The 72,089-nt window shown below is 36.7% G+C and overlaps 4 protein-coding genes and 1 long non-coding RNA gene across 12 annotated transcripts; 2 read left to right on the plus strand and 3 right to left on the minus strand.

Moving 5' to 3' along the window:
- The first annotated feature begins 6,434 nt into the window (after nucleotides 1-6,434).
- On the plus strand, nucleotides 6,435-7,412 carry LOC145031752 (protein SRC2-like). The gene has a single exon (XM_078980366.1). The coding sequence runs from the start codon at nucleotides 6,473-6,475 to the stop codon at nucleotides 7,286-7,288; it is 816 nt and encodes a 271-aa protein (XP_078836492.1). The 5' UTR covers nucleotides 6,435-6,472; the 3' UTR covers nucleotides 7,289-7,412.
- A 7,083-nt stretch (nucleotides 7,413-14,495) lies between these two features.
- Nucleotides 14,496-17,281, minus strand: LOC145031750 (protein PIN-LIKES 3-like). 3 transcript variants are annotated; one of them, XM_078980365.1, is made up of 11 exons: nucleotides 17,191-17,281; nucleotides 16,856-17,003; nucleotides 16,605-16,684; nucleotides 16,410-16,534; nucleotides 16,222-16,343; nucleotides 15,969-16,133; nucleotides 15,810-15,899; nucleotides 15,615-15,715; nucleotides 15,448-15,500; nucleotides 15,161-15,349; nucleotides 14,496-15,071 (listed from the first exon to the last, which is right to left on the minus strand). In XM_078980365.1, exons 2-11 carry the CDS (start codon nucleotides 16,988-16,990, stop codon nucleotides 14,947-14,949), a joined length of 1,185 nt encoding a protein of 394 aa, XP_078836491.1. In that variant the 5' UTR covers nucleotides 16,991-17,003; nucleotides 17,191-17,281; the 3' UTR covers nucleotides 14,496-14,946. The 3 variants fall into 3 exon arrangements, with proteins under 3 accessions (XP_078836491.1, XP_078836490.1, XP_078836489.1); XM_078980364.1 differs by having other exon boundaries at nucleotides 17,156-17,256; XM_078980363.1 differs by lacking the exon at nucleotides 17,191-17,281 and having other exon boundaries at nucleotides 16,856-17,096.
- A 2,093-nt stretch (nucleotides 17,282-19,374) lies between these two features.
- Nucleotides 19,375-20,199, minus strand: LOC145030135 (glutathione S-transferase T3-like). Its single transcript, XM_078978550.1, has one exon. It carries the CDS (start codon nucleotides 20,197-20,199, stop codon nucleotides 19,375-19,377), a length of 825 nt encoding a protein of 274 aa, XP_078834676.1.
- Nucleotides 20,200-26,164: 5,965 nt separating this feature from the next.
- On the plus strand, nucleotides 26,165-28,212 carry LOC145029116 (uncharacterized). The gene is made up of 4 exons (XR_013676378.1): nucleotides 26,165-26,255; nucleotides 26,380-26,585; nucleotides 27,066-27,488; nucleotides 27,563-28,212. It is a non-coding gene; the product is annotated as an uncharacterized LOC145029116 (long non-coding RNA).
- A 14,850-nt stretch (nucleotides 28,213-43,062) lies between these two features.
- LOC145031753 (protein PIN-LIKES 3-like) lies at nucleotides 43,063-46,510 on the minus strand. 6 transcript variants are annotated; one of them, XM_078980373.1, is made up of 11 exons: nucleotides 46,324-46,510; nucleotides 45,347-45,481; nucleotides 45,197-45,276; nucleotides 44,986-45,110; nucleotides 44,799-44,920; nucleotides 44,503-44,664; nucleotides 44,327-44,416; nucleotides 44,135-44,235; nucleotides 43,842-43,894; nucleotides 43,557-43,745; nucleotides 43,063-43,451 (listed from the first exon to the last, which is right to left on the minus strand). In XM_078980373.1, the coding sequence occupies exons 2-11, from the start codon at nucleotides 45,479-45,481 to the stop codon at nucleotides 43,327-43,329; spliced, it is 1,182 nt and encodes a 393-aa protein (XP_078836499.1). In that variant the 5' UTR covers nucleotides 46,324-46,510; the 3' UTR covers nucleotides 43,063-43,326. The 6 variants fall into 6 exon arrangements, with proteins under 6 accessions (XP_078836499.1, XP_078836493.1, XP_078836494.1 ...); XM_078980367.1 differs by having other exon boundaries at nucleotides 45,347-45,494; XM_078980368.1 differs by having other exon boundaries at nucleotides 45,347-45,497.
- Nucleotides 46,511-72,089: the final 25,579 nt, after the last annotated feature.

A 72,089-nucleotide genomic window follows, 5' to 3' on the forward strand; every position in this document is an offset into this window, starting at 1 on the left:
TCTGATAATGTACCATGGGTTGAGTTAGAAGAACACTCAGTCAGTTGGACTCATTAAGGACCTGGAAATCATGGGACTCGACGAGTGTATGAGCTAACTCGGCGAGTTCAAGGCCAAGTACCAAGAATATGAAGATGGACTCGGCGAGTTAAGGAAGAACTCGACGAGTCCAGCTCTAAGAGCATCACCTTGCATGAAGATGAACTCGACGAGTTCATGAGGATCTCGAAGAGTCAAGGACTAAACATACCAACTAGAATGAAGATGGGCTCGATGAGTCAAAGGATGAACTTGCCGAGTCTATTGCAAAGGGTCCTGACTTCATATCATGGATCTTGATGAGTTGGTGGACCAACTCGATGAGTTGACCAAAAGTAACTTTGAGCATGATGTTGACTTTGAGTTTGACCTTGACTTAAGTTGACCATGAAATGGTAACAAAGGAAGATGATTATGTGTAGGGTTTGATAGGAGCTGATCCAGGCAGCAAGGACAGTTTAGACTCTTCGCTTTACGAGGTAAGTTACCTTCCAGTAGAAGTGGGTCGAAGGCAGCAATTTCGGCCCACTAGTAGCTGATTATAGTTGAGATGATTATCTTTGTGATAATCGTTTGGTTTGATACTGCATGTTATGTTTATGTGCTAGGATGATATGTTATATGTGATAGTGGTAGTAGGAGGGGAATAGCCCCAAGTTCGGTTGTTAGGATCGAAGGGTAAGTCGGGCACCTTAAATATGTCTGGCGGTATGTTTATGTTATGTTTTATGTAGTAGTAGTAGGGGTGAAATAGTCCCCAACCCAGTTTGAATAAACCGGAGGGTAGGTCAGCACCCCAGAACTGTCTGACATGGGTAGGTCGGGCACCCCAGAATTACCTAGCAGGGTAGGTCAGCACCCCAGACCTGCCTAACATGGGTAGGTCGGCACCCGAGAATTTCATGATTGTATGTTTGTTGTATGGTATATGGTATGATGGGGGAACTCACTAAGCTTCGTGCTTACATTTTTCAGTTTTGTTTCAGGTACCTCGTCAGCAAAGGGGAAGGAGTTGGCGTGGTAGTTGCACATCACACGCACGCCAGATTTCTACATTTTGAGATTCTTGAGATTGTACTCTAACATTATTAGTATTCCACGACATGTTTTATGGCATTGACTTTTGGGATTTTGGATCTATATGGTATTGATGATATTTTTTAGTAAGCTGTTTTATAAGTAACATATCTAAAATGAAATTTTTGGTCATGAAATTTAGGGATGTTAAAATATTAGACTTCAAATCTAACTTTATGGCGGAGTTTAGAGTGCATGAATGAACTCTCTCTACTCCAAACTTGAAGAAAGGTGCATTCTTGAATCTAGGGTTTTAGATATTGGTTGTTTAGAGCCTTAGAACATATAAAGTTGGGAAATGTATCCATTCGGACACTCGTGGGATCCAAATTTGATAGTTAGAGGGTTGGACTTAAGGGATTAATTCATTTTTAGAAGTTAATTTTGGCCATGGGGTGCCATGCCTCCTAGGCCGTGACACAGTGGTTGCTGAAGTTTTGTCCTTTCGTGACCACAAATTGGTCAAGTGCTTTGGCCACAACGACCTATGATGGTTGACCGTTGACTTTTGCCCAGTTTGAATTTTGGTCAAACTTGAGTAGAATTAGGTATTATGACTAAGGGATGGTTTTGATTTGACACTAGGTAGCTTGCATTAGTTGTTTGGTTGCTGAGGTTGTTGTTAAGTTATGTTGCTTAGCTTAAGTGAGTTTCCTTAATATACTATGTGTTACAATGTATATCTTTTCATGGTAGGATGTAGGGGAGTAGTGATATGCTAGTTAGAGTATCGATAGGATTGGTGATCGTCGAAGTGAATGTTGTAGGGTTGTATGTATTCATGTAAGATAACCTGAGAACTCTTAGTCTAGACTTTCTTGCATGTTCCTTGTTTGGTTGTAGATTTAGAGTAGGATCATATGTTTGACTGTCTATCTTATCTTTGATTACATAAAACTGGGCATTCATTTGGTGATATGCCAATTGTAGCTAAAGTGTAGTATGAACCCCTTATATGATGTGAACATGTTGTAGTAAGATGTTAGACATGTAGACTAATTTATAAAGTTGCTTCTGATGTTGGATTGTTTGCTTTTATGTTTGCTGTTTATGTCAATATATCTTGTGGTGGGTTAAGGGTGGTCTTGCTTTGTGTGGTAGGCCAAGATACCTGGGCAGACCAACACTACACTAAAGGCCAGGTGCGAACCAACTTTATGTTGCAAGCGAGTTGGGTGGACCAATCATGAACTGATGACCAATGTTTGTATGCTTGTAAGTATATTGTGGTGTATGATATTTTGGGGGAACTAACTAATCTTTAACTTACAGTTTCGGATTAAATGTTTCAAGTACTTCATATGATCATCAGAGGGCAAAGGTGTGACTGTACACACATTGTCAATTTTCGTATTTTCTGATTCAACATTAATGATCATACTCTGATTTTTGGGATGTAAACTTTTGGAACAAATGGTTTTATGATATTACTTTATGAAAATGGCTACTTTTATTTAAGATAAAAAGTGAAAGTTTTGCCGTGAAAATTAAGTAATGGTCGAAAAAAATATAGGAAAGTGTAAACAAGGTGAGATGATGAAAACCACAAAGAATATGGATGTGATCCACCACATGATGACTATTGTGAGAATCGGTAACCTTGTCTTTGTAAAATATTATTATAAACACATGTAACCTTGTAATAAGTTTTTATAGTTAAAAATAAAGAAAATTGCAAAAGGGTCATATGGTTTATTATTTTTAGTGGGTACAATTCAAAAATATTTTAACTTGTAAAAATAGTTTTTTTTACATGGTTTGCTTGTGGTTTAGATCTTGGGATGACTATCATACACTTTTAATTAATATTTACATTTTAAATATTTATTCCATTAATTTAATAATTAGAAAATATATATACTCTTCACAACCCTAGCCCACCCTTATTCGTCGTAATACTATCTCTCTCTTTTGATCGCTCCTTCACTAATACCTAACATTGTTACCTTTATGGGATTATAGACAACATCGAACACCCTTACCTCCTCCTCTGATCACCAACATTGTTGACCATCCTTCCCTCCTCCGACCACCCTTCTCTACTCCTTTGGTCATTAACATTGTCGACCACCCTTCGCTCCTCATCCATTCACCAACACTTGATCTGTAACGAATCTCCATCTATGTTTACCTTCCCCAAACTAGTTACAGATCTGGAAACCTAAAGTTAATTTTGCTTCATCACACCATCTCTCTCTAGTTGATCACAAATTTTGAATGAGGATGGATCTTCCAATTCGAACTGTCTCTACATTTTCCTTCCCACTTTATCTTCTGTCTTGTTGTTTATCACTGACATAAACTCTCTATGTTTAAGGTATATTTTTTTTATCTACGGATATTCTTGACCTGTTTTATCTGCACCGTGCATACTAAGCACATACATTAGCTTTTGACGCAAATATTGACTAGAGTCTTTTAACCTCTTCAGACATATATATATATATATATATATATATATATATATATATATATATATATATATATATATTTGTTACAATACCTCTTTTTCTAACCTCTTCAGACAATAACACTTTTTGGTTGATTGCTTTTGTTTTAATTAATATTTCTCCATTTTAGCTACAATGAAATAAAATAAATATCAAATATATCCGTTAATTAATACAATTTACTTTCATTCATTTATATTACAACATACCATTTAAAAAATGATCTAATTATTTTATTGTCATTAAAATACAAAATAATTTAGCAGACACATTAATCATAATATAAAGTCACAATAAAAAAATAAAATAAGAAGTTGGTTATGAAAAATAAAAGTGTTATACAATAATAGATAGAATTTGATCTAGATTTGTTACCTATTTATAATAAAGTAATAAAAATTAAGTTAACAAAATATTTTTTTTATGGATAATACTGATTAAAGTTAAAAGTCCCGTATAATTCTAATATTGAATCTCTTAAATGAATTGAAATTTAAGGAAATTTGAATTTGATAAAACCTTTCACTATTGTAAAACTTGAAGAATTTAAATATTAATATTGAAAAACTCTTTTAGGTTTAAAAATGAGTTTATTTTAGTAACCAACAAACGTTAAAAAACAAATAAGCTTCTTCTTACAAACTGAAGACGATTGTTCCACCTCTTCTATTGTAGAAGTTTGGAGATGTAGTCCGCAAACTGCATAAATTTTACCTCTGAAAAAACAATCTAGCACTATATTTGTTCAATTCAATTTTTTATTTTAATATGTTTCTGTCAAAATTGTTCTTCAAATTCTTGAATTGACAGTAACTAACGATGATAGTTTGTATAGCGTGGGAAGAGAATCACCGGCAATGGTGGGTGGTGATGAGTGAGTATCTTTTGTTAAATATAAATCTATTAGAATAAACTAGGAAGAATCCCTACTTTCCAGGTTTTAGATACACCAAAGAAATTCAACAAAAACGCAATGTACTTTGTAAAGAATTTCAGTTTTTATTGGCAAAAATATTTCATTAACAAACATTAATGAAACGGCAATTGTTGGTCAATGAAATATACTCGACCTTCTTTTTACATGTGCCAAAGTTAAATATAAATTTTAGTTTAAGTTAAACAACCCTAAGAATATTTTGTAAATAGTTAAAAGTGATAAATTGTAGTGTCTTTCTATAATGATTATAAGTTAGTTAATAAGGTTAAATAAATATCAATTCTAAAGTGTAATTATAAATAAACTAAATTTCAATTTTAAAATAATATTTTACTTCTACTTATAAAGTTATGTCTTGAATTTTTAACATATTTACTTAATTTATAGATTTAATATATTGTTATATGTAAACCATTATCAGTTTAAAATTATAATTTTTGAAAAGTTTGGACAAAATACTTAAATTGTTAACTTAAATATAACATTACAATGTCAACATAAATATAAATTTCAATTCCACTTAAAAAACCAAAAAATATTTTGTAAATAGTTAAAAATGATAATTTGTAGTGATAAATGCAAAAACTAAATTGTAATATCAATTAAACTAAAATATTTCCCAAAAATGTTTTTATAATTGTTGAAAGTTTACCACGACATGTTGGACAGTCAGATCCACATAATTCAGATTTTCTGCTTATCTCATGATTTGATTAGGATAATTAACTTAAATAAGGTTTTAAATAAGTAAGACTGAATAATTGTTTAAGTAGTTTGATATCCTTATCTTGAATTTATGATTGATTTATTTTTAATTTAATTAATTGAATATTAATTTTGAAAAAAATAAAAAAATTAACCCAAGTATTTTGAAAAGTTTAAAATACATCCTTATGGATCTTAGTATTAATTTAATTAAGTGATTAATTAAAAGATAATTAATAAATCCATTAATGGTTTAAATTTAATTAGATTAAAAGTTTAATTTATTAAAAGATTAAACCCTTGGAATTTTAAAATGTTTTAAAATACACCTTATACTATGTATACAATTAAAAGTTTAATATATATTATATGTATAAGAATAAAAGTTTAATATATATTATATGTATAAGAATAGTCAATCAAACCGTTAGTACGTCTCATTCACGAAGTCATACTATAAGGGAAGTTTAAGGAAACAACCTATAAAATGATCAACATTGGGTATCTATTCTTACCCACCGCTCTCTTATATGGTGGAGGGTCGTTATCCGAACGGGTTTGATAGGACAATTAATCTCGTTAAAAGTATAATGATATAAAGTAATTAAACTATTTTAAATCTCACTTTTAGTTACTTTAGTAAAATGTGAATTTGTATGCTAATCCATGGAATTGCACGTTACACTTTATATATCATCGATTAAATTCAATTAATCTCAAAAGATCTAGGAGTTTCATAAGATTGAAATTGGTAAAAAAACTTACTACTAAAATAGATTTGAATTTGATAATGACGTCCCTTTTCAACGTTTGAATCGAAAGTATGAATCCTAACCTTAATTCAAATTATAAGTTAATAATTAAAGATTAAATATCAAGTTATCAACTAAGTAGTTTAAAATAACTTAAAAGAATTGTTTTTACGGAAAACAAAATAAATAATGATTTTTCGGCTGACCGAAAATGTAAACCTTTTTCTAAGTTTCCCCTAAACTTTAAACGAATATTTATAAATTTTTATATTAATTTTCATCAGACAAAACCCACACGGCCTCAACTCGGTTTCAAATCCTAGTTGGAACAGTAGAACCATTAACTGCAGTTTCATGCGAACAAGGTTCTCAGTTGACAGTTATCATATACTTAATCGCTAAGATCATTCTTTCATCACCTTCCTTGCTTTTTCCTTTCTCCTAAAGTCGGTTACCACAAACCCTATATAAATCCACCCCACCCCAATCTCTACTTCCAACAGGAATCAACCATGAATTACAGAACTTTAGACCTGACACTCATCTCAGCAAAGGGGATCAAGAAACCCTCTCTCACCGGGAAACCAGACGTCTACGCCGTAGCTTACATCTCCGGCACCACCACCATCACCAAACAAAAGCTTAAAACCCATGTTGATAAAGATGGAGGTTCCAACCCTACCTGGAACTTCCCCATGAAGTTTACAGTCGATGAAGCCGCCGGCTTACAGAACCGCCTGACACTCGTCGTCGAGATCAAGGCCGTCGGGACGTTCAGTGATAAGAATTTGGGAGAAGTTCGTGTGCCGGTTAAAGAGCTCTTGGAAGGCTCGTCGACTCAGCAGCTTGTGAGTTATCAGGTGAGGAAGCATTCCGGGAAGCCGAATGGGTTTCTTAGTTTTTCGTATAAGTTTGGGGAAAAGTTTTCCGGTAACGCGGAGGAGCCCGTCATGGCTTATCCTCCCGGTATGGCGGTTGGATCTAGTGCCGCGTATGCGCCGCCGTATGAGGCAGCTGGTCGGTATTACCAGCAGGCCCCTGCTGCTACTGGATATCCTGGATATGCGTACCAACACCAGCAACAACCGGGTTATGGTGGTTACCCTCCGCCACCGCCGCCAGGGTACGGTGGATATCCTCCGCAGCAGGGATATGGGTATCCGGCAGCAGTTCAGCAGCCTCCGAAGAAAAATAAACTTGGTATGGGGTTAGGAGCCGGTTTGCTAGGTGGAGCACTGGGTGGACTTTTGATCGGTGATATCGTGTCGGATGCTGGCGGTGGATGTGGCGGTGGAGGATGTGGTGGAGGCGGTTGTGGCGGTTTTTGATGTTACGTTCCTGATATTGGGATTTTTTTTTTTTTATTATTATTTTTTTTCTATAATATTAGTATGTATGGTTTGTTTGTTGCCCTGTCGATTGTAAATGGCTTAAATTCATTAATTCGTTTCACTACAAGATATAAATCAATTTAATATTTTATAGAAGTAAAATATCTAATCTTAGTAGTGTTACGATGTCATTACGTTTTCCTTGAATGATATTAATTCATGTGGTACATGATAAAGATATAGATATAGGGTAAATTTCATATATATCCTTACAAACATTAAGAATTACGTTTATATCCTTTCAAAATTCATAATTACATATATATATCCTTATTAACCTATTAAACTCACATTTATATCCAATTTTATAAATTAAAGAGATATAAATTATTTTAATATCAACAAATATATTTAAAATCAAAAATACATATAGATTTACCAAAATACCCTTTAAACATTATTAAAGATTAGAACTAAATGCATTTAATTATGATTAAACCTAATTAATTAGGATTAAACCTAATTAAATGTGGGAAAAGTCCACCACGTGAAACAGAAAAAACCCTCCAATAGGTCGACTTGCAGTTTGTCGTTCTTCATCATTCCACTTGCATTTTGTGCTTCTTCATCGCATAGGATTTCATTCACAGAAATATTAGAGCTAATAAATCAATAAGGAGTGGTAATTTCTCTCAATCTTCCATTAATTTGTTCAATGAAGCACAAGAATTAACATTGACAACTCTAAATCAGTGTACCCAAAGCATCAGAACTTTTTGAGGTAAATATGTTACACGGATTACTTGAAGGGTATCGCTGTAATTTACAATCAAGTTGAGTACGATGTTGTAGCTCAAATGGGTCAAAAAATACTCCAGAGGGCAGTCTCTCGATAACTATGGCCTTACAACATCGATTCAGACTAGCAAAGAAAAACGACAAACAATGAGCATAAATCACAAATCCACGAACTCGATTTGTTCAAAAACAAGTTGAATTGATTGGCTTTCTCGATGGTTTCAAATATATCTCCATTTGAGCTCTTAAAATACTCCCTCCAGTAGTACGTTCGTGCAGCAGATTTCGAAGTTGCCATTATAACCACCTTGACTCCATCAAACTCGAAACGAAATCCACAAAGATCAAATACTTTGATTATTTGAAAAATCTTTGACAGGTTGTACCCAATGATTAAAAACCTGATTCGATTACACCCGACAAATCAAAAAGCTTCGATTGTGAAACAAATTTGGTAGAAATTAGGGAATAATAGAAGAGTAGAAGAAAAGAACAACAAGTAAGAGGGAAGAAGGTGATGGAGACCGGAAGATGGGAGGGAGAGATAGAACTCGATTTTTGGCGATGGAGAAAGGTGCTTGGTTGGCTGATCGATCACGACGATTGAGGATTCTATTTTCCCCTCAAAACCTAATTAACAATTTCTAGCAATAAAAGGAATACGATTTAATTTTAGATATAATGTGTAAAGGGTATTTTGGTAAATCTATATGTATTTTTTATTTTTAAATATATTTGTTGATATTAAATTAATTTATATCTCTTTATATTATAAAATTGGATATAAACGTGAGCTTACTAGGTTAACAAGGATATATATGTAATTATGAATTTTGAAAGGATATAAACGTAATTCTTAATGTTTGTAAGGATATATGCGAAATTTTCCCGAAGATATAAACCAATTTACTTTAACTTTATAATCTTTTTATAGATTTTAAAATTCATAAATGAGTAATATTTAGCGTATTTATTCCTTAACCTATGCTTTTTACATTATAGGGCAAACAAAAACAAAAAAAATTGTTGGTTATTAACGTATTATGTCAAAGTATAATAAATAGTAAGACAATCGATAGGAATGTAATGATATTGATCCTATGTCATATCAGCTTATATAACTTCTATTTATTATTAGTTTAAATTTGTCTAATAGAAATAAAATATTATTGATAAATACAATAGTCAATTTAACAGTAAATATTTATTTTATTTAACATTTAAATAATAATAACAACAAACCAAATATTAATTACACTAAAATGATCATTTTTCTTGTCCTCAAATTGGTTTCAAATCTTTTCAACTAAAAATACTTTCAGTTGAATAAATCGTTGCATGACTTTAAATATCTTGTCATACATAAAGAGTGAACTTACCTAGGGAAGTTTGAGGTATAAATATAGTAAAATTAACATTACCTATGTACTCAAATTTAAGAAATATAAGAAATATATGAATTGTGTTTATCTTCCATTGATTACACATGTTCATCATTTTCATGATTATAAATGTTCTACATATTATTTCATTTGATTATATGCGATGGTCCACTAATAATAGAAAATTGTCATTGTAACACCATAAACTTTTTCCATATCTTTTTTTATCAAACTCTTGTTTTTTTTGCAAATAGTACTTTTTTTGGTCCTTGAGCTAAGAATATGATTGCTTTGAAAAAGACATCTCACTTGGAATAGATTCCATTTGTAAGTTAGTAAGGGCTATTTAGAGTGGACATCGAAACGGAGTGTGCGAACACTATCCTCGCCAGGCATCATGAGCGCCAAAGTGAAGTTTCGTGGTTTCGGCTACTCTCTTTCTCTCTCTCTCTCTCTCTCTCTCTCTCTCTCTCTCTCTCTCTCTCTCTCTCTTACGTTAAAACCACTCCTGTGGTGGTGGTGGAGGAGCTTGGTTAACGTGGTGGTGAGGTTGAAGGTGTCCATGTCAGACCACTCCCCCCCCAATCCCGATAGCCTAACCTACGTTGTAATTGTTACTATTGACCTGAAAAGTAACTTCATATGTTTTCCTACTAATACCTCATTAAAGATATGATTTAATAGGAGAACAATCTAACACCTTGATTTCATTTAACCTAAAAGATGGAAAAACGTGCAATATCCACAAATCAGACGACAATAATTTCATAAGATTCATCTAGAACTTTACAATTAGAGAATGATCGATTCAACCTAATTTTCATTATATATATATATATATATATATATATATATATATATATATATATATATATATATATATATATATAATGTAGTTCAAAGTTTGGATGGATTCTTGTCCACAATATAAAATTAAGGTGGCACAATCTTATAGGTTTTCCTTGTTTTCGCGTTTTCGCAAATTATTTGTATTTTCGCATGAGCCCTCCCCTATATATATATATATATATATATATATATATATATATATATATATATATATATATATAAATCCTTACAACAATGAATTATACATAAGAGTTGAGAAACATGTGATGGGTTTTCTAGGTATCTGTACACAAAAATTAGGCAATGGAAGCATTCAGTAAAAACCCTAAATGTACATGCACCATAGATCTAGATTTTACTATTATAACAACGTACTTTGAAAACTATGAATTTAAACTATCAAAAGGGAGAGATTTACTAACCTTTCAAGTATAATTGTATATACTTGTGAATCCTTGAAGATCTTGAGTTCCTTTGTCGCTCTTGGAAGATCTAGCACCCAAGGTAGGAATGTCTCTAATGGCTCATATCCAAAAGACTAAAGCCCTAGAAATTTTAAGAGAGAGAGGAGAGAGGTTATGGAATCCAAAAATTCCAACCTTGGGGAGAGTGGGTCCGATTTTTTATAGCCTAGAGGGTTCTTCATATATTTGTGGTAACTTATAGATAAACCTGATTTGAACCGATTAAATAATCAAATTTAATCCTGATTAAAATCCTTATCCTTATTTGTTACATGGAAAGATTCTAGAATCCTTCTAGAAGCTCTCAAAACCGTCCACATCTACGGATTATCCAGAATGTTCCTTTTGCTCAACTATTGAACAATTAACATTCAACATCTGTACCATTTAAATAAATCTAAATAATTCCAAAATTAATTCGAATTATTTCAACTAGTTTTTAATTAATTTATTAACTTGTAATAAATTAATAAACTATTAGGAGCATTCTCTCAAATTCTTTTCTAACTATTTTAGCTTTTAAGGGCAATCTAAAAATGACTTTGTTATTATTCTCAAAGTTATACCGATCAGATATGACATTGGACATCTATTTTCAATAGTATGAGTCTTCAAGTTGAGTAGATCAACGTCAGATTCTAGTGTACATCGAACTCGTATCGGGTACTACTTGGTACTACTGGTGTGCATTGTCAGCCTTCAAGCTATGTACACTCTGGATAATCTCATCAATCGAGTTGTTCAATTTTCTTTGGAAATGAGTTGTTTTTAACATGCTGAGTGGAATCCAACTATCATTGTCCAATAATCCAATTCAAATGAGTTTTTGCTGGTTCTTTCACACTGGTTCAATCTGGTTTTTGAAGAAACCATCCGGTTCGATCCGTTCTAAAAATTGGCATAAAACTAGTCGTTGTTAAACTACTCTCATTTTTTATTCCCGATTCGATCGGCCGGTTCGAACTGGTTTTTAAAACATTGATATTTTGGTATTCTGGGATTAGAACAAATGACATACGTGCACATGTTGGGTTTCATTAATCCTAACAAAGAACATATCCATAAGTAGTGGAAACAACAAAATTTATTCTAAGACATGTTAAGATCTAAACCATACAAGGATCTCTAGTCTAATAATAAGAACAACAAATATAGTCAAGAAATACTAACCTTTTGCAAAATCGAATTTTCTTAAAGAAGCCTTGTGGTTGTTGAATTTCTTGAAGCTTTAGGAAGGATAAGCATGCAAATTACAATGCCTCTAAAGTGTCACACCCAAAAGGTTAAATGCTAGAACTTGAAATTGATGGTCCTAAGAGTAGTCCACTATATTTCAAGAAAAGAAAAGAGAAAAACCAATATCGAAATTGAGCAGACAATGGATGAAAATATGACGAGGCTATATATTTACCAAGGTGATGATAGTAGAGAAATTGAATTTGTGCATAACTGGCCTCGTAAAAGACCAATGAGAAGTATAGACTAGAGAGTAGGAGGTTGCAGAGTGTTGGTTTACAAAATGTGAAAGCCTTGAATGGCAGTTGATTCATTGATCGGTAAGTGAGAGATTTTTGAGTTGTGAAAACTGAAAACTAACAAAACATAAAACAACTAGGGTTTTGTATTATTATCAAATGAGAAGTACAAGATACATGAAAAGAAAAAGACATAATATATAGAGTAGCTAATTAAGGTTTCTTAGCTAATGGGACAATATAAAACCCAATACAAAATAAAGCCTAAAATCTAATTAGGTTACATCCCCCCTCAAACTTAAAATGCAACAACAATAAACATTAAGAGTTTGACACACAGAAAATAAAATCGAGGAACAGTTAAAGGCTTCGTAAGAATATCAACAATCTACAAGGTGGAAGGAACATAAGGAATGGAGATAGTGCCCTTCTAGAGATGATACCATGTGAAATGACAATCAATCTCAATATGCTTTGTGCGCTCATGAAACACTGAATTCTTGGCAATCATTATCGTACTCTCTTTGTTACAATACAAAGGATCAGTATGATAGATGTGAACACCCATATCTACAAGAAGCCATCTCAACTAAACAATCTCACAGGTGGTGATAGCCATGGCTTGATACTCGGATTGTGTAGAAGAACGAGAGACAACATCTTGTTTCTTACTATTCCATAATATCAATGAATCTCCAAGAAAAACACAATACCCAGTAGTGGACTTATGATCATAAATATCACTATCCTAATTAGAATTAATATAGGCACGCAACTCAAGAGAGGATGTAGATGGAAACACAAAGGGTGCGAAACTGCGTACCACGAAGATTTCTCAAAATACGAAGAGCAACTCCCCAATGAACAATAGAAGGGATAGTGACAAACTAGCCAACCACATGAACTGCATGAGCAATATCCGGTCTAGTGACAGTAAAGTAAACCAAACTCCCTACAATGGTACGATAAATGCTTGGATCTAATAAGGGGACACCATCGGTTGGAGAATACTTTGCATTACGCACTATATGCATATCAACTGTTTGATTATCCATGATTCGTGCACGTTTAAACAAGTTTGAAATATACTTCATTTGAGATAAAAGAAGAAACCACCAGATGAAAAGGCTGAGAATTATGCAACCTTACTGGATTCATGGGAGACTGATAACTCCAAATTCAATGGTTCTTCTTCTTATAGAAAACACACTCGTCAAATGCAACTTTGGGGTGATTCTAGTTTGAAGACCGAGGTTGTTGTGGAACAGAAAAGATAGTAGGAGTGGTTGTCTTGGGACCTTTGTTAGCATGTGGCTTGATATGAGTTTCTTCAACAATCAACTCGTGAACAACCGAATCAATAATGGCAAGAGGTGTGCAATGCAAGATTGATCCACAAAAGCCTTCAAATCTAAACGTGAACCAAACATTGATGTTCCCTTTTATTAATATGAGGCTTAAAAGCCTTCAACACATCAGGTTCTGTAAGAGCCAACTGATCCCACAAATCCGACATAGCCGTAATAAAATTCCTGAACACTGAGATTATTTTATTGGATGGTTCGAATATCAAACTCTAACTTATAGTTCTTCGCAAAGTTAGACTGAGTATACAGCCTAGCCAAGTGATCTCAAACCTCCTTTGTTGTGTCATACTTCGCCAACTGAGCACCAATAGACTAGATAACATAATTATTAACCCATGTAATGATCTTGGAGTTATCAATCTAACATGAATCCAGTAAGGCTGCATAATTCTTAGCCTTTTCATCTGTTGGTTTCTTCTTGTCACCTGTAACAATTCCCGATGTAGTCTTGTCTTGCAAGAAACTCTTCAAAACATAACTCCAATAGGCATAATTCTTATCAAGTTGGATACTAATGGATTGAAAAGAATCATCTCTCGGGGCCATATTTCAATATTAGTCAAACGAGAATAACCAAAACAGCAGTAAATACGAATAACAGCAGCAACAATTAATAACTCGAAATCAACAAAACCAACATACGAAACAAAACCCTCGAAATCGACAAAACAAATAAATTGAACCAAACAGAATACAGAAACGAGCAGCAAAAATCAATAGTTCGATCCGCATAACGTCGTGCCTGCTACAACACGCCCCCAAAAACAAATAATACAAATGATCAACTGAGCTCTGATACCATGAAAACTAACAAAACATACAACGGATAGGGTTTTATATTATTATCAAATTAAAAAAACCAGATACAATGAAAGAAAAAGAAATAATATATAGACTAGTTAATTAGGGTTTCCTAGCTAATGAGCCAATATAAAACCCAATACAAAATAAAGTCCAAAATCGGAGCTCGAATAGCTTGAAAGTTTTCATTAAATGTTTGCTCATATAAACAAACATGTTTAAGGAGCTTGACAAAATCTAACTGAAACGGGCCGTGTGATTGAGCCCCAATAACTTAGACAAAAGCTTGCAATCTTCCACCCTTAATTACATAGATAGCTTTACATATAACATGGAGCTACATAGACCCAAAAAAGAATTCGAGTTGAGCCTTACGAGCTCAAGTCAGCTATTTTATTGGCCATTAAAAAAATAATCAAAGATTTTGTATTTTGACTGGATTTGGTGTAAAGTACTCAATTGCATTGCTTCGTGCAGCTCTTTGATATTTCTATGTTCGATTTGTTGAACCGAAACAAATCAAGCCACGAGCCACATGAAGAACATCGACCAAACGGTAAGTGATACTGATGCCAAACCATACGACCACATCATAATCACCGAACATTCACTTTCACCAGCTCCAAATAATTGTGTTATTGTACCTACAACAATATCATATCATCAAATTTGACAACTTGTTATAAAAAAATGAAATATCCAAGAAAAATATCTACAATTTGTACTCTCATACCAATGTTCATGGAGGGTGGAACCGCAAATTGTAGTAAAAGAACATAGACATAAAGAGGATCTGGATGCACTAAGCCCAAGTAAATCGCTCCTTTCACGATTAAAATGCCAACAAGTGGCAACAAAACTAACCGAACTGCTACGATTCCAAACACAATTGGTAACGAGACACGAGATGATCCTTTCAAACCTACAAAATGCAAATTATGTCTACTAAACACTAATTTCAAGCAACTTAATACATAAAAAACTCGATTTATAACTATAACTAATCTAAAGTTTAGTTACCTCGCAAGAGGTTAGCACCCAAAATCAATGTCATAGTCGGAATCGCAGCATCTCTGCAACATGGGAATAGGATCCATTAATGTTAGACTAGTTTCTTTCATTGTGGGTCCCATTTCATAACAGGACCTACAAACTAAAAAATTTACACATGGTAAAAAGAATCATACCCTACTAATGATGCAGAATCTTGGATCACATGAAGAGGAGCATCTGTGCCTATTAGTAGCCTACGCATTGGCCCTACCATTCCAACAACGAGGCCTACAATCTTTACAATAATAGAAAATTTGTTATGCAATGAATTATGTATATATGTTTCAGGTTAAATAATACGCATGTAGGGGTTGGCAAAAGTAGTATACCGCTGCTGTGGTTGAAGGTGCCAACAACGACTTCAAGTTAATCCTTCTTGAAAAGTTCCCCAAATGTTGCTTCACTGTATATAACATCACCTGATGCATGACATGTAAGATCAAACTTGTAATTATATTCTTCAGTCATGAATGAAAGCGAAACAATACCTTCGTTTTTTTCTTGATGTTGAAAGTAGATGAAGATAATGGAATCAAGCTTTCACTCAAATCCTCTTGCTCGGTTACTGTTTCTGTGACAACATTGTTACTAGAATCTTGAGAGAATACCCGAAGTAGGTTGTACACGAAAGTCCAAACAAATAAAGATCCCATCTAATGAAAAACATTGTTTACAACATATAAATATGGCAATTTAACGAGTTTGAAAAGCTAATTATTATCCATAGAATTAAGTACATACTGCCATAGATAGTGAAGCATAAGCCATGGCATACCCATGACAAACATCAGGATCACCAAAGGGACTTCCTTTCTCTTTGCATACAGCTGGGACGATAATCAAAAGCAAATTTCCAAGGTTTCCTGTAATTCGCAATCGAAATTTTAAAATTTTATTCAACTTATAGGAGGGTATTTTAGGTAATTTACCTGCTGAACAGGTCCCTAAGATGAGGCCCTTGAGATGTTCAGGTGGTCTTGTGATGATCAAAAGCAGCCATCCAAGTGCAGCCCCCAATATGAATGTAATAAGAATATTCACAGGCATAAACCACCTGCATTGTTTTTAACACTTAATTTACTAACAATGATAGCAACAGCAGAGAAAATCAATTGAAAACTTACATTGAAATGATGCTTTCGAGAGTGATTGTTTGAGCAAGATTACTGGCCACGAGTGCTGGATTAGACACAAAGAACACACCCTGATAACATAGGAAAGAGTTTCGTGAGTCGCATAGAAAATCGAATCTTTAATCAAATTGAAAAGTTTCTTGAACATGTGTATTTAAATTTGAACCCACGACTATGAGTTCATAATCAGCAAAAGTAGAACATCAATCGAAGCATTCGTAATAACAAAGGGAAAAGCTTACATTATTGACGTGCTTCCTTGCAGTTTGTCCTAATATATCGACAGAATCCAAAGCAAGAATTGAGCCGAGTGCAGTAATTATCAGAACTTTGAGAATAGGCGTAGAAGCAGCAGAAAACAGATCCAGAAACCCCATCTATTAAACAAAACTGTTTCCAGAAATCTCAAGAAAAGAAAACGAAACAATCGAACTGCTTCTAAGATTGTGAAGCGTGCTACTAGTATATATATATATATACAAAAGACAAGAAGAAATGGGGAAGACTATATATATATAAACTGAAACAGTAGGGACAATCACCATAAAAATACAACAGCAACAAGACGAGAAGATACCACTAGATCTTCGATATATTCTTTAAAAAAGGAGCTATAGCTTTCCGAAATTCAGATCTTTGACAAAACCAGTTTGGTAGCAAAAAGGAAGATACCACTCTTCCAAAATTCAAACATTTGACCAAAACAAGTTTGGTAGCCAAAAGAAGGATCGGTTACGTGTAGTTTAATGAACACGACCGCTCCACGTCTATCACATGCAAGTGGCTTTAATCTGACAATGACATTCGTAGTGTCAACCATTTTAGGACTCCACGTTTCTTGGTCAATAAAAAATATTATTGAATCATATTATCAAATTAAGTATAGTATTTTTGAAATTGAAACAACTACTATGGCTGGTTTTTCTTAGGCCTTGCTTATTATTATTTTTGTGTTTTACGTTGAGAGATAGAATCAGTATAATGAGTATGTATAGCTTAATAATAATAATAATTTATATAAATGGTTAATGTGGTTTCATAGATTCGTAAGTTTTATCCATAACTCTTTTCGTTCGACATATAAGTTTTTGCGGTATCAATTTCTTGTATGGTTACCCATGTAAAATAACCTTTATGTCTTTTATATTTTATTTTAAAAGATTTTTATACAAAAGAAAAGTGACCCCACCCTACATATCCAAACGGCAAAACCATAAACACTTATGCTCACCCCATCGATTCTTCTCTTTGTTTCCCGACTCCTCCACTGCCACTTCTTCGGACAACCATCTTTCCAACGATGAGCTACATAAAATCTGAATTAGAAATCATAAAACATATAGATATCCTTAGAAATAACATATAATGGCACTATATCATATTTTTTCAGTGACATATGTCATTGAAAAAAGGGTAAATTACACGAATGGTCCCTATGATTTGGGGTAATTTAGATGTTTGGTCCTAAAAACATTTTTTAACTCACACCGTTTCTATTTCATATTTTTGTTGTATGTTTGATCACTGTTCATTCTAAAAAGACTGATTTACCCTTAATGATTTCTTTATCTTTTTTTTAAATCATTAATTAGTTAAAAATACATTAATTAAATGTGGACGAAAAGCCAATTTGTCATTGCACGTCCCCAAAATTAGACCATCCCAAAAATGATGAAGCACAAATCTGGTAGAACAACTCTCTCGTCGTTTCTCATATTGCCACTCCACCTAAAATTCCATTGCCAACCTGACTTCATCTCCTATCTCCCTCTTTGTTGCCTGGAAATCTAACGCGGACCTCACTTCATCTCCCAACTGAATTCCACCGTCGATTGAAGCAAAAATTACACTGATGTTAACTGATGTCATCGGTGATTGCAGATTTCAATTGAAGCAACAAACGTCCACCATCTTCATCACTACTTCTCACATCTCTCTTCAACCCACCAATGCTAGTGGTGGTTATGAAATCATGAAACAAAACGGTACTTGGAAAATCAATTTATGAAATGGGAAGCTTTTTCAAAAATGTTGAAAGGTTTTCTGGAAATGAGATCTAAAGATCGATTTTGTTGAATTTCTTGATTTTGAGGGAGAAAAAAGGAAGTAAACATAATCGGTGTTTCTTTTCAAGAACTTATCTTCCTCTGGTTTTGTATTCATTTTCATCTGATTCGCATGCCCAAAGTTTTCGTTTTATGACCTAGAAATCTCCTGGAATTCATCTATGTCATTAGATTGAGTCTTCAAATTAGAAATTGTGTCGATTTTGAATTTGCAGGTTTGTAAATTTACATGGTCATGGTGATAATCAATCGTCATGGGCATGGGTTGAAATATTTAATTAGGGCATCCAAAATGCATTGAACTCTATAGAGTTCAATGGAATGTCACATCATCATTCACTATTCCATACAAATCTTTTCATTTTTATCCCACAATACATTAAACTCTATAAGTTTAATAGAACATATTAAAAAAGTGTTTATTTATTTAATAGCTAAAAAACATTTATTTATTTAATAGCTAAACATACATTAATAAAAAAATGCATTCATTAAAAGAAAAAAAGAAATAAAATAATTAAAAGACATCAACTAAGATTAAAATACCTAAAAAATACAATAACTACAAAATATTGTATTTTATTTTGATCTCCTCACAACTGTTCCTCCAAATATCCTGTCCTTCCTCTGACATGGTACTCGGGTCCAAAAAGAAGATTGACATCTCATCATGTTTGATTTTTTCTTGTTTAACTTTAATCTTTTCTTGTTTTAAAGCATTTTCTGATAGCGTTCATAGTTTTTTTGTTATCATGCACATGTTTTTCAAGTATTTCATCAAGTCGACTACTTGATGATGAGGTAGACTTGGATGCTTTACCTTTTATAGTCTTCTTGGCTTCCTTCGTACCAATTGGGCGAGATGTATCTTCGTTATCATCCAAGTTGATAACAGATTGTGCATTAGATGAAGATCTAGATGCCTCAGATGTAGTGCCCGCGGCTTTCCATTTGGGTTCATTTTTGACCAAATTCCAAATGTGATTGTGCCTGAAATTTGTAGAATATCTTGTACTATAATGCTCAAAAGCTCCCTTTTTTAAATCTTCATCGGACCATCTGCTTAGGTGTTGACTTTTTAACACTAAATAAATTTGATTGAATGCAACAACTAGTGGGTTCATGTAATGCCAATGAGTTTTAAGATTTTTTTGAGCTCTTATAGTGCTTGTTGTGTTGGAACTTTGGTAGTATGTTTTGATACGTTGCCAAAACTCCTTATCGCGTTGTGATGTGCCCTTGATGCTATCTTCTGATATATGTAACCAAGCTTTTGCAAGCAATATTTCTTCTTCCCTAGTCCAATAGGTTTTTTTAGACTTGGATCGTTTGTTGGTGGGACTAACTTCTGGAGTAGGTTCCATATATTGAGGGGGGTTTGGATATTGATTTTGAGAAGGATTTGTGCATGGATAATTTGGGTTTGGAGAAATTGGAGGTGAAGAATGTGGGTATGGAGGATTGTTTGGATTTTCGAGATTAATAGAACTCAATATGTTTGTGTAATAATAAGAATTCATGATTTAAGTATGAAGGGTATGAGTGAGGAAATCAAGTAATGAAAATGATCACATTAGAGGTTTTTATAGGAAAAATGATATCGGCACATCAATATATGAGCACTTTGCATAAAGTGATGATATTTGGTATAAGATGTTCAATATTCTCCAAATATTCTGCATGAAATTTCAAGGATTTTGAATAAAAGTTTCAAGTAATTTGGATGACAATTAATTATAAATTCAATTACCATTATTAATTTATATTTTATTAATATAATAATTTGGATTACTTCTTGCTAACATAGACTTAAGATATGGAAGAGAATCAACAATATTTGATGTATCATATTTCATCAAATTGGTATCCATTCAAATATATACTTTTATATTTTGAAATCAAAAATGTATTTTAAGTTTAAGAATATTTTCATCCATATATTATGTTTTGTATGAATCAAATCTTATAGTATTTTCAACGAAATATATTATATTTTGAATCAAATTTTAGTGGATGATAAATAAATTATTTTTACATATATAATGATTTGTATACATAAATAAAATATATCATGATTATCTATGACATCCTCATTTTCACGGCCAGAAAAAACCGATTTTGTTCATGCTTTATAAAAATAAGAGTACTTCTTTTCATAAATATGTTGCGGAATTTGTTCCCAGAAAAAATACGATAAATACGTTATCAAAATATTTTCGAAGAAACGTATTTTATTCATTTTAAAACGTTTGGGATGTCATCGTCAATACAGAAACATAAGCATAAACAGAACTTACATTTATTTACACTAGTGGTCTACATCTCTGTAATCTCTCAGTGTAATGTGACTTCATATCAACACATGTGATATAAATAAACTGAGTGGGTCAGGTTGGGAAACCTGGTGAGTACATAGGGTTTTCAACCCATAATAATATAATTATTATGTTTAAACAATCAAACAATCAACCCAATTACCCATCCCCATTATCTTCTTTAATCTTAAGGATCTACCCTAAGAATCAGTTATTCCTCGTTCATTCATCCCTAAGGATCATCCTAAGGAATCGGCATAAAGTCCATCGTTGCCACGGTTTACACAGCGGGCACTAAGTCTGCATAGTCGCCAGGATTTAGGCATCAAGTCTGCATGAGCACCAAGGTTTAGGCATCAAGTCTGCATGATCACCAGGGTTTAGGCATCAACTATGCATGATCACCAGGGTTTAGGCATCAAGTCTGCATGATCACCAGGGTTTAGAGTACACCAGGTGAACACATCGTTCACAACACCTACAGGTTGCGAGCCTGCTAGTGTTCCACTGGACTGTCTAGAATAGTCCGTGGTTGTCATTCATACTCTGCTGAATGATAGGGCCATCATTTGGGAAAAAGGCTTCTCACATCGTCCACCTCTCACCCTCACCTCGTGGTCTATAACACCTCTCAACTCATAATTCAACTCATATTCCATCTATTATATCTACCCATGTTTACCCCAACATTATCGTAGATATAAAATCCATATACAGTTTAAATCATTTAAAACATGTATAAAATCGTTCATTTAGCATAGACAACAAGTATTCAGATAATATGCACACATAGCACGTAATTTATATAAAATACTTCATATCTATGTGTAAGATGAAAGTAACTATCCACTCACTTGAAAAGGTGGTGATTCCGAACTCAGACAGCACTTCACTTCTTGAAAAAAAAAATTCCTTCGACGAAACCTAATATTATCACCACTAGAGTTTAGTCTATTATTCACTGAGACTAATTAATAATTTAGCTATTATTACTATTATATAACCGTTAAATAATACTTATATAACCCATAATAATAGCCCATTTACTTATTATATGTTCTTAATAACGTTAATATAATTAAATAAAAACTATATTAAAAATAGCGTAGGCGTAGCTCACTTACAACGAGTTTTATAGAAAACCAGGCTTTGCTTGGAGCAGCATTCCCGTGTGGAAAAGCTCTTCTTCTCGGAGCCGTCGAGCACTCAGGGGCTTCCGCCTCATGCTAGGGAGGTTTCCTAGGCTTTTCGGGGGGTTTCGGGGCTAGAGAGAGGTTCTAGAGAGAGAGTAAAGAGAAAAAAGAATAAGAAATGTGTGAAGAAAATGAGGGTGGGAGAGGTTCTATTTATAGAGTGAAAATGGCTGAACTTGGTGCCACATGTCACCATCTAGTGGCAAGACTTTGGGAGAAAGCAATGGCCAAGATTGTGCCACATCACCCATTTTCGCACAGCACACTTTCGACTTTTTAAATCCGTAACTTTCACATACGACCTCCGCTTTTGACGTTCTTTATATCCACACGTAGGTAAACATAATATCTACAACTTTCATTTTGACTCCGTCGGCTAATTCTCGACCGATCTTAAATTTAACAGTACTAGGCGTTTAAACTGTTAAATGACCGCGAAGAATTCGTAACTCCTTCATACAGACTATGTTTTCGTCTGTCTTTTTACTGTTAAGTTCATATTAATGAGATCTTCAACTCTCATTTAAGTCACGTAAGCCAAAAACCGCTCGAACTAAAATTCGAGTTTCGGGTCGTGCACTGCTATGCCGAATCTTAGAAAAATCACAACTTCTTCATACGAAGTTAGATTTGGGCGTTCGTTTTATGGATTTTCTCGGTTTAAAATATTATACGAATTTAGTTTAGATCACTAAGGCTAAAAATTCATCTATCGTAAAATCACTATTTACACTTCCACGTGTCGTGTCGGTTCCGTCTCGAAACTTCGACGGGTCATAACTTCTTCGTTATAACTCGGATTTCGACGCTCTTTATATGTACGGAAACCTTGTGACATATTCTAAAACTTGGTTAATATTATTTATTTTAAATAATCTTTTGTCGAAAAATCATTTTCGACCCCTATTACCTCTAAATTGACTAGCCCGGATCTACGGGCGTTACATTATCATCCATTTATTTTTGTATGCTTTCTATTTGTTAAATATCACCAAAATATTTTCTATTAAATAAAATATTATCCCACCTACTTCCATTTGAATCAATTATGATCCTCATATTGTATATAAGAATATAAATCCACCACACACCTTCAAAATTATATCTTTGTTGATACATTTTGCATAAAATGTCATCATCTTCATCTGACTATAGTTATGATTTTATAATGAAACAATTGACAGATAATTCAACAATTCAATTGTATCATGAGCTTAAACGCTTAGAAGCAGAATAAGATGATGCAGAAAGTTCAAGACGTCCTAAAAAAAGTCGAACATATATTAAAAGTGATCGTGAATTATGATCGTCTTTGGAACGACTATTTCGATGAGCATCCTATTTATCCGCCTAATATTTTCCGACGAAGATTCCGGATGAGGAAGGAGTTATTTCTTCGAATAGTTGATGGTATCTTTAATCATTCTGTTTTTTTCAACAAAAATTTGATGCTTTAGGTAAAAAAAAAAGGTCTTTCCCCTTTACAAAAATGCACAGCTGCTATACGTCAGTTAGGATATGGCACATCAGCTGATCTTTTTGATGAATACATACAAATTGGTGAAACAACATCAATCCAATGTCTAAATTTTTTTTGTAGATGTTTAATTGAGGTTTATTCAAACCATATCATGAGAAAGCCTAATGCAAATGATATCCAAAATTTATTGCAAAAACATTCGGAAAAACATGGATTTCCTGGCATGTTAGGAAGTATTGATTGTATGCATTGGCCTTGGAAAAATTGTCCTGTTGCATGGCAAGGTCAATATACTCGGGGTGATCAAGGGTGTCCAACAATTATGCTAGAAGCAGTTGCATCACAAAACCTATGGATATGGCATGCATATTTTGGGGTAGCAGGATCTAATAATGATATTAATGTACTCAATCAATCACTGTTATTCAGTGAAATATTACAAGGGTATGCTCCAGAATGCATATTCACAGTGAATGGCATTACATACAATAAAGAATATTATCTCGCAGATGGTATATATCCCGAATGGGCTACTATAGTTAAAAGTTTTCCACATCCAGTTGACCCAAAGAGGACAAAATTCAAAGAAGTCCAAGAGGGTGCAAGAAAGGATGTCGAAAGAGCTTTTGGTGTTCTTCAATCTCGTTGGGCAATTGTACGAGGACCAACAAGATCTTGGCAACTCAAGAATATAAGAGATATAATGTATGCATGCATTATATTAGAAAATATGATCGTAGAGGACGAAGGAAACGTGATTAGTAATTGGTCAGATGATGTTGATCCTCCAATACATGTACATCGAGGACCAACCCAAGAAATTCAATACCAAATTTTAAGAAACGCTGAACTACGTGACAGTGAAATGCATCACGCACTTCGACACGATTTAATGGAACATATTTGGGAACGTTTTTTACAAAACAACGATCAAAATTAATATCTAATTTCATCAAGTTTGAGTCTTATAATATATTAGTATTGTATTTCTAGAATGAATTAAATTGGAAATAGTAATTTTTTTTTGTTATCTTTTTATAATATTATATGATTGTTTTTTTTTTCTTTTTATTGTATGTTCGTAGGTTTTTAAATAAATAAAAATCATGTGGCCCATTTTGTTAATGTGATTAATTATCCTTTTTTTCTTACTTTTACGTAGACTTATTTTTTTTCTAAGACGTGGAATTTTAAAATCATATTACGTATATATATTCAATACATTAAAATTATATTACAAATATATATTAATAAAAGTCTACAAAAACTAATTTGTTATATTTATTTAAAGATTTAAAGACTTTACTTTTTCTCATTGAAGAGTTCAAGGGCCATTGAACTCCAAATTCATTGAATGCCAATGTAGCATTTCACAATGGTGGAGTTGTATCCATTAAATGACAAATATGCATGACACCTCATTCAACTATTCCATTAAACCCCTCATTGTGGATGCTCTTAGTTGAAACCTATAAATTGAATCATTTATGATTTGATTTTAAGAAGAAAATTGTGGTTGTTCCACTGGAATGGTCGTATCCATTTTCTATCTGAGTTTCTGATTTAAAAACTTCTAGTGAGATGATTAAACAATAATCGAAGATGTATTCTATTGTTGCAGCTCTTGCAAAAGTGTTGAGGTTAATTTTGTAAGAGCTCCGGTGGTCTGGGACTTTTCCAATGAATCATCTTCATTGATAGAGACCGACGATGGCTTAGGGAGGAGGGAAAGACTATAAACGGGAATAGTAAAGAGAAAGGTAAAGGGTGAAGGTGGTTTCCGAGGCGAAGGAGTTTCCCAATCGTAGGGGTGGTCATCGGAAAAGTGGCAATGGTGTCGTCACAAAAATGTCTCGCCGGAAAAGGGTTTGGGGAGATACAGAAAAGGAGAGTCGAGTGGGTTAAAATGAATAGGGGGATTACTTTTATTATCTTTTTTATTTAAAAATGATAGACAAAAATAATAGAAAATTAAAAAAGAAATACATAAGGGCAGGATAGTCTTTTTACATCACTCAGGGACCAACGACGCAACGAAACCAAAAATAAGGGATTATCCGAGTTAAAAAAAATTGTTAGGGACCACACATGCAAGTTACTCCAAACCACAGGGACAATTTGTGTAATTTACCCTTGAGAAAATTAATATATTTAATGACATTTAACATTTTATGTCATATATATATATATATATATATATATATATATATATATATATATATATATATATATATATATATATATATATATATATATATGTTAAAGATGAGCACCAATTTGAATAGTGAACATTTTTTTTTGGTAAAAATGACCCTTAGCTTTTCATATTTTTAGTTGTTTAGATTTTTGGCACTAAACTTTGTAGTATTGATAATTTGGTCCCTTAAATGATATAAAGATAAGGATGAGACTGATACGTGTCGTTCCCATGTCTTCTCACCTATTTTGCCTTATATTCCCCCACCTGCTTTCTCATCACCCATTCAACATCCGATCTGTATTATTTGCCCACCGCCTCATACCAACTCCATTCGATGCTTCTGTCGTTCATCTGCTTTTTCTTGTCTGATGGTGGAGTTAATGCCAAGGTGCTTCTTCTCCACCTTTTGTACTTCTCTCTCCTCATGTGAACATTAGGTACAGACCCACCCATCGATGCTTCGTCGATATTTAGATGTGCTACATAAAGTTTTTTTTTTTTTGGTTTTCTAGGGTTTTTATCTGGCTTACCTGTTACGATCGACACCACCATCAAAACTCCATTCATCGTCTAAGACAAAGGTCATCGGCGCCGCCCTAGGCGGAAACCACCTCATCACACGGAAGGAGGAAGCCCCCAAGTAGAAATGGAGAGCGAAGACCGCCACAGGTGCTTCATATATGGCGTCATCTTCCCATCGATTCGCAGCTATCACCAGGTAAATCTCAGCTACGCTTATAAAACCTTAGGGTTTTTTTTTGCACCATTTTGAATAATGAACATTTTTTTTTTGGCAAAAATGACCCTTAGCTTTTCATATTTTTAGTTGCTCAGATTTTTGGCACTAAACTTTGTGGTATTGACAATTTGGTCCCTTAAATGGTATAAAGATATGGATGGGACTAATACGTGTCGTTCCCACGTCTCCCCCACCTATTTTGCCTTATCTTCCCCCACCCACTGTCTCATTACCCATTCAACATCCGATCTGTGTTATTTGCCCACCGCCTCACACCGATTCCATTCGATGCTTCTGTTGTTCATCGGCTTTTTCTTGTCCGATGGTGGAGTCGAAGCCAAGGTGCTTCTTCTCCACCTTTTGTACTTTTCTCTCCTCATGTGAACATTAGGTACAGACCCGTCGATGCTTAGTCGATATTTAGATGTGCTATATAAAGTTTTTTTTATGATTTTCTAGGGTTTTTTTTTCTGGCTTACCTGTTACGATCGACACCACCATCAAAACTCCATTCATCGTCTGTGACAGTGGTCATCGGCGCCGTCCTAGGCGGAAACCACCTCATCACACGGAAGGAGGAAGCCCCCAAGCAGAAACAAAGAGCGAAGACCACCACAGGTGCTTCATATACGACATCATCTTCCCATCGATTCGCAACTATCGTCAGGTAAATCTCAGCTACGCTTATAAAACCTTAGGGTTATTTTTTTTGCCAAATATTCTTCTACCTATTCCACTTCTCATCATCTTCTATTTATCTGTATCTTGAGAGGTATCGGTGACAGGAATCGGTGGACCTATACTTGTAATCGCCACTTTCAAGTTCGATTGATTCTGGAATAAGCCATACGGCCATGGTGATGTACCTGATTCTTATTCTTCGTATGTACCTTTTGCTTTTTCTATTTCTTCTTCACCTTATCTCCATTCATCTCACCTTCTTCTATGCATATCAGATGGCTACCAGATATGCTCTCAACCAAAAATCGATTGGTGGTGGTGTGACCCAAAAAAAAACTATCTACTTCTTCTCTTCGACTACGCATCAATCTATGACCATCTATATAGGGATTATTGTTCCAGGTATGTAACCGATTCGATCACCGAATTAACGAATCATCTTCATCGATAGAGACCGACGATGGCTTAGAGAGGAGGGAAAGACTATAAACGGGAATAGTAAAGAGAAAGGTAAAGGGTGAAGGTGGTTTCCGAGGCGAAGGAGTTTTCCGATCGTAGTGGTGGTCGGATGTGGTTTTCTTGTGACCAGACATAAGAAGCAGATGAGGGGTGGTCATCGGAAAAGTGGCAGTGGTGTCGTCACAAAAGTGTCTCGCCCGAAAAGGGTTGGGGAGAGACGGAAAAGGAGAGTCGAGTGAACAGGGATAAAATGTGTAGGGGGATTACTTTTTTCTTTTTGATTATAAATGATAGACAAAAATAATATAAAATTAAGAAAGAAATATATAAGGGGAGGATAGTCTTTTTACATCACTCAGGGACCAATGACGCAACAAAAACAAAATTAAGAGATTATCCGAGTTAAAAAAAATTGTTAGGGACCAAATATGCAAGTTACCCAAAACCACAGGGACAATCTGTGTAATTTACCCTTGAAAAAATTAATATATTTAATGACATTTAACATTTTATGTCATAGTATTTATAATTATTAATGACATATAATTCAACATGCCACTAAAAGTTTTGTTTTATAAAAAATATTGCATAAATAATTTTCGACAAGAAAATCTTTTTTAATATTAACATTTTGACTTTTATATAATTATATACTATACTAATTTAGAACTCCTTGGTGAACAGTTCGTTACTGTCATTGGCTGGATTTTTTTCTTTTTCCTTTTTTATTTATTTTCCGCCTATTTATATAACTATTAAACTTGAGGCCTTATGTATAAAATTGCTACGTGTTCAACTTACTACGTGTTATGTTCTGCTCAGCTTCAGATTAGATTCACCGTCTCTACTTCTTCCTTTTCCCTCGGTCCACCGCCTCCATCGTCAGCTTCACCGTTGCAAAATCCACCATCATGGACAGTTGTTCTCCGCTGCCTCCCCTGATTCACCTCCGTACAAATACTCAGATCCTCAAACAAACCACTACCATCTTCTCCATCCACCACCACCTCCTCATCTTCATCCTCCCCTCATTTCTCATCCTCCCCCTCCGTTCCAACGTCGAAACCACCACTCACTCCCTTGCTTCCTTCATCGACCATGACCCTTCCATAAAATCACTCTTCTCTCACCTCCACATCTGTTCTAATCCCACCTGCCATCACCCACCACCATCGTCACCGGACTTTCCTTCAGCTTACCTGTGTTGGAACCCTAGATGATGATTTCTTCTCTGGAGATATAATGAGTCATACTGTTATTTTTTTAGCAGAGCCAAATAAAATGAAAATAAACTATCGTTCATGTGCATATAAGCTCCATTTTTTGTCAATTATAATTGGTTACTTTCTATTCTTTTTATGTAATATCAATTTCAATCAACAAATTATAACAAGAAATGATAGAAAATGATAAGAGTGGGTAGATCATGGTGTATAGTTTCATGAAATTGATTCAGTTCATCTTTATTTTACCTTTTTTTTGTTGTGATTTCATTTAACATGTACCTTTTGGTTTCGACTGTAATTTTTGTTGATGTTGTTTAGGTAAGTGTACCTGATATTGTTCCTATAAAGATCAAGAAGAAGATGTTCATGTAACTTCAACATTAAAAAATATACCAGGCAACTTGGGTTTTCACATTTTTTGTTTTAACTGTAATTTGATTTCATCCCAGTTTACAAATTGTTATTGAAGAACCAATTGTAATATATTGGAGTAGCTAGGGTTAGATGTTGATTCTTCTTTAGTTTCTCTCACTTTGTAATAATATTTGTCTAGTTATTTAATGTAATATTTTTGTTTTTATTATGTCGATTTTTATACAGCAAACCAACATTCAGCAAAGTTCATATTTTGAAAAGAAATGTAAAAAATAACCAAATTGTTGTTCACGTACTTGGATTTAAAGATGTAATATGAATTATACTCATAACTTAACGTTGCAATCTTTATTTTTATGTGTGTGTGTGTGTGTGTATATATATATATATATATATGTGTGTGTGTGTGTGTGTAACGCCTCGATTCTCAGGTATTGTCTAAATATGAGTTATTGGGTTAAGCCCTACTCGACGAGTTGGTTGATCAGCGGGAAGGATCGCGAGTTAAGTAACCTACTCGACGAGTCCATATTTGGACTCGGCGAGTAGGAGCTGGCAGCTGAAACCCTAAATCACGGGGCTGTGCACCCTTTTTAAGAGAACACAAACCTCTTTGCAGTCTCTTAACAAACCCTAATACGTGTGTGTGTGTGTGTGCCCATTGTGTGTTTGAAGCCATGAAAGAGGATTTAGTGAAAAGATCTTGGGAAGCATGTGGTTTGAAGCAAGGAGCTTGGGGAAAATCCGGATCTACTCCAGTTGTCATCTCTTGGGAAGGTATCAAGCTGTTATCCTCCTTTCTATTTCATTATAGACCTCATTGGTAGGAGATTAGGGTTCTTGGTTGGGTTATAAAGTCATTTCGTGGAGTATGAGCCAAGATCAAGCATAGTTTGGTCTTTTTGAGTCATTGGAGCCTTGCATGCACGTAAAGTTTGCAACTTTACGTGATAAGCAGGCCTAAGGAAGTTGGATCTACAATTTGGGGCCTTGCCATGGCTTAAAAGTTGTCTGCATGATAAATGACTGAAAGGACTCGACGAGTCGCAAAGCCGACTCGGCGAGTCACATGAAGTCGTGCATTAGACTAAATGAGTTGGACGAATGACTCGACAAGTCCGATGAAGATTGCCATAAGACTTGACAAGTTGAAGAACAACTCGGCGAGTCGGATGAGTTTTAACCAGGTCACGTTTGCATGTATATCCATTGAGTTACATGGAGGGAACTTGACGGGTGGCCTTAAGGTTTGATCGAGATTCGAAGGAACTCGACGAGTCACCCTGATGAGTCGGTGAGTTGAGGTCAACATGGATTGTTGACCTTGACTAAAGACTTTGACCTTGATCAAGGTTAGTTATTCTATGAGGACAGAGACTTATGCGAATGTCACATTATGGTAATAGGCGGTGGGTCTTTGGCAAGTGATCGGAGAGCTTTGATCATTTACCGAGCTAACATCTACGAGGTGAGTTGTCCTCACTATACTAAGGGGTCTAAGGCACCAAGGCCGGCCTGTTGGATGTATTAACCTAGTAGTGTTTGATGTTGATCATGAGTTAGTATTGCATGCTAGTGTTGTATGCTAGTTGATATGCTAGTTTGGTAGGTCTGTAGGACTACCTGTGATATTGTCTTATTTCCTGTATGTGTATTTATCTATTAAATGTCGACATGTTATGTGGGATGGGTTGAGGTTTTACAGCTCCGTGCGGTAGCCAACAAACCCTAGAGTATTCCAGATATGAGCTGAGGGACCGGTAGGCATTCCAGACTCATATTGAGGACTCAGGAGCATTCCAGATACGAGATGAGGGCTCGGTAGGCGTTCCAGACTCATACTAAGGGCTCAATGGCATTCCAGATACGAGCTGAGGGCCGAGTAGGCATTCCAGACTCGTACTGAGGGCCCAGGGGTAGTCTAGCTTGTTAAGCTGTAGACCCAGTATATGATGTTCTGTTTTATTGATATTATATGCTAATGTTGATATTGCTATGTAGACTGTATGTGTATCGGTATTTTTGGGGTAACTCACTAAGCTTTCGGGCTTACAGTTTCAACTTATTGTTTCAGGTACATCAGAGGATCGTGGCAAGGCGAAGGCGTGATCGTACAGCTCCTCCTATTATGCTTGTGTTTATGGGGAAACTCTGATAATCAATATATTTTGAAAACAAAGTTGTAATGTTTTGATGAACTTGATATGTTTAAAAAAGTTTAAATTGGTTTGAAATCTTGGATGTTACAAGTTGGTATCAAAGCCTTGGTTTGAGTGAATTGGAGGAACATTCGTGTGAATCCAGTCTCAAACCAAGGAAAGGTTTTCAAAAATGTTTTAAGAAATTGGTTTTCAAAATAAATAAAGAAGGATGCAGGGTGTACGATCAGCTGGAGCCAGTAAGTAAACCCCAAAAAACCATACAGTTGTTTGATTATATGATATGTTAGAAAAACATGTTGGTACTAGGCTAGGGACCTTCAGGAATTGCATGATAGAATTGCCTTATTACGTGGTGCCTGGTAGCCTAGGGTTTCCCTTATATTAAATTAACATCATTATTGTATTGATTTAGTGTATGCATCACGGTTATACATAATTAAGATCTTATAGCCTGAGAATGTTTAATTTAGCCTTATGTTCTGTTCTTGTTTGATTGGGAGCTTAGGGTAGAACTGAATATTCAAAAGTCTATCGGGTCCAGCATTATGTATGGCTAGCATACACTAGTGCTGACTAGTGCTGCAGGATTGGTGGAAGTTTCGTGAGTGGGTAGGTTGTTTGGATGAGTCCGCCGACTTCGAGGCATCTAGCATTCCTTTAGGAATAAGGCATGAGTGCTCGATATGATTATATGTATTGTTAGGGCGTTGTGGTGATACTTGGAACAAATATGGGTAGGTGTGGAAGGTAGTATGGGCCTGTACTACTGAAAGCACATGACCCATACGCGTGCCAGTGAAGTCACAACTCCTAGGGTTTTGTTGGGGGTTGGTCCCCAATTGTTGTATGAGTCATCTGATACCTTGTGTTGTGTTTCAGAATGGTGATGACCAGTCGCTTTGTGACTGGATCCGGGTCGGGATCAGGATCGAGATTAGGAGAGGGCGGACAAGGGGAGCTGACAGCACCCGAGATGATCGACCAAATAAGACCAGATGAGATGGATGACAGGATCCGAGCAATCCTGCATGACGAGGTTGCTACGTTGTTACGGGCCGAGTTTCCGAAAATGTTCGGGTCAATTAAGACCGCCATGGTGTACCTCGATGAGCGTTACGCAGCCCTCGCAGAGACAGCTGCCGCAGCAGCTGCATCAGTTGTATCTACGGGAGGGGGATGAGTATGTAGGGGTTTTTAGTACCGGGACTTCGACAACACGAAGCCCCCTACTTTTGATGGGACACATGATCCCATCAAGGCTATGAGATGGATTTCAGATGTGGAGGGGTGTTTCTTCACCTGCTCGTGTCCTACTGGCCAAAAGGTCAGGTGTGCTCTGAATCTGCTTAGGTCCGGAGCCAAGGACTGGTGGAGACTTGTGACTGGGACTTACACTAATGATCAGAGAGCTGTTGTTATTTGGGATCAGTTCATGGATATGTTCCGCGATCGTTACATTCCGAGGGTTGAGCGGGAACGTTTGGCACATGAGTTTCTAAGTTTGAGGCAAGATGGAGAGTTGGTGACGGAGATCGCCCGTATGTTCACTGAGCAGGCGATGTTTTGCCTAGAGTTTGCTTCCGAGCAATCTCAGATGACCCATTATCTGAGTATGCTCAAGATTGATATCCGGCAGTTTGCAGCTACCCAACGATATGATACTCTTCTGGAGTTGCAGGAGGCCGCCAGATGGCGGGAGTTGGAGATTGAGTTGCAGCTAAGGGAGCAGCGGCCGGCCCCGGTACTGTCACAGCCGGCGCCGAAGCGGCCTGAGACCGTCGATGCTAAGACCGAGGTCAACAGGGTCACACTTGTGGGAAGTGTGGCAAGAGACATTCTGGTGTATGTCGGGCTGGTAGTGGGTACCACAAGTGTGGCAAGGAGGGGCATTACGCGAAGGATGGTCGCCAGGCTACCCCAGTCGAGGGTATGAGGTTATGTTATCACTACAACCAGGTCGGCCACATGAGGTCCCACTGTCTACTACTTGCCGCCAAGCTAGTGCAGGCTGCAGTACCGGCTACTTTGAGGATCACAGATGGGAGACCAGCCAGGACAGAGCCTCCGAAGGCTCAGGGCCATGCTTTCCAACTTACGGTGGAGGAGGCCAGAGCAGCACCAGATGTGGTTGTTGGTATGTTTCTATCCTCATCTTGTTTTATTTATCTGTTATATGCTTATATGTTGTACCTGTGATTAGGTACGTTTTTGGTGAACTCTTTGCCCACTTTGGTGTTATTTGACTCGGGGGCGATTCGGTCCTTCGTGTCTCGGTCTTTTAGTAGGGAGTTCAGTACGCCTGTGGGCGAGTTGGAGTGCCCGTTACGACTATCTATCGCCAACGAACACGGGGTTTCTGCTTCTTCAGTTTACCGAGGATGTGACTTGGAGATTTTCGGGGTGTCTTTTCCGATAGACTTAATCCCGATTCCCATGGGGGAGGTGTGCGTGATTGTGGGTATGGATCGGCTCAGTAAGTTCAGTGCTATGATTGATTGCGAGGGCCAGCGAGTGGTAGTTCGAACCCCAAGTAGGGGAGAACTGATTATATATGGTGAGGGCACCAGAGTAGGCTCAGGTTTTTGTTCAGCTGCTAGGGCTCGGCAGTACATTTAGCATGGGTGGATGATTTATCTAGCATACGTGGTAGATACACGAGTCAGGGAGCAGAATTCGGTCTCCAATGTACCAGTGGTCAAGGATTTCGCAGATGTGTTTCCGGAGGAGTTGCCAGGGATACCTCCGGAGAGGCAGGTCGAGTTCAGGATCGACTTGGTGCCAGGTGTGACCCCTATCGCTAAGGCGTCGTACCGATTGGCGTCGCCTGAGATGCAGGAGTTGTCGTCACAGCTACAGGAACTGTTGGGCAATAGTTCATTCGACCTAGCAGTTCTCCATGGGTAGCACCGATTCCTTTCGTCCAGAAGAAGGACGGTTCACACCGGATGTACATTGATTACCGAGAGTTGAACAAGCTAACGGTGAAGAACGGTTACCCACTCCTAAGGATAGACGACCTCTTCGATCGGCTGCAAGGCGCATCTTGGTTTTCCAAGATAGATTTGAGGTTCGGGTACTACCAAGTCAGGGTCAGGGAGGAGGACGTGGAGAAGACCGCGTTTAAAAATCGTTATGGACATTACGAGTTCGTGGTGATGCCGTTTGGGCTCACCAACGCACCAATAGTGTTTATGGACCTGATGAATCGGGTCTGCAGACCAATGCTTGACTGCTCGGTCATAGTATTCGTAGATGATATCTTGGTATATTCCAAGACCCAAGAACAACATGAGGAGCATCTGCGAAAGGCGGGAACGACTGTACGCCAAGTTCCTGAAGTGTGAGTTTTGGTTACGAGAGGTCCAATTCCTTGGACATCTCATTAACCAAGAAGGGATTTTGGTCGATCCAGCCAAGATTAAGGCGATTATGCAGTGTGAGGTTCCGAAATCCCCCTCGGATATTAGGAGCTTTTTGGGCTTGGCAGGATACTACCGGAGATTCATACAGGATTTCTCCAAGATTGCAGTACCCCTCACTCGTCTCACGAGAAAAGGGGTGGATTTCCATTGGGGTCCCGAGAAGCAGGGAGCGTTTGAGACCCTCCATCAGCGTCTGTGTGAGGCGCCAGTCCTAACACTTCCAGAGGAAGTTGAGGATTTTGTGGTGTTGTGTGATGCATCCATCACAGGGTTAGGGGCGATCCTCATGCAGAGAGGATGAGTGATAGCCTAAGCATCGCGGCAGCTGAAACCGCATGAGACACGATACCCTATGAACGATTTGGAGCTAGGGGCGGTGGTGTTCGCCCTCAAGATATGGAGACATTACCTTTATGGGGTCCGATGTACCATTTACACGGACCACAAGAGCTTGAGACACATCATGGATCAGCCAAACCTGAACATGAGGCAATGCAGGTAGCTAGATGTAGTCAAGGACTACGATTACGAGATCCTTTACCACCCTGGTTAAGTAAATGTGGTAGCAGATGCTTTGAGCTGCTAGTCGGTTGGGTCTTCCACCCCCGCAGTATGTATGAAAATAGCTGTGGATTCCCCATTTGTGAGCTTGATCAGAGATGACCAGATAGAGGGCATGTGACCGGAGAATTTGAAGCGGGAGAGGATCAAGGGTGAAAGTACCAGGTTTGTGCAGGACAGTCGGGGATTACTGACCATATATAGTCGGGTTTGGGTTCCGATGTCTGGCGGGATTAGGCAAATGGTTATGGAGGAGGCTCCTAAGTCACACTTCTCCATTCACCCGGGGGCCACCAAGATGTACCGGGATTTGAGTTTGAACTATTGGTGGCCAGGTATGAAGCGTGAGATCGCTTAGTACGTTGAGAGGTGCTTGACCTGTAGGATGGTCAAGGCCGAACATTAGAGGCCGCACTGTAAGCTGCAGCCCCTGGAGATTCCCATGTGGTAATGGGAATAGATCACGATGGACTTTATCACAAAACTGCCAAGGATGGAAAAGGGGTTTGATGCCATTTGGTTCATCGTGGACCTACTGACCAAGAGTTCCCATTTCTTAGCCATACGGGAGAGTTCATCGGCCGAAAAGTTGGCCGAAGTGTACGTTCGCGAGATCGTATCTTGCCATGGGATTCCCGTTTCCATTGTCTCAGATCGGGATGTCAGGTTTATCTCCCGTTTCTAACAAAAGTTTCATGAGGAGTTAGGCACGTGATTGCACTTCAGCACAACATTCCACCCGTAGACAGACAGCCAGAGCGAGTGAACTATTCAGACCCTCAAGGACATGTTGAGATTGTGTGTCATCGACTTCGGTGGGAGTTGGAATTCTCACCTACCGCTTGCAGAGTTCGCCTACAACAACAACTATCATTCTAATTTTGGCGCCTCGTCATTCAAGCTGTTGTACGGGCGGAGGTGTCACACCCCATTTTGTTGGGGAGAGATGGGTCACAGGGTAATGGGCCGGACGGAGGTGGTTTTGCAGACTACCGAGAAGATTCAGCAGATCAGGCAGAGACTGCAGACAGCTCAGATTCGGCAGAAATATGATGATACTTACCAAATGAAAGAGGAAAAGCTAGAGTATGCCTTGAAGTTCTCGAAATTGAGGGAGAAAGATGAGAGAGTTTGGAGTGTGATTCTTGGTGGGAAATGAGAGAATGAATGAAGTGTGAGGAGAGAGGATGGATGTTCCAGCTCTAAGAACATGGGAAATGGCTGGAAATGATGAGAAATTACATTGACATAACCTAGGCATGGTGGAAGGAGTGTGGCTGGTCAAGGAGTGGGTGTGGGTGGTTGCTTGTATCATAAGCTAAAGGAAAGTCAACACTCCACCCTTTGTACTTCACCCACTCTTCTTGGATAAGGTTTATCCCCAAAAACGCGATTAATTAATAAATAAGGGACCTTACATGTTAAAATAAAGTTTTGGGTGAAAATTCTGTGTTAAAATGATGAAAAACGGGCTTAAAACGAAGTTTAGATCGAAAACCGGAAATCTGGACCAAACCTGCGAGGTTCGGCCCTAAGGGATTGAGAACCGAGGGTGGAGAAGGAAGGAAACGAGAGTAGAAGGGAGGACTGAAGGTGCAAGGGGAGGGAAAGGAGCAGGAGGCTCGGCTCGGTCTCGGCTGGGCGGCGAGGTTCGGTCTCGGCTGTCAGCGAGGCTCAGTCTCGGCTGTTAGTGAGGCTCGGTCTCGGCTGCTTAGTTGGGTTCGGCTTTGGCTGCTACTCGGTTCCAGGGGGAGGCTTGGTTCAGAAGGGGTTCGGCTCCTAAGAGGATTTTCGGCTCCTTAAGGCTATTTTTCGCGTAGACTTCCGTTTTTGAGATGTTTTTGACCCAGTTAAGGGTCAGGATGACCCACATGATTATAAAACGTTTCGGGAACTTTTGAGAGAGATTTGGGAGAGATTTAAAATAGAGAGAGATAGAGTGAAAACGATTGATAGAGGTTTCGTTTGTGACATTTTTGAGTGTTCGGTTTCGCAACGCAAGGTCTGTAAACCTCGTTAAGCCATGTTTAAGGGTCCTACACACTCCCGATGAGTATGCAACATTGTTTTATCGTTTTGGTTCATTACTTACCGCAATTTTAGGTTAAGGGAATCTAGATATACGAACTTTTCAATTGATGATGTCTCATTAGAATAGCGAGTTGTATAGTAATTACATAGCGTAAATCCTAGTATACAAGGGTTAAATGAGCTGACCGGTTTGACTTGATCACTTTGTTTGACTTTGACTCGACCAAAATTTGACGTTGTCACATTATCTATAGCAATTGCTTATATAATATCAACATTATTGGTAAATTATTTCAATTCATTTTATAGAGTATATTAGACCGAACTTGTTTCATTATGCTCAGATTTTCCGTACCTATAAGTTATCTAGTTATTCATGTCTTGGTGAACTTCTGCATGGCAAACCAATCTTAACTGCCCAATTGATTGAAAACTAACTTTCATATTACAATACACATGATTGTGATTCATTAAAACATAATGAAAACAAAATTTAAAAAAAATTATGTCAATCCTTATTTTGGAGGTCTTCATACAATTCAATTAATGTGTGTTGTCCCTTTGTAATTAAACAAGTTTGGATATATTCTAGTCAAATTTCATTGTCCAACTTAGATGATAATGCTCTTGAGTTATTGGAAAATATGATGAATCTCGATCCATCACATGTATTCATTTTCCACCATAAACTCATATTTGGCAATGTTACACTTTCTTGATCCATCACAGGTGATGACAAGCATGTATTTAGTCAAATTGTATTGTTTTTTTTTTCCTTCAGATCAGGTTTCCTGAAGTGGGACTTATCTGGGCTTCTTTATCTTTTCCTTTCCTGTTTTTTGCTAGAGTATAATGTGACAACCCGAAACCTCTACCTGTAAGTCAATTCATATCAACCAAAAGTTCAAACTTGTTTCTGCTATCGATTTACTGTGTTTAGGGTCAGTTTGAGAGTTTATAAGCCTAGTACACTTAAGGATTGGATGTTAAGAAGTGTTAGCTTGAGATCAGAGGAATGCAATAAAACCAGAAAACTCATCAAGGGATATTCACGGCCGCAAACTAGGTTCACGGCCATGAACTCATGTTTAGTTATGAACCCATCTCCATATATATACATTTCCTTCATTTAATCCTCATTTCTTTCATCCTTGTCCAAAAGCTCCAAGTTTTCTCTCAAGTATCATCGAGTGAAGACTCTCATTTCACCCAAAAAACGTAAGTATCTCATCCCTTTACTTGTTCATACTTAGAAATGTGACATCCCCATTTTCACGGTCAGAAAAGACCGATTTTGTTTATGCTTTATAAAAATCAGAGTACTTCTTTTAATAAAAATGTTGCGGAATTTGTTCCCAAAATAAAATATGATAAAGATTTATCAAAGCATTTCCAAAGAAATGTATTTCATTAAAAACCTCGGGATGTCATGTTCGATACAGATCAAAAGCATAAACAATACAATATAAGCCTTACAACATTTATTCATATCTATAGGCCTATAATCCGTAATCCCTCATCCAAAACATCACATCTATGCTCGAGTGCCACTACCTGTAATACAAGAAACTGAGTGGGTCAGGCTTGAGAGCCTGGTGAGCACATAGGGTTTTCAACCAACAATAAATAAGTTTATTAATTTCATCAACCAGCAATAACCTGATTATCCGTTCCCTTTATCCTCTATGTCCCTAAAACACCTATCATAAGGGACCTAGCCTAAGGATCATCATCAGGATGGACACTACTACTAAGGGGATTCCTCAGCAATAAATGTCCTTAAGGCAACCATGAGAGGGATGGAGTACATCGATGAACACATCGTTCACAAACACCTACAGGTTGCGAGCTTGCTAGCGTTCCACTGGACTGTCTAGAAGAGTCTGTGGTGTCATCCATACTCCGCTAGATGACAGAATCAACAACAACAACATCGAGGCATCTCATCATTTTATCACACATCGTCTATTACATCTACCAATGTTTTACCCCCAACATTTTTGTGGATATAAAATACATATACAGTTTAAATCATTTAAAACATGTACAAAAATCTTTCATCAGCATAGACAGCAAGTATTCAGACAATATTCACACATAGCATGTATTTTATATTAAATACTTCATATTTATGTGTAAGATGAAAGTAACTATGCACTCACTTGTTAAAGTGACGACTCGAAATTCGAGCAGCGCTTTGCTTCTTAACAATATTATTTCCTTCAATGAAACCTAGTATTATTACCACTAGATCTTAGTCTAATATTTATTGCGACTAATTATTAGAACAACCAGGTAGGATCATATCGGAGGTAGGGTCTGTTTGTGTAACGTCCCAAAACCACAGTCTAAAAATTTCTTTTTAAAATATTACTTAAATCATTATTGTCAAACCATAAATAAATCCTAACATAATTCAGAGTGTTAATTCCAAAACATATTTCCATTATCAAAGTAGAACACACCAGGCTGACTAATCAATGGTGTGTGTCATGCGATCACCTCGAGCTCTTCCCTCTGCTACTGGAAGTACTTGAAACAAAAACTGAAAACTGTAAGCACGAAGCTTAGTCAGTTCCCCAACCTACCACATACCCTGAATAATCACATATTGCATATATTGGGCCACGCTCGCTACTTCGGGCCTCGCCCGCTATATCGGCCCCGCCGATCCCAGGCCCCGCCTATATTCGAGCCCTGCTCGGATACATATCTTTTTCTCTTAGGCCTCGCCTGTCTTTGGCCCCGCCCGCTAAACACATACTACATATAACAATGGCGTATAACACATAAACTGAGCATACCTTACTGCATTCCTGTACTAAGGCCTCGCCTGTCTTGGGCCTCACCCCTGACCTGCTACTAATAAGTCTTGGAACCCCATCTAAGCTCCCGTTGTAAGTGAGATACGGGCCCCTGCTCACACTCACTCCACTCCTATCTCGGGTCTCGCCCTTGCTCTCTACTAATGAGGTATGGAACACTATCCACCCTCTACTATTAGTGAGATACGAGACCTCGCCCACACTCACCTCCCTACCAGGCACATACATGTATCACACAGACAACAAGTATAAACTATCATGTAAACCGATCCTTGGGCACCCGCCGCTAACATTAGACCATGGTCTTGAATATTATACTAACATACACTGCCTAGGGCTAACCCTCGGGTCTTCCTACTCATATCTACATGCGCCGGCATTGTGGCCGTAGACCCATCCATATAAAGGGAAAACTCACCTTGTACTGCTGAAGCTCTGACTTATACCCTTCTGACTGCTATTTGACTTATACCCTTCTGACTTATACCCATCCATCCAATAGCTCCCCGAGCTTCAATATCAATATAACACTTAGTCCCAAACTGATCTCTAGAAGTCAAACTAAGTAAACCCTGGTCAAAGTCAACCTTCCAGGTTGACCCTACTCGCCGAGTCAGCCTATTGACTCGGGAGTTCATGAATTCAGAAACCCCCACAATCGCGACTTGACTCGCCAAGCCACCCCGCGACTCGTCGAGTCCTTCAACTTCTGAGTCCTAGTCCTGGTTCTGACCAACCCACTGAGTCACCGCCTTAACTTACTGACTCGACTCACGTCCAGAAGAGGTTAGGGTTTCGACCCGACTCGCCGAGTCCAAGAACAGACTCGCCGAGTTCACCTTCATCATTTTCATTCTGTCGATTTCAGTCCATTCCATTGCTTCCCAATCGTAGATCTGGACTCCTAAGGCTAGCATCACACGTAAAGTTGCTAACTTTACATGCATGCAAAGGGTTATGAAGCTAAAACACCAAATCCAAGCAAAAATGGTGGTCTATGACATAGAATGGAGCCATGGATGGAAAAAGCTAACAACTCTGAGCTTCTAGAACCCAATAGTACTCAAATCTGAAGTCTTCTTCGCCCTCAAAAGCACAATACTCAGATTGGAAATGTCATCTTTTATTTTGAAAAAACGGTGAATAGGAAATGTTAAAACACATTATGTAGTAGTCATAAATAATGTGGTAGATGTAAAAACGACGTTTGCATATAACACCTTCTAAATTTCCATTCAACCTTCAAAAACGATAAATTATTATTAGATTAATTTCTGTTTTTCTTTAAAAACAATGGATCTTTTTTTTTTTTTTTTTTTTTTTTTTTTTTTTTTTTTTTTTTTTTTTGGTGTGGTAGGTGGAATATTTGTATGTGTATGGTGGATTAAGAACGTGTACCATGTTGGATCTTTGGTTGTAGGGTGTTTGGCCTTTATAGGAATTGTGGTCCTGAAAATGTCGTGAGTTTACTCCTGTGATGTTGATGTCTCTGTTGAACAGTTCAATCCTTTAATGATGATATTTGTCTTTTGGGCCAGGTTTGCTAGAAGAGTATTTTACCATGAGAAATTAAAAATCTTATTATATTTTATTTTTATTATCCTTCTATTCATATTAAATGGTGACCGACTAAAATATTATGGTTTCATTAAATATAATACATATCAACCAATTTGATAGAGTAGTATCAAGATAAGTAGAAATAAAATATAAGAAAATATTTAATTTATCTTTTAAGGTTTACTTTGTGATGTTGATATTTGACTTCTGACTCATACACTTAGAGTATGTTTGGGTTAGTTTTTTTATGTCAAAAGTGATTTTAAGAAAAATGTTTATTAACTTATAATTTTTAGAAAAAACTAGTTTTAAAAAGTGTTAGGATACGAAAAACTAGGGATGTCAACGGGGGCAAACGGGACAGGGATTGCATCCCCCACCCCCGCCCCCCAAAATTTCCTATTCTCTTGCCCCCGAAATCTCCATCCTTTCCACCCCCGCCCCCACCCCCGAATTCCCCTTCTAACCCCCGCCCCCGACCCCGTTCCCCCACCCCCAATTGATTTTGGGCTAACTTATTTGGGCTAAAATAAGTTCTTGTTTGGGCTAAAATAAACTATTTTTGGATAACAAATAGATATTTATAACATAATTTTACATGTTACAAACAACTTAAAAACATGTTTTTGTTGAATTTTTATACTTAAAAATCATTTCGTTGTTTATTATACTTATATAATTAACATATGTCAATTTATATAATTTATTAACGGGGTCCCCACGGAGGTTTCGGGACGGGACTACCAACCCCCGCCCCAGCCCCCGAAATTTAAACAGGGGTTAACCTTGCCCCCGCCCCCGTCCCCGGTTTTTTTCAACAAATGCCCCCATACGGGACGGGCCCCCCGCGGGATCGGGGTCCCACGGGACTTTTTGACATCCCTACGAAAAACTGTTTCTTCAGGAGTCTAATGGTTAAAAAACTAAAAAAATTAGGATTTTCTAGCTTTTTGAAAATTTTACTTTTTCCTATCAAAAAGTTGTTTTAAAAAACGTTTTTTAAATAGACAAACGCTTTTTAGCTTTTTAAATTAAAAAGCTAAAAAGCTAATAAACTTTTTTTTAAAGCTATCCCAAACACCCATTTATTCTTCTAGCCACTTTGTATCATGATATATACTAGCACTTATATATGAGTAACATAAAGCTAATCATGAAACTCGAATCACTCCTCAAACCGTAATATTTCTCCCCCCTTAATTACATAAATACAAACACTTACGTATAACAGAGCCAATGAAACTCCATAAGAATTCGAATTGTGCTACTTTATTGTCCATTAAAAAAAATATAAATGAAAAATTATATAAATGATGATAAATGATAATTCTGATTTGAATTATCATTCACACAAAAAACCCCATTACTTGGGTGGGGCCCTTCGATATTTGTATATTTTGATGTAGACTCGAAACAAATCAAGCCACGAGCCACATAAAGAACATGGACCATACAGTAAGTGATACAGACGCCAAACCATACGTCCACATCATAATCACGGAGCATTCGCTTTCACCAGCTCCAAATAATTGTGTTATTGTACCTACAACAATATCATATCATATGAACAAATTTCACAACTTGTCACAAAAAATAAGAGATCCAAGAAAAACATGTAGAACAAATTTCAAAACTTGTATTCTCATACCAATGTTCATGGAGGGTGGAACTGCAAATTGTAGTAAAAGAACGTAAACATAAAGAGGATCCGCATGCACTAAGCCCAAGTAAATCGCTCCTTTCACGATAAAAATGCCAATAATTGGCAACAAAACTAATCGAACTGCTACGATTCCAAATACAATTGGTAACGAGACACGAGATGATCCTTTCAAACCTACAAAATGCAACTTATGTCAACTAAATACTAATTTCAAACAACTAAATACATAAAAACTCGATTTGTAATTATAACTTATCTAAGTTTAGTTACCTCGTAAGAGGTTAGCACCCAAAATCAATGTCATAGTTGGAATTGCAGCATCCCTGAGACAACATGGGATTGTGTTAGTATATCCCATATGAGTGCGTGCAACACAGTCAGTTTATATATGTTGGAGTCTTGTCTCTCTACTTAAGTGTTTTTTAGAAAGACAATTTTGGACTCCACATATATCTTACATAGGATCCATTAGTGTTAGACTCGTTTTGGATCCCATTTCAAACACGATCCATAAAATTATAATGAAAATCTAAAATCTAGACATGGTACAAATGATCATATACCCGATTAAAGATGCAGAATCTTGTATCACATGAAGAGGAGCAGTGGTGCCTATTAGTAGTCTACGCAGAGGCCCAATCATTCCAACTATGAGGCCTATAATCTTTTTTTACAAATGGAAAATTCGTTATTTGTATGTATACATTTCAGTTTAAATAACACGTATTGATTAAGGGTTGAAAAAAGCAATGTACAGCTGCGGTGGTTGATGGCGCCAATATATCCTTCAAATTAACAGCTTTTGAAAAGTTCCCCAATTGTTGCTTCATTTTATCTAACATCACCTGATGGATACGATTTACAAGTAAGTAAATTCATCACTCATGGAAGAATAATTGAATAATACGCCATTGAAAGTGAAAAAAACCACCTTCAGTTTCGGCTTTTTTTCAGTAGATGTAGATGACGGAAGCAAGTTTTCAGTCAAATCATCATGTGTGGGTACTGTTTCTTTGACAACATTGTTACCAGAATCTTCAGAAAATGCCCTTAGTAGGTTGTACACAAAAGTCCACACAAATAATGATCCCATCTGTTGAACATGTGGTTAGGTGAGATAAATAAATATCGCACTAACTAAACGAGTTGAAACTATTGGGGCTTATATGTAAATACAGAATACTTGGAGGATTACTATTGTAAATAGTTACACAAAAAAGAACATACTGCCATAGATACTGAAGCATACGCCATAGCATACCCATGACAAACATCAGGATCACCGAACGGACTTCCTTTCTCTTTGCATACAGCTGGAACGATAATCAAAAGCAAATTTCCGAGGTTTCCTGTAATTCACAATCGAAAACTTTAATGTTTTTCAACTTATACGGGGGTATTTTAGGTAATTTACCAGCTGAACAGACGCCTAAGATGAGGCCTTTAAGATGTGGAGGTGGTTTTGTGATGATCAAAAGCAACCATCCAAGTGCTGCTCCAATTATGAATGTAATAAGAATGTTCACAGGCATAAACCACCTGAAGTTTTTAACTAACTTTTAATCTTGAAACATTTTCGAAGGAAGCTATAGAATATATAGAAGAAGTCATTAAAGAAAACGTACATAGAAATCATGCTTTCGAGAGTGATTGTTTCAGCGAGATTGCTTCCCACAAGCGCTGGATTCGACACAAAGAACACACCCTGTTCACATTCAAAATCGAATCTTTAATCAAACTTAGCGATTTCCTGTATAGAAAATCAAAAAACTTACATTATTGACGTGTTTCCTTGCAATTGGTCCCAAGATATCGACTGAATCAAAGGCAAGAAATGAGCCAATTGCAGTGATAATCAGAACTTTGAGAATAGGCGTAGAAGCAGCGGAAAACAGCTCGAGAAAACCCATCTGTTAAACAAAACTGCTTCAAGAAATTAAAATAAAAAAAAACGTTAAGATTGTGAAGTATACGACTAGTATACATATAGCAATTTAAAGACAACAAGCAATGGGGAATAATGGAATATGATTAAGTGAAGTCTGTAGTAGTAGGGACCATGGATCATCATAAAAAAAAATATATCAACAAAACAAATACACGAGAAACACATTTGATTACAATAGTAGATAGAATGATAGATACACAACTACTACCAAATTTATTTTCTCATTTAATTCTAGAAAGAAAACGAACCCTTTTAAGATAAGAACTTACTCCAACTAGCTATTAAACAGAAAATTAATGAAGTAAGAAGTCCAGTTAAGTTATTAAGATTCAGACGTGAAGAAAGTACGCTATCTTATTCCATTAATAACCTTCAAAGCATGAAAATATCAACTATCTTCAATAAATTAATGGTCCATGCTTTGTTCAAAATGGCCCAAGAGTTTAATATTCTCGATTAATGGGGATTTTGGTTCATGATAGGAGGCGTGGACCTTGTACATTTATGAATTAGCTACAATTCATGCAGTGGGTCCCACTTAATTTATGTTTCCGAAATTTCCGAAATTATTTTATTCAAAAACGATAACCACATTAATTTCGGTGTTTTTTTTTGTGGCGTACCTTTTTTTACACCGAATGTTACCGTTGATGGATAGTTTGAAGAACTCAACTACTCAAGAAAGTGAAAAAATATTTTTATACTTTGATGAAAATTGAAAACACACAGAAAGAAGCAAACACCGGTGTGAATGGACTTTTCGCCGGAAAAATAAGAAGGGAGTCACCGGAAAACAAGAAGTACCCGGTAGAATACGAGAAGCCACCGACCGAAGAAGGGAGGGTGTCGCCGGAAAACGATGTTTGAAGCTAGAAGCTTGTTTGCTCCTGTGTATGGCTTCTGAAAGCTTTATCTCGATCGATTACTTAAAAAATATGGAAGAAAATGGGTGGAGTTTATATTGATGACGAGAAGCCTGAACATGGAAAACTGGGAGAACGGCGGGTTTATATCCACAAGTTTTATTTTTATGCATAAAAAATAATAATATTTTTAAAATTAATATACAATATTATCAAATAATAACAATTAACGAGATTCATGAGTTAATATTTTTATTAGTAAAACGAGATTCTTGATTTGACGGAGTTGGGAAATCTAAATATAAAAGTTAAATTATATTTAATATATTTTTTAGTTTTATAATAGAGTTCACACAAACTACAAATCAGAAAGAAAAAATGAACAAACCCTACCAAGATTCAGCTTCAAGAAAGTAAGCTGTCAATTCGATCGATATTATTTTATTAATCGATTTAAAAAGGGGTTTCGTAGCGTGTTGTTTGACGAATTCTTATATTTTATATCTTTATGCCGGTATAAAAATAGCTAAATTGAAAACGGAATATGACTTATCAAGGTAATTAATTTTTTAGTATGTTTACATCTGGGTAATTATCTTTTTTTTTTGTACATATCTAGGTAACAAACTTTTTGAAAGTGTTCACATATGACCATTATGACCTGCTATAGCAGGTTAAATCCTAGATGTGAACGTTTTCGACAAGTTTGTTACCTAGATGTGTAAAAAAAATAGTTACCAAATATGAACAAAACGAAAATTAAAAATTAAATTACATGAATGGTCTCTATGGTTTGGGGGAATTTGTGGTTTTAGTCGCTAACTTATTTTTTTAACTTAAATGATCCTTACTGTTTATATTTGTTGCGCGTTTGGTCCCCGTCTTACCTAAAAATACTATTGTGCCCTTATTAATTTATTTTTTTAATTAATTTTCTTATCTATGTATTTATTTTTTACATATTTAAAAAAATTAATAAACCACACATATTTGTATCTCCCGGATGATCCCTATTGTTTATTTTTAATTAATTTTTTTTAACTCGGATAATCCCTACTGCTTATTTTTGTTACGCGATTGGTGTCTGTCTTATCTAAAAATACTATTTTTCCCTTATTAATTTTTTTAATTAATTTTTTTATTTATGTATTTATTTTTTATAAAAAAAATTAATATACCCCATATATATGTATCTCATCACCGTAACTGAAACCACATTTGAGAAATTTAATTTGAGTCTTACCATTTACCATCTCATCTCTGATCCTCCTTATCTTCTATTTCTTTTCCATCTTTAGTAACATCGACGTCTTTACCGTCCTTTTTTTTTGGTACTCCAACTCTGGCGAACCAACACCATAACCTACTGTCTCTTCATCTTTAGTGGATTGTGGTATTGATTCGACGGAGTTGAAGGACCGAAAAAAGAAGTGATGATGAAGGCGTTGATATTACTAAAGATGAAAAATAAATAGAAGTTGAGAATGATGAAAGATGAGATGGTGAGGAGATATAGATATATGGGGTCTACTAATTTTTCTTAAACATATAAAGCATAAGTACATAAACAAGTCAATTAATTAAAAAAATTAATAAGGGCACAATAGTCTTTTTAGGTAAGACATAGACCAAGTTCGTAACAAAATTAAATAGTAGGGACCATCCGAGTTAAAAAATTAAATTAATTAAAAAATAAATAGTAGAGATCATCCGAAGAGATACAAATATGTGTGGTCTATTAATTTTTTTAAATATGTAAAAAATAAATACATAGATAAGAAAATTAATTAAATAAAATAAATTAATAAGGGCACAATAGTATTTTTAGATAAGACGGGGACCAAACGCGCAACAAAAATAAACAGTATGGACCATTTAAGTTAAAAAAATAAGTTAGCGACCAAATACACAAATTCCCCCAAACCACATGGACCATTCATGTAATTTAATTTTTACTTTTCGTTATGTTCATATTTGGGTAATTATTTTTTTTGTATACATCTAGGTAACAAACTTGTTGAAAGCGTTCACATCTAGGATTTAACCTGCTATAACAGGTCATAATGGTTATATGTAAACACTTCTAAAAAGTTTGTTACATATATATGTACAAAAAAAAAAGATAATTACTCAGATAGAGGAGATCATGGTACCAACACCTCACCTTGTTCATATTAGACCGGAATTCATAGACCGAAGGAGTGGAAGGAAAATTTCGCTCATTTCTTTGTGGATCATACCCTTCTTTTCATCATTTTTCTTTACCTCATCTAAAACCTAAGTAATGGGTGAGAAGCCTTTCCTTCACTTTTTTTTTACTAAATAAAATTAATTTTTTTGTTATCAATTATAATTTTTAAATTAATACTAAACATAAAATTTAATTAAAAATAAAAAACATTTCATTAATTAAAATAAAACTTACATTAAACCTAAAATTTAAAAAAGTAAACAATTAAAAAAAACACACACACACACACAAACTAAAAATCAAACAAACCAACAACAATATACGAAAAATATTTTTTCAGAATTTTTTTCCTCTTCTTCATCACGAACTTGAGAGCCGGTCCCGAGAGATGATCGACGTTTTCCATCAAAAACTTCATGTCTTCCATTTCTTGTCTCTCCGCCCGCTCATTTTTCATTGTTTCTTCTTTTTCTTTGTCGAAAACCAAACGTTCGGAGAAATTTAGATTATATTGATCAAACGATGATGTTATTTTCCGCTTTCGTCAATATCCAAGTTGAAATCAGATGCACTCGAAGAAGTCCCTTTTCCCTTTCTCTTCGCTTTGTCCCTACCCATTGGACGGACAATTTCTTCTAGCTCGAGTTCGTCGTCCTGATTTAAATCTAGACCAACCCGAGCATCGGAGGAGGGTGTGTAATCACTAGATCCCGTTTTAGTTCGTTTTGATTGTTGCACTCCAAAAATAAAATTATGCTCGTATTTTTTTCCACCTAGGACTTCAGACTAATAATTTCCAACAATCGTTGCACTTGAATGGTTTTCCGACTTCCTCAAGGTAAAACTGCAACACTTCTTGAAGTATTTCTTCGTCGCCTTGGCCGCTTTTTCGTTGGGTTTTTAGGTTGATGTACAACCCGTTAATCTTTAAAACCCCCTTTGCTATTTCTCGAAACTTCGAATTAAGTTGATGTTTCGTATGATAGTCGTCACATTTTCCTAGCTCTCTCGAAATCGTTCTAAAATGCGAAACCAAAAATGTTCTCCCGGTTGTGCGTTTCCCTAAATCGAATCTTCAGAAATATCAACTCAAGCTTTGACCAACACTAGCTCTTCGTGTGGAACCCATGTTGTCGGCTTTTGTCTTCCCGGTTGTACGACACCCTCACGCGCTTGTTTTTTCCCTTTACGTCTTTGTGGTAGTGGTGGTGGTTGAGTTTCCGGAACCATATCTTATTCTTCCACGTCATCCGATTCATCGACAAGTTGGTGTTGTTGTTGGGTTTGGGTTTGAGTTTCAGTTTGTGTTTGGGGTTGAGGTTGATTTGGCGATTGTTGATCCAGAAACACAACAAAGTTTGAAAACATTTGCGACACAACACTTGGAACTTGCATCGGGTAATATTGGACGGCATTTTGGTATTGGAATTGTAGTGAGGATTAAATGTGAGTATCGAGTTGGGGGCAGTAAACTCCTTGCGGAGATGAATCGATAGCAAAAATGTTGCAAGGAAGGATGTTTATACTCGAACCATGATTTTTTTTCCCTTCGATCGGAAGTTGAGATTTGATCGTCGGGATTCATTTTTTTGTTGATATAAAGTAGAGAGAATAGAGGGTGGTGTGATGTTTGACAATATATATATATATATATATATATATATATATATATATATATATATATATATATATATATATATATATATATATATATATATATAGGAGTGAAAAAAAAAACCACGAAGACTCGTTACAGCCAATTTTTATTTCTTTTTACCGTTGATTAACGGTTGTTTTAAAAAAAAATCGCCAGCCAATCGCAACAAGAGAGAAAGAGCGGAAGAAGCTCCCCTCTCCGTTTCCCGCACCGACGGTGCGGTGTTCCGCCGGGCGGGAAGCGTCCTGCAGCCTTTCCCCACGCCCGCTCAATCCGGCCTTAGGAGACTTATTTATTGGTTACCTAAATGCCATTTAGTTTCATACCACCTGTATATGCTTATTTTTAGAGAAATTGAGGAATTTGATTCATATAAACAAGTATTTTAATAATGATTATTATTTTATAATTTTTTTTTCTAGAGTTGGGGTGGTTGGTAGATATCGGACTCAGAATCTGACAATTGTACGTTCCGGACCGACAAATTAGAGTGAGAAAATCTACAAAGATAGGTATGAAGATGTTTGCTCTATGGAAAATTATAAATGGCGGATACGGCTATAAAAGATAAAGATACTGATACAATTTAATTGGTTAAACTATCGGAGAGACACACTTGCTAAAACACACAACTTCTTCCGCATTACCGACAAGCCAAAAAAAGGTATCAACTCCCTTTTTGATGGACATATTAGATGATAGTACATGTAATATGTTGTGGAGGAAGTAGATACAGTGAACTTTAAATGGTCGTCTTAGTGTACATATTTCATATTAGCAAACATGGAGTGCTAAAATGTATGTTCTAAATATGTTAAGAGGGACCTCTGAAGAAATCTTTGAAAGACTTCCTTTATATTGTTACAATTTGGAGATGAAGAATCTTGAGATCGTTATACATATAAAGACAAGTTATGAAAAAAAATTTGAATATTTTTTCATCGCTACGATTACACTGTAATATTACTTATATAATGAGATATTTTAATTGTTGTTACACGTGTGTTCAATTTAATAACTAATCTATTAATAATTATTGTGTACATTCGAGAGTTTCAAACATATTTGCATCCTATTATTATCATTGACGGAGCAGATCCTAATGGGAAATATTTGGGCACGATGACCAAATCCTTCCTGTTTCATTTGGTGTTAGAAAAAAAAAGTGGGGATTCATGGATATGGTTTTTATCAAGACTCAAAGAATCTATTAGGGATATATCCTCTTTGGCTATCACATCCGATAGAACTAATTCAATTGAAATAACCATTAAAGCAGTGTTTCTGAATGCATATCACATACTCTAATGTCATTATTTGTTGATGAATATGAGAACAAAGATCGACAAACAAGAGAGAACTGAAATTTTGTTTTGGGAGGCTGCAAAAGCTTACCAAGAGTTTGATTTCAAAGAAAGCTTGGCTAGGATACGTCATGCCTAAACAAATACTATCATACATGGATACATATAATTGGTTACCACAAATAGTCAAGATCGCATTTCCATGTGATTTGGTATAATATAATGATATCAAATAACGTCGAGTTAATCAAATCATTATCAAAAGACACACAAAAACTACCAATAACAATGTTGATTTACTTCTTTTGAGAAACTATGCAACAATGGTGATATCTACTGCGTAATGTTGAAGGTAATTGTTGAGATTATAATAGTTCCATGCTAATTCTACTATAATATACTGGCAGTTATATGTAAGATGTTAGATGTCTTTGTGATACTTACATGAGAGACTAGGAGGTGGCTCTTGACACTTGTTTTTAAGAACTGGGTTTTAGACCTCGTGTTGGTAAGGAAAGATCATGATACGAATCGTGACATTATAGTAGGCTTGGCAATGGAGTGGGTTTTGACCCTGATCCGATCCAAACCCTTAACAATTATACGGGTTTGGAGCATGGTTTTTGATCTGTTTACCTGTTAACAACCCATACCCGGTAACCCTTTTATTAAAAGGGTCGGGTACAGGTCATCATCGATCCGCTCTATTTATAACTCGCCCCATATAAATTTTAGAATTATACATTTATATTTTATATTGCCTAAAGTTTACATTAAATTCCAATCGGAAGTCCAAAGAGAAAAGGCCAAAGACTAAACTGTTTTTACATAGGACTCGAGGACTCAACATCTAGATTTCCAGTCTTCTCCCAAGATTCACGATTTCATTTCTTTTATATTCAATCATGTAATCACCAATTTCATTTATAAATCATTAAGTTCATTTATCAACTGAAAGAAAGTTTGTAACTGTTATTCTCTATCAATGCAATCGACGGTCTACATGATAGTAGTTGTAAGACTATGGTTGGCACATAGCATTCTCTGTTCTATGTATGGTATGTGGTATTTTGGGAAACTCACTAAGCTTTATACAGTTTCATGTTTATGGTTTTACGTACTTCTGGTTACAAAGGGAAAGGTCCGGTGTGACTGCACAACAACCCCCAGAGTTTTCTGCATTGGCTATTTGTGATTCTTAATATGATTTTTAAATGATATATTCACTTTAATTGGTTTTGGAACAACTAGTTTGTATGGCTTATTTTTTTAAAAATGAAAATTTTACTATGATATTTCAGGACGTTACAAGTTGGTATCAGAGCCTTAGTTTGAGGGATTCTGGTGGTTGTTGAGGTCAAAAAAATAATTAACCCTAAATCTTTTACACTAAAGTAGTGTATAGCGGTAAAGGGATCGTATCCACAGAGATTGGTTCAATTTAAATCTCTTTGTAAAATACTTGCAAAATAAAAAAAAAAAGTAAAAAAAAAGGGGGGGGGTGGGGGATGTTTAGTTCTTTCGATTGTTTGACAAAAATCAAAGCTAGATAGAATAAAAATATGACAAGTAAACAAGTAAAAGATTGGATTAAATCCAAAGAAGTGGAATTGGTTGATTTTGGGGTACACATCATGGATGATATGATTGACTTATCAATAGACTTAATGGAATAACACTTGTGAATTGGTTTAACTTGGCTATAGCAATTCATAAGCACAAATTGCCTAAACTCTTCTTAGAAATTAAAATGGTTAAAGGAGCTCTTAACACATTTCCTTAATTAAAGTCACAAAATCAACGAAGCATAAAATCTTGTGAAAATCAATTAGCTTTAAGTTGTAAGAGTTACCAAGTCCAAAAGATAATCAAATGCTTACATTATCATTATGGAGGAAACATTTCCATGGTCTAAATGAAATGAAAACAAACATATAAACCATTTGTTGCTTACTAATTTGAATGTCCATTACTTAACCAAGAAATTAGTCAACAAATACAATCATTCATTCATCCAAGCTCATGGTCAATGATAAATAAACACAACAAGATGTTTAACTACCATAAACTTCAAACACAATGTAATGACAAGTCTTCAAAGAAAATAATCATTCATGGGTTAAACCCTAATCAACCAAATGAAAGCTTAGCCAAGCATGGCCAAAGTAAAAAAAAAAAAACAATATAGTTTAGTGGTACCAAACATTGTCTTAAATGCAAGATGAAAGGAAATTACACTATTCTTCCAAAATTTCTTCAAATATTCCAAGGTTTTTAAGAGAGAATGTGGTGTATGTTCTTCAAGTGATACCCCAAAAAATGGCTCCAATCTCTGGCAAAAGGGAGTTGATTTCCGGATTCAAAAAGGTGCCAAAAGTCACCCACCAAACTTCCACAAATAGAGTCAACAAGTTAAACCCGAAATCAGCTCAGAACAATTCACACGGACCGCGTATGAGTCCACGCGGACCGCGTGGGTCACGCTAAATATGAGACTTGGGCCATTAATCATGTATTCTAGCCCAATCTTTAATTCTTCAACTTCAGCCCACAATCATAACTCTTAAGAGCCCATTTGTGCCATTCCAAAGTCTTCTAATGATTGACCCAATACTCCTTAAATTTTCTTGTAGCTCGATTCCGCGTCGCCTCATCATCATCCTTGCTCAAAAATTAAATCCAAATCGATTTCTTCTTTTACGCAAGCACCAAGCCCAATCGCACCACTTCAAGCCCACAAGAAAATCGCATGACTCCATAAGTCTCGCACCCTTCTAAGCCTCCAATAACAAATAGTCTTCGGTAAATCCTGCAACTAAGCTCAAAAGACTATAAAGCACCCGGTAAAGGAGAAAAATGACAAAAAGAGAAAATATGCATGAAGATTGACTAAAATGAGATGATTTTAACTAAAAATAAACTATGAAAAGAAGTAATAAAAACGAAACTATCAAATCACCCCAAGCTTGAACCTTACTTGTCCTCAAGTAATACAAGACTAAAATGAACTTGGGACGAACTACCCTAAAAATAAAAAGAATGGATAGAACCATCGAACCAGTTCAACGTTAGTCAACATGGTCAGAATTGATCTCGCTGCTATCTCACAACCTTTTCATCCAATGACAGTGGGACCATATGTTGGATTAGTGTCTAAGTCCATAACTATTTTAGTATGTACTTGACCCGATGGTGCATGGTCCTTTTGGGTTGCCTTCACCAAAGCAACTTGATAGGATGAATTATGGAGAGAAAGGATTAAATATGATTTATTAATATATTATGAGAATAATATATTAAAGGGGAAATCATATTGTTTAATTAATATTAGTCAATAATTAATTGTTCATTAGTTTTGTGACTAAAAGAGATTAATTAAACTTAAGGGACTGGAATTGTAATTATAAGATAATTGCAATTTGGGCTACGGGTTGCCTTATATTAAGGAGTGGACGAATTCTATGGGAAAGCCCATGACGAAATCATCTAAGGCCTTAAGGAAAGGAATCTATGGGTTGCTTAGGGCTTAAGCATCCAATTTAAGGTTTCCTTGTTAGATAACCATAGGGATGAGCAAAAGGACCGAACCGGTCGGAACCGGCCCGAACCGGACCGGAACCGGGAACCGGCTTCGGTCAAAATCAAGAACCGAACCGGCCCGTCGGTTCTACCGGTTCCGGTTCCACCGGTTCCCGGTTTCTACCGGTTCTTATGGTGTCTTCAAATGTTGGAACCGGCCCTCGAAAAATAGCATCATACGGTTCCGGTTTTTACCGGTTCTACCGGTTCCGGTTATATCGGTTCCGGTTCCTACCGGTTCCCGGTTCCAAAAATCAACAAAAATAACGTCCCGGTCCCGGCCCGACCGGTTCCATCGGGTTCCGGTTCCGGTGCCGGTTCCGGTTCCGGTACCGGTTCCGGCCGGTTCCCCGGTCCATATGCTCATCCCTAGATAACCCTAATAACCTAACTATATATATACATCCCTTATGACCCAAAAACGTGGCTAAGCATCCTTCTAGGGTTTCACACGTTTTTGGGCAGCCTCCATCCTCTCTCCTCTTCATCCTCTTGCTCTTGGTGTTTGTGAACCATTAGAGGAGTGACATTTGTGACTCTAAGCTTTCTAAAGTCAATACAAGGAGGAATTGAGATTGTTATTACTACATAACAATCAAGGTATGATCTTAAACCTATTCTCATGTTAATATGATTACTTGAATGCTAGAATTAGGGTTTATAGTCTTGGATAATTTGCATGTACAATAGAGAAACCTAGATCCAAGCATTAGGGTTTGTATGAGCACATAGGATGTTCTTATGACCAAAACCCATAAGTGGTATCAGAGCCATGATTGGTTTCTATTGTATTGATGTTTTGTTTGTTTGTTCAAGCTTAAAAATTGAAATTTTGGGATTCTGGGGGCTGAACTCGCCGAGTCCATGCTGACTCGATGAGTCCATGCTGACTCGACGAGTCCATGCCTGGCTCGACGAGTCAGTCGGTCAGAAAGACGGAAAAACGAGATTTCTTGCTGTTTTTGCTTGAGGATACTTACCTTATCATATTAGATCAATATAAATCCGTTTTTGTTGATATATTTGAGTATATTCTTGATCTAATTGAAGATATTTATCAATTAATAAAATATTTGTTTCCTTATGTGATAATTGATTAATTATTTTGATTAAATTGGTAAATTGTTTTGCAAGAAATCATTAAATAAATCAAATATGGATAATTATATGATTAAATGTTAATTAAGATTATTTGTTATTTGATCCTTGTTGTTATGAAAAGTTTCATATTTCCCCTTTAGGTTTTATAGTTTAAATTTGAACCCAAAAGTTTTATTGTTTTGAAATTTAAATAGTTGAAACCCTAATGTTTTGAAAAAGGTTTCAAAACTTGCCCTCAAGTTTTGGAATTTAAATTTTGATTAATAGTTTAACTTTGATGTATATTTAAATTCTAAACCCTAATGTTTTGAAATGTTTCAAAACTTGCCCTCAAGTTTTGGAATTTAAAAGTTGATTAAAAGTTAATTAGGAATGTTAAATTCTAAGACCCTAGTATTGTTTTGAAAAAGTTCAAATCACACCCTTATGGTTTTATTATTTAATTAAGGAGTATAATTAAAAGAGGTTTAATAAATCCATAATAGTTTTGGTTTACAATTTAATTGAATTAAAGGTATAATTATTAAATATGACCACCTAGTATTTTCAAAGCGTAAAATACACCCTATACTATATATAACATTAAAAGTCTAACATTATATATATGTATGAGTAAAAGTCAATCTTACCGTTAGTAGGCCTCATTCACGAAGCTGGTCTATAAGGGGTGTTTAAGGAAATTGCCTATAAAATGGCGATTGAATAGGTATCCACTCTTACCTACCGCACTCTTGACTAGTGGAGGGTCGTTAGCCGAACGGGTAGGATAGGACGAAACCTTCCATTATAAGTATAATGAAATACAAAAGTAACTAAATGTTTTTACAAATTCACAATCTTAGTTACTTAGGCAAAGTGAACTGATGCAATTCCATGAAATTACACTTTGTGCCCTTGCGAAGACGTTAGTGGAGCGTCTATGGTTTACAGGCACACTAAATGGTTCTAAGCAAAGGTAGCAAAGGGTGACTCAATGTTTGTCATAGTTCGGTGGAGGGAAACATGTAAGTTTGCATGGTTATTCACACCCGCTTTGTGATCCTCGGCGTCCCAGTCACAAATAAGAGGGGCATATCGAGATTTAAACATGCCATTGAAAGTTCAATGAATCTCAAAGGATCTAGGAATTTTCATAGATTTAAAACTTAAATTTTCTTTTTCGTTTTTCGTGATGGAAATTAGTGAATCGTCATTCACTTACCTTCAAATATTCTACAATTAGGGTTACGGCATCCCTCTCCCGAGTTATAGAATATTGTGTTGGGTCCTAGCCTTAGTATCTCATTTGGGTGATTTACTAAGGACTCAATCAATCAACTAACTTGAATTTGTTTCTCCCATTTTGTAGATGTCTAAGTTCGACAACTATGGTCTTCCCAAATCCCGTGGAACAAGCATTCCACATGAAGATGGTATTCCACGATTCGATCAAGGAACAAGAAATCATGCATCACTTCCTCCTCCTCCTCCAGTTGTTCTCCCTAACCCACAAGATCGAAGAATTGAAAGGTTCAATATCACTAAGGCCCTATTGGAAATGAAACATGAAGATGGTAAATTCGTTTGTGCCCACATTCTAGGAATGAAATCACACATCGATAGGTTGATTATGTTGGGTGTGTCATTTCCCGATGAGTTGGCTGTGAACTGGGTTCTGCAGTCACTCCCTGAATCATATAATGAGTTCAAAAGAAAGTATTATATGATGGATCATGACGATATCCTCATTGACCTAACTTACATGCTCATTGCTGCTGAATTAGAAATGATTTGGCAAAGCAATGGAGCGTATTTGTTGGGGGAGTCAACCGACCATGCTTCCGAGGACGTTCTAAGAGAAGCGACCTGCGTTTGCTGCCAAGAGAAAGGGCGTTGGATAGAAGTCTGCCCCAAGAGCCTGAAGATTACAAAGATGGGAGAGTCAAAGAGTGTGGTTGTGCTTCAGGTAAAAAAAATCCACTATCTAACTCCATTAAGTTCCTATTCGTTGATTCTTAATACATGATGTGATAAGATTGCATTTGAATGTTTTGCAGGATCGGTGAAAAGAAAGGAAGCTTGATGAAAGAGCAAGATGAGTCTAATCACAAAGAAATGGATCTCGATTGCATGTACTTGAAGATTAGATTTTGAGCTTAGATAGTTATGATAGAGTTGTTAGAAATTTTCTTTTTGAAATACATAGTTTTCAATGGATTTTGCATTGTAAGGACAAATGTTTTCCGCTGCTTTTATAAATAAAATAAATTTTCATTTGACTTATTTATTTATTTATTTATTTCCTTGCAATGAAATCGTTATGAAAATTGGTGTTTGCATATTTCTACAACAAATGGATATGATTCTTATTTATGATGTTTATGGAAAAGTTGAGAATTTACCAAATAGGGAGAGTTTCTCATCACCCAAGTTTTAATTGGACAGAAACTTGGAATCATGCAACTTGGTTGCATGATGAATGAGAAATTTCATATTTGGAAATTAGACTAATTCGTTGACAAAGTGTCAAGTGAAGGACTAGGAGATCGAGTACACAAAGTTGTGTGTTGATCAAGTCCACCACAAGAGTAACAAATATATTCGTCGTGATTTACTAAAGGTTTAGTAAGTATGGTTATACTTATAAGATTAAGTGTAATTCTGAATTTATTGAAAGAGTTTAAATAAATAGCAGAACGAATAAGAAGAATCAAATAGGCAGAAAGATAAAAGTTTCTCTATTCTAAGAAGAAGGGAGAGTACCTTTTATGCTTTATGATAGGTCTTAATGATTAAGAACCATATCTCAATTGATCCTCTAAGTGAGTCTTAGTATAATTGTATGTCTAAGAAGAGGAATCAAGAATTGAAGAAATGGTTAAATCAAAAAGTCAATCATACTTCGTTCCAATAACAAGTCTTAAAGTTAAGATTGTGGCAATAAGTGACAAGTATTAAAAAGGTTTTTAACATTCATCAAATGTGGAAAGTTATGATGTCTTAGATAAGACAAAGACCAACTAGGACCATTTTATGAAGTGTTATGATAAAAACTACACTAACTCTTGAATATTTGGTTGTCAAGAAATGTTTATTGACTAGAGAATCTTATATGTCAAGGAGTCAGTGAGAGTCTTAATGGTCTTGAAAGGTTTCAAGAACAAATCAAATAAACCTTATCGATCATCACTAGCACACGAGTTGAGGTTTACAACATATCGTGTTGACACTATTTTGTTGTCTATGCCATTCCAATTGAGTTAATTGTGCATATGAGTCCTATGAGTTCTCGTTTGAATGCATAAAAGGCAAGGACCTTGATCAATGGAAAGTATTTTGATAGGCAAAGGTGAACTGCTTAACTACTTGGAAGATATGGTAGGCAGCTGTGCTACCATAAGGCAAGAAACCAAGATTAAGAAAGTTCGGTCCATATGAGTTTGAATTTGTCATAAACTTTGGTTTTAACAAATTCACATGGATAGGAACATATACACCGTTTAAATCTAAGTGTCATAAGATTTCCTCCTTCATGAAAATGATTGTGAGGAAATGCTTTCACTAAGAAAGATTTTAAAAAGATAGTGATTGTAAAATTGCATTCTCAAATTCGATTATGGTTACGGTATCCATTTCCATGATTTGAGTTGTGAGGTTTGGCAATTAGTCTTAATTGTTTAAACACACATATGAACTATCTAAGGCAAAGTTGTATAAGTTCAAGAAGCTTTGATAAAAGATTATCAAAGCACTAAGTATTAGAAACATGGACTTAAGAAATTCAATAGGTATTGTTTTTCTGAAAGTTAAGATGTTTATGAATACATGTCGAAGCTAGTGGGAGCATAAGTGTTATGTTTTATAATAATCATCATGATAGTGGGAGCATAAATGTTATGATTGTATGATTATTAAGGAAAGTATTGATAATTGGCAATATTAATTATAGAAAACAAGAGTCATTCTTTGCAAAGTTATAAGGATGGAATAGTTGTTTTGCTATAATTAAGGGAGAGAATATTATGCTTCATTTCAAATATAAAGGCTTAGGTTGTGGAATGTTAATAAATTTAGTCAAAAATACATAGTGTGTTCTTAAAATTTCGATTATGATTATGACATTCTCTTCACAATTCAAATTTTGAGAACATAGCAAATAAAACATTATGGTAAAAGATTGATAAAGTATCAAATCTTTATGTAAGACATTTTGCATCGTGTCCCATACGCTTCGGGTACAGGATCGATTGCTAATGCTATAATATTTGACCATTCTAAAATTTTCCAAATGTTTAGCGCATTTAGAGGGAAAAAGGACTAGAATGACCAAAATAATTAAACAACTATCAAAGGACAATCCAAAGTTCACCGAGGATTGATCGCTTATGAGTAGTTGGAAGTATAGTATTGGAAAATATGGAAATGTTTCCATATTGGATGGACCATATCGACATTACTATGAATAGATAAGATTCTATTAAGAATGAGTTGTCATATGGAAAATATGGAAACGTTTCCATATTGGGAATTGAATATTGAAAATCTATGTCTAGATTAGAAACTTTTATGCAAAAGGATGTTCAAAGGAATGTACTTTGAGTGAGAGACATCACATCTATGGAATTGTCTTGTAACAATCTCCGATAGAGGACTTTGTAATTTCATTGGCAATAGTCTTTATGACTTTGGTGCAGTGATATTACAAAAGGATCGTTGCATAAAATGTTAGAATCTAGCATATTCTATAAGTGGCAAAAATTGATATTCTTACATTTATAAAATGGATTAGGGGTTGTGAAATGAGAATGATTGGAAATGTGATCTATTTCACAAAGTAAGAACCATAGGTAAACATTGTGTGCATACTAAGAGCATGGGACAAGTGTAATGATTCAAGTAAGAAGTTGATTACCCGAAACGACAAATAATGAGTAATCGATATGGTGATAAATAAAAGGAGTTTTATTTATGCTCAAAGGGTTGAGGCCATATGGGATTAGTATTACTCTTGTGTTTCACTTTGCATTTTTGACTTCCTGAATAATTTAATTGGTTAAGAACAGTCAAATTATTCAAACGGGCTAGAGTCGTTCATATGTTGGAAGTAGGTATGAATGAAGACTGTCATGAATTAGTGTGTGGATTGTCTAAAGAGTGTTAGACATAAGCAAATGTTTGCTGCAACGTTCATGAGTGCTTATGAATATGAATTTGAGCATTGGATCAAACCCACGCTCATTTGGATCACTCCATGAATTGTATCACGAGTGATTGGCGAGACGATAACATCTTATATTCTTGAAACCGAGATGTGTGAGTTGTATCTTGCAAATCGATTGCACATTGATAATATGTAAACGCACCAGTAACTTGGTGTTATAAAACATATTGTTGTGTGTGATTCAGTGAGTGAGTGTAAGCGAGCATTGAATCAAAGTTTATCCGTTCCTTTCATCCAAAGTAGGATAAAAGTGATATCTTTGGGCCCCTCGATGATTTAGTGATGACAAACGTAAATGCTCGGCCGGGCTAGGGCTAATTTGATTTGTTCAATTAGTCAATCGTCATAAATCGGAAGTCGAGAAATAGTACAAAGAGAATGATTTGAAATCGTTTCTTGTACGATATCTAGAATGGAGGAATATATGATCCCTTATCTAAAGGACACGCGTATCTGATAGGATCAGAGTTGACAGTGGCTTTGGAAAGCTACGATTGCAGATCAGGATTTGAAGTCATACGCAAAATAGTTATTAGACTTATCCAAGTGGGAGACTGTTGGATTAGTGTCTAAGTCCATAACTATTTTGGTATGTACTTGACCCGATGCTGCATGGTCCTTTTGGGTTGCCTTCACCAAAGCAACTTGATAGGATGAATTATGGAGAGAAAGGATTAAATATGATTTATTAATATATTATGAGAATAATATATTAAAGGAGAAATCATATTGTTTAATTAATATTAGTCAATAATTAATTGGTAATTAGTTTTGTGACTAAAAGAGCTTAATTAAACTTAAGGGACTGGAATTGTAATTATAAGATAATTGAAATTTGGGCTATGGATTGCCTTATATTAAGGAGTGGACGAATTCTATGGGAAAGCCCATGAGGAAATTGTCCAAGGCCTTAAGGAAAGGAATCTATGGGTTGCTTAGGGCTTAAGCATCCAATTTAGGGTTTCCTTGTTAGATAACCCTAATAGCCTAACTATATATACATCCCTTATGACCCAAAAACGTGGCTAAGCATCCTTCTAGGGTTTCACACGTTTTTGGGCAGCCTCCATCCTCTCTCCTCTTCATCCTCTTTCTCTTGGTGTTTGTGAACCATTAGAGGAGTGATATTTGTGCTCTAAGCTTTCTAAAGTCAAGACAAGGAGGAATTGAGATTGTTATTGCTACATAACAATCAAGGTATGATCTTAAACCTATTCTCATGTTAATATGATTACTTGAATGCTAGAATTAGGGTTTATAGTCTTGGATAATTTGCATGTACAATAGAGAAACCTATATCCAAGCATTAGGGGTTGTATGAGCACATAGGATGTTCTTATGACCAAAACCCATCACCATAAACCACATCCAGGACAACTCCTTTAGGTGAGTAAGGAGGGATGAGCAGTCACAGCCATACTGGAACATGCATACAATGAATAACATCTATAGTAGGGAGAAAGTAGCTGGATGAGCTCGTGTGGAGCTCTTCTTTAAGTGTACACTCTGATCTCACGTCTGCCGGTTTCTCTCATGTATAATTGGGTTTAATCGCTCGGGCACTGTTGTAGGAATTAGCTCACTTAGTGTTGGCTCAAACCTCCCGTAGTATCTGACTCGACAGTCTCCCTAACATCACTAATTTGCGAAAAACAACTCGATCCATATACAATAATGTAACACCCAAATTATCAAAACAATTTTTACATTTTCCAAAAACATACTTTCATTCATATATATTATAAAAATGTCATGGTATCATATAACAACCATAGAAACACAACCCAAGATCATAATACATAAAAGCTCTTCGTGTGTGTACTGATCATGACGGCGCCTTCCCACGATCCTCACTGGTACCTGAAACACATAAGACAACACTGTAAGCAGAAATGCTTAGTGAGTTCCCCAAAATACCACATATAACACATATTAGCCACTCGAGGCTATAACTTTGTGGACCCTCTGGTCCTAACTTTGTGAATCCTCCGGTTCTAACTCTGTAAACACTGGAACATACACAACATAAATCACATAGAAATAATGCAGTGCATCACAATCACATAAATAGCATACAAGGTACTCTGTCATATAGCTCTAATTACCACTCTAGGTAAAGTATAGTGAGAAGACTCACCTCGGGTATCTCGGATAATCTCGCACTCGAACACACTGATCTAGCCCCCACCTAAACACAGAACAACACTCTCAAATAAATAATGGCTCTGAAAGGATAAATTAAATCCACTCTACATCTCCACAGAAGGGTAAAAGACCATTTTACCCCTCCTTGACCCTAAAAAGTCTAAGGGTTGACCAAAACCCTAAAAGTTAACGGAAGTCAAAAGAAGGCATTACACGGTGCGTACGTTCTATGTACGTCGGGCGTACGCCGTTGAGTCACAAACGGGGTCTCAACCCCTTACGCTGCGCATACTGAGAGTTACCATTCTTTATTCTCTTTACTCTCTCTCTAGAACCTCTCTCTAGCCCCGAAATCCCCCGAAAAGCCTAGGGAACCTCCCTAGCATGAGGCGGAAGCCCCAGAGTGCTCAACGACTCCGAGAAGAAGAGATTTTTGGCTCGGGAATGCTGCTCCAAGCAAAGCCTGGTTTTCTATAAAACCTGTTGTAAGTGAGCTACGCCTACGCTATTTTAATATAGCTTTTATTTAATTATAGTAATGTTATTAGGAACTTATAATAAATACTTGGGCTATTATTATGGGTTATATAAGTATTTTTTTTAACTCTTATATAATAGTAATAATAGCTAGACTATTAATTAGTCTCAGCGAATAATAGACTAAACTCTAGTGGTAATAATACTAGGTTTCGTCGAAGGAAATTATTTTTAAGAAGTGAAGCGCTGTTTGAGTTTGGAATCACCACCTTTTCAAGTGAGTGCGTGGTCCTTTTCATCTTACACATAGATATGAAGTATTTTATATAAACTACGTGCTATGTATGTATATTATTTTTATACTTGCTATCTATGCTGGATGAACGATTTTATACAAGTTTTATATGATTAAATTGTATATGTATTTTATATCTACAAAAATATTGGGGTAAAACATGGGTAGATGTAATAGGTGATGTGTGATAAAATGATGAGAGGCCTCGATGTTGTTGTTGTTGATCCAGTCATCTAGCAGAGTATAGATGACGACCACAGACTCTTCTAGACAAACCAGTGGAACGCTGGCATGCTCGCAACCTGTAGTTGTTGTGAACGATCTGTTCACCGGTGTACTCCATCCCCCTCATGGTTTCCTTTAGGACATTTATTGCTGAGGAACCCACTTAGCAGTAGTGTCCATCCCGATGATGATCCTTAGGATAGGTCCCTTATGATAGGTGTTTAGGGACGTAATGTGAGGATAGCGGGAATGGGTAATCGGGTTATTGTTGGTCGATGAAACTAATAAACTTATTTATTGTGGGTTGAAAACCCTATGTGCTCACCAGGATCCCAAGTCTGACCCACTCGGTTTTATGTATTACAGGTAGTGGCACTCGAGCATAGTTGTGATGTGTTGGGATAAGGGATTATAGATATAGGCCTGTAGATATGAAATGATGTAGCAAGGCTTATATTGTATTGTTTATACTTATGTACTATATCGAACATGACATTCCGAGTATTTTAATGAAATACATTTCTAAGGAAATGCTTTTGATAACTCTTTATCATACTATTATTTTGGGACAAATTCCGCAACTCTTTTATTAAAAGGTTACTCTGATTTTGAAATAAAGTATAAACAAAAAAAAACCGGTCTTTTCTGGCCGTGATTTTGGGGATGTCACACTTGCACACTCCCGATGAGTATGCATCATTGTTGTATCGGTTTGGTTCGTTACTTACCATAGTTTTAGGTTAGTGAAATCTAGATATACGAACTTTTAAAGTGATGATTTCTCATTAGCATAGAGAGTTGTATAGTAATTACCTAACGTAAGCCCTAGCACACAAGGGTTAGTTGAGTTTACCGGTTTGAATTGTTGACTTTATATAACTTTGACTTGACCAGAATTTGACGGTTGTCACATTTTGACTGTCCTCCCTTTGAGATGTTGTATGGGAGGAAGTGCAGGACCCCGATATGCTAGGGTGAGGTTGGCCAAAGGGCCATGGAGAGTACTGAGGTGGTACTTAAGACTACAGAGAGGATCCAACAGGCTTCAGACTACTCAGAGTCGGGGATATGGTGCTCCTGAAGGTGTCACCTTGGAAAGGTATCATCCGGTTTAGGAAGCGGGGAAAGTTGGGCCCCAGATACATTGGACGTTTCAGGGTTGCAGCTCGGGTGGGCAAGGTGGCGTATAGGCTGGACTTTCCAACCAAATTCAGTCAGATTCACAGTACGTCTCACGTCTCCTAGTTGAGGAAGTTCCTGGTGGACGACTCGGCAGTGGTTCCCTTGGAGGATATTCAGGTGGATGACAGCCTGAACTACATGGAGCGGCCAGTAGCTATCCTCGACAGGAAGTCGAAGGGTCTGAGAAACAAGAGACTGGAAATAGTGAAGGTGCAATGGCATCACCACAAGGGCTCGGAATGGACCTGGGAGCCGAAGGACGAAATGAGAGAACACTACCTCAAGCTTTTTCCAGATTCAACAGCAGACTGTAAGGATGAAGTCTAAAATAAGTGGGGGAGAATCATAACACCCGGTTCCTGGTAAGTATTTAAATTGAGGTAATGTTCTAATTTACTTTGGGACTCGGCGAGTTGGAGGCCCAACTCGTCGAGTAGACTCGACATCATACGGAGGTTTAGTGATCTACTCGACGAGTCGGGAGACCGAATCGATGAGTAGGAGCTGTCTGTACAAAACCCTAATGTTTAGGGTTTGCACCCTATTTAAACACTTTATGTAGCACCCGATTCCTAGTACACATTTTATTCATGTAATTGTCACTTTTGGCCTAGGACTCGCGAGTTGGAGGCCCAACTCATCGAGTAGAATCGTTTTCGGATCTGGGGGTTTAGTGACCTACTCGACGAGTCGGAAGACCGACTCGACGAGTAGGATCTATCTGGACAAAACCATAATATTTAGGGTTTTCACCCTATTTAAACAACTTATATCCCCCCCATCTCGGCCTCCATCGTCCCTTATACTCCCATAAGGCATTACCTTGAAACCCTAGCGTTGTTTGAGTGTTCTAAGGCCATTTTGTGCATTTTGATGAATTCTGAAGCTTGAGAAGAGGAAAGGAACTTGGGACTTTAAGTTAGAGCTTGGAGATCCAGCGATTTCGTTCCATTTCCAGCTCATTTAAGGTAAAAAGCTCCTATCTTGATCTTCCATGTAAGTAATCATCTTTAGGGCTTGGATCTTGGTATATTAAGGGCTTCTTATCCATTTTTGGGTTATGAAGTGTATTATAGTGTTATGACTTCAGATATGGGGCCATTGGGGGTCCTTATGGCATAAAGATGCCAACTTTGTTGCCATAAACACCCCATGCATCTTTTAAACCATCTTTTATGGCTTTCTGAGCCAAAGATCCCATGCATGTGCACCAAGCTGGAGGCTTTACGTGTAAAATGGACATTAGGAGGCTAGATATATGGTTTTGATGTATTAAGACCCATTTAAATCGAATGTATAGTAATGGTTAAGGATAGAATCGGTGATTCGTTCTTAGGACTCAGCGAGTCGGGGCGTAATGACCGCCAAATCCTTTCTATCGATGGACCAAATGATAGTATGGAAAGTCCTCCAGTTGTTTAGGCTCTTAAGGGGCCTGGGAATCATGGGACTCGATGAGTGCTAGTATAGACTCGACGAGTCCAAGGCAATCTCCCAACCCAGAAGGACGGACTCGACGAGTTGTTTATACAACTCGGCTAGTCACAAACTAGACAAGTTCATATAAGGAAGCTGAACTTGACGAGTTCAAGGAAGAACTCAGTGAGTCAGTTGAAGATTGTCCCGATGTTATGATTGAAGGAGAGCTCATCAAGTTCATGCTTAGAGTCGGGTTGGGAGCAAATAATGGGATGGGGACTCGACGAGTTGGCGGGTCAACTCAGTACGTCGAGCCAACTGAAGGATGACTTTGACCTTGACTTTGACTTGGGTTTGGGTTGACTCCTGTAAGGTTTTTTTGGTATGCATAATAATCGAGAAAGATCGTTGTGTAGGGATTGAGGAGTCGAGACGAGTTGATACCCATGCTGAGGACTGTGCAGATTCGACACGACATCGAGGTGAGTTACCTTCTAGTCGAAGTGGGTCTAGGGCACCAAGGCCGGCCCACTAGTATGAGTTATAGTTGATACGATTGTCTTCGTGATAATTGTCTGGTATGTGTGATACATTATGATTACGTGCTAGTATGCTATGATGTTACGTGTTATATGATAATAGGGGTAGGATAGACCCCGGTATCGGTCAAAAAGACCAAAGGGGTAGTTAATGCCCAGTTATGTTAGTTATCTTATATCCTGTGATTTTTATGTGTTAGTAGTAGTAGAGGGGTGAAATAGTCCCCGATGACCGGTCGAGAGGACCGAAGGGGTAGGCCAACACCCACATATGCTAGGCTAGGTTACCGATCGAGAGGACCGAAGGGGTAGACCAGCACCCATGTATGCTAGGCAATATTACCGGTCAAGAGAACTGAAGGGGTAGGTCAGGCACCCAGATATGTGTGACAACCCGATATTTCGAATCAATGTAATGACCTAAAAAGTCAAGAATTGTAGTCTCTTTTGATATAATGAAATTATCGTCAAAAATAAAATGTTCAAGAGTCTCTACTGGATTTCATAAATGATGGATATTGTGTCAAGGGTTTCAGAAATATAAAGAACACTAAAATCCGAGTTATAACGAAGAAGTTATGACCAACCTAAGATTCACAACAAAACCGTCAATACGATTAAACGTAAAACACGAAGTTTTAATAAAATACTTTTTAATATTAAGTATCTAAATGAAATTCATAGATATCATTAAAATGTTAACATACATAAAAAGAACGCCCAAATCTGACTTCGTATGAGGAAATTATGATTTTTCGAAGTTTCGGATATAGCGATAGACAGCTAAAAACTCGAAATAAAGATCGAGCGATTTTTAGCCGACACAACCTAAACGAGAATCAAAGGTTTCATAAATAGTAGTATAACGGTAAAAAGACTGGCGAAAATGGACATCGAATGAAGAAGTTATGGATTTGTAACACACTTTTTGTGTCCCGGCCTGTTAAAAACGATATATTAAAAATAAAGTCAAAATTAGCCGACGGAGTCTAAACGAGAGTTGTAGAGTATATTCTCACCTTCACGTGCATATAAAGAACAGTTAAAAATGGAGCTTGTACTTGAAAATTATGCATTTTACAATTTTGGGGCACAACTTCCGAGGCTAGTCCGAAGGGAACGCCCTGCACTCCCTAAGGGAACGCCCCGCGTTCGTGCTCGCAGACCTGTCCCTTCGCCATCCCATCCGAGGTTCGTAAGAAATGATGCATTTCGGCTTTGGAGCGCACTGCGTTCAGGGTAACGCCCTGCGTAGGGGAAACACCCCGCGTACCCAGCAGGAACGCCCCACGTTCACATCATTTCTAGCCCCTATATAAAGGGTGCGAGGGTGATGGGCAAAGGTTGCTAATTCACCAACAACGCTCCCGATTTTAGTACTTCTAACCTCTCGAGATTATCCCGACATTCTGGTTTCATATTCAAGCCTTGAAGGAAGTTTTTACGCTCCCGAGATTCCCGAGAATCCCGAGAAGTCTGCTCTCTCCTGTCGAAGTTCTGCTTGGTTTTCATCTCACCATCTTCACTCTATCAAGTGAGTTCATACCCCTACAAACACACTTTAAATATGTTTTAAATGCGTTTTAAATACTTTTAAAGGGGGGAAATACAAGTAAACACCCAGTTATTATCCTGTGAAAATATCATTTCTTTGTTATGCATTTCATACTGTTATTTTAACTATCATATGAGAACTTTCGCATGCAACACATATTACGATAACACCTTGTCTTTTTTAGAATAAAAACATCTTGTTATATAAATATCAAACACTTTATTTATATTTTGAGTATCAATGTTCAATAATGTTATACTTTACATAGAAAGTCGACACTACACTAGGGTTTACCATACAAACGAAACACACTTTTGGAAAAACTATAATAGGTATAGTTTCAAGTATGCAATTAAAGTCCTGTATTATATACCATAATCTCTTGTAGGGAGAGCGTGATACTTGTGTATAGATCTATACGGGATTGACAATCCTGCACCTAAACTGTTAGCTACAGTTAGATCGGTAGGTCTGGGGTGACAACCGTCATAACCTTCTAACGCCTGAAGAACGTTGTTGCAGCCAGTCTGGGTCAATAGCATGGTCATAAAACTCACATGGAGTATTAAAAAGACATTGATTTATGGGGTTATCAAATGCCTTAGTGATTTTATATATACATAAATCTACTATCCTAGGAATGAAAAAAACTTTTGCATTACAGTTTTGGAACTTTTAAACTACCACACACTTATGGAAAAATATTGGATTTCTAGAAGCAAACATTCAAACATGTCGGGTCGTGGTAGAAGACTACTTTTATACTAGTAGGAAATATGGGATTTTTGTAACGACCCGTTCCCGGTATGTTAATTTATTAGTAATTGTTTTAAAGATTTGCAAGAGGGACTCGGCGAGTTCATAGCCTGACTCGCCGAGTAGGGTCGCGACTTCGAGCACGTGTTAGCTGGAGACTCGACGAGTCCATCCGTCTAGGCGAAACCCTAAATCCCCGGGTTGCCCACTATTTAAGTCACCTTATAGCCCCATTCTTGCCTCCTTCACCCTGAGAACACTGTGAGAAAAACCCTAGTTCATCCTTGAGAGTTTATAAGTGATTTTGTGTGATTTGTGAAGGCTTGAAGAAGGAGAAGAAGAAAGGAGCAAGGAGAAGAAGAGTTGTGCAAGATCCAAGGGCAAATCTAAGTTATTTGGAGGTATTTTCGGATTCCCCTCTTGTTTATGCTTTAAACCTCCATTAGAACTCTTCTAAGAACTAGTTGATGCTTGTTCCAAGCCTTGTGCTTTCATGAACGCCCTAATAAGCCGAGATAACCTTGGATCTATTCATTGAGAAGTCCCATAGTCCAGATCCATTGCCTTTATGAGGATACTTTGCATATTAACCCTAGATCTATCCCTTTTATGCATCTTTTAGCCTGATTTTCCCTTATTCATGTGTTGTACACGTAAAGTTGGAAACTTTACGTGGTAAAACAGCTTATTGGACTCAGATCTATCATTTGTATGTGTTGGATTCAAGCAAAATTGGGTGAAAAACAGTTGCATGGCGGTAACTCGGCGAGTCGGGAAGAACGACTCGGCGAGTTGAGTCGCGAGTCCCCGATTCCTTCATTTTTAGCAGTGTTGAGTGGAACCAGTGAGTTAGAGAGTGGACTCTGCGAGTTGAAGGTAGACTCAGTAATGGAGGGACTCGGCGAGTTGTTCATACAACTCGGCGAGTCCAAGGCAATCTTCTTAAGATCAAGAACAACTCGTCGAGTATGTTCATACGGCTCGGCGAGTCGGATGAAGATTGTCTGAGTTCTTGGATCAAGAGGGTACTCGTCGAGTCGATGCCATACTCGACGAGTAGCAGCGAGTAGGATTGAAAAGTGAGAGTAGGACTCGGCGAGTTGGGTGGCCCAACTCGGCGAGTCAGTCCAAATGAGAGTAACTTTGACCAAGGGTGAAAGAGTCATTTTACCCAAGTGCAGTGTTTAGTATTTGATTGAGTGTGTTTATGGACTTGTAGCCGGGGAGATACAGGAGCAGCAGCCGTTAGCTTCCAGAGCCACACACTCAGCAGCCAGTTTACGAGGTGAGTTTCCTTCCAGTAGGGACGGGTCTAAGGCCACAATGTCGGCCCTTTCTGTTAGCAGTAGTTTCCGGACTTTGGTCCGATGCAGTAGCTAGTATGTTTGATGCCTTCGTGGCTCAGACAGGATTTGTATGCTATGTTTTTAGGTGTTAAGTGTTATGTGTTCCGGGCTACGGCCCGATGTAGTATGCAGTATATGTGTTCATGCTAGATGATGTGTTATGCTATGCCATGTTCAGTCAGTCAGTTCCGGACTTCGGTCCGATGCAGGGGACAAGGTCCCAGTCGGTTCCGGACTTCGGTCCGATGCAGATAGTTCCGGACTTCGGTCCGATGCAGTTAGTTCCGGACTTCGGTCCGATGCAGGGGACAAGGTCCCAGTCAGTTCCGGACTTCGGTCCGATGCAGTTTCCGGGCTTCGGCCCGATGCAGTGGGCCAGGCCCAATATGTGTTTATATGATACTGTATGGTATGTGGTAGTTTGGGGGAGCTCACTAAGCTTCGTGCTTACAGTTTCAGTTTTGGTTTCAGGTACTTCCGCAAGCAAAGGGAAGAGCTCGGGGTGATAGCATCGCACACACCACAGCTTAGCTTTTATCATGGGGATGGTTTTAGTTGTCTTGATTTGATATAGTATGATACAGTTTTTCCGTACAGTATTTTATTATGATTTGGGATACATCGCGTATGTTTTATGTTATGATACTCAGATTATGGTTTTGATTACATTGAAAAACAAAATTTTTGGGTCGTTTCAATTTTCTAGGAGTTTTCAAACATCTACAAACAATTCTAT

The sequence above is a fragment of the Lactuca saligna genome, chromosome 2 (genome assembly GCF_052625555.1).
Source record: "Lactuca saligna cultivar CGN05327 chromosome 2, ASM5262555v1, whole genome shotgun sequence".
Lineage (NCBI taxonomy): Eukaryota > Viridiplantae > Streptophyta > Magnoliopsida > Asterales > Asteraceae > Lactuca > Lactuca saligna.

What these genes read in the sequence shown, in the direction of transcription:
- LOC145031752 (XM_078980366.1), top strand. Translation starts at nt 6,473, where the DNA reads ATGAATTACAGAACTTTAGACCTGACACTCATCTCAGCAAAGGGGATC.
- LOC145031750 (XM_078980365.1), bottom strand. Translation starts at nt 16,990, where the DNA reads ATGGGGTTTCTGGATCTGTTTTCTGCTGCTTCTACGCCTATTCTCAAA. An exon ending in CACCTTCAACCACAGCAGCG is followed by an intron (nt 15,716 to 15,809) that starts GTATACTACTTT and finishes ATTATTGTAAAG; the next exon opens with ATTGTAGGCCTCGTTGTTGG. An exon ending in GATTCTGCATCATTAGTAGG is followed by an intron (nt 15,501 to 15,614) that starts GTATGATTCTTT and finishes CCCATGTTGCAG; the next exon opens with AGATGCTGCGATTCCGACTA.
- LOC145030135 (XM_078978550.1), bottom strand. Translation starts at nt 20,199, where the DNA reads ATGAATTCTTATTATTACACAAACATATTGAGTTCTATTAATCTCGAA.
- LOC145031753 (XM_078980373.1), bottom strand. Translation starts at nt 45,481, where the DNA reads ATGGGTTTTCTCGAGCTGTTTTCCGCTGCTTCTACGCCTATTCTCAAA. An exon ending in CAAGGAAACACGTCAATAAT is followed by an intron (nt 45,277 to 45,346) that starts GTAAGTTTTTTG and finishes GAATGTGAACAG; the next exon opens with GGTGTGTTCTTTGTGTCGAA. An exon ending in GGGTGCTAACCTCTTACGAG is followed by an intron (nt 43,746 to 43,841) that starts GTAACTAAACTT and finishes TGCATTTTGTAG; the next exon opens with GTTTGAAAGGATCATCTCGT.